Source organism: Armigeres subalbatus, unplaced genomic scaffold, assembly GCF_024139115.2.
Source record: "Armigeres subalbatus isolate Guangzhou_Male unplaced genomic scaffold, GZ_Asu_2 Contig899, whole genome shotgun sequence".
In the NCBI taxonomy this organism is placed as follows: Eukaryota; Metazoa; Arthropoda; class Insecta; order Diptera; family Culicidae; genus Armigeres; species Armigeres subalbatus.
Genome location: NW_026943699.1, coordinates 152,839 through 219,026, shown reverse-complemented (window position 1 = coordinate 219,026; position 66,188 = coordinate 152,839). Strand labels below are relative to the sequence as shown.

General features: G+C 39.2%; 6 long non-coding RNA genes across 7 annotated transcripts; 5 read left to right on the top strand and 1 right to left on the bottom strand.

Moving 5' to 3' along the window:
• The first annotated feature begins 5,545 nt into the window (after nt 1-5,545).
• On the top strand, nt 5,546-7,122 carry LOC134204784 (uncharacterized). The gene is made up of 4 exons (XR_009977976.1): nt 5,546-5,718; nt 5,848-6,199; nt 6,258-6,523; nt 6,588-7,122. It is a non-coding gene; the product is annotated as an uncharacterized LOC134204784 (long non-coding RNA).
• Nucleotides 7,123-17,930: 10,808 nt separating this feature from the next.
• On the top strand, nt 17,931-19,552 carry LOC134204785 (uncharacterized). The gene is made up of 3 exons (XR_009977977.1): nt 17,931-18,906; nt 18,967-19,108; nt 19,196-19,552. It is a non-coding gene; the product is annotated as an uncharacterized LOC134204785 (long non-coding RNA).
• Nucleotides 19,553-19,803: 251 nt separating this feature from the next.
• LOC134204779 (uncharacterized) lies at nt 19,804-21,802 on the top strand. The gene is made up of 5 exons (XR_009977973.1): nt 19,804-20,014; nt 20,079-20,418; nt 20,488-20,575; nt 20,657-21,150; nt 21,215-21,802. It is a non-coding gene; the product is annotated as an uncharacterized LOC134204779 (long non-coding RNA).
• Nucleotides 21,803-28,689: 6,887 nt separating this feature from the next.
• On the top strand, nt 28,690-30,105 carry LOC134204783 (uncharacterized). The gene is made up of 3 exons (XR_009977975.1): nt 28,690-28,789; nt 28,865-29,001; nt 29,955-30,105. It is a non-coding gene; the product is annotated as an uncharacterized LOC134204783 (long non-coding RNA).
• A 5,481-nt stretch (nt 30,106-35,586) lies between these two features.
• LOC134204780 (uncharacterized) lies at nt 35,587-44,317 on the top strand. Its single transcript, XR_009977974.1, has 3 exons — nt 35,587-35,873; nt 35,929-36,277; nt 43,088-44,317. It is a non-coding gene; the product is annotated as an uncharacterized LOC134204780 (long non-coding RNA).
• Nucleotides 44,318-44,375: 58 nt separating this feature from the next.
• LOC134204792 (uncharacterized) lies at nt 44,376-46,370 on the bottom strand. Of its 2 annotated transcripts, XR_009977978.1 has the most exons (4): nt 45,792-46,370; nt 45,649-45,726; nt 45,519-45,589; nt 44,376-45,446 (listed from the first exon to the last, which is right to left on the bottom strand). It is a non-coding gene; the product is annotated as an uncharacterized LOC134204792 (long non-coding RNA). The 2 variants fall into 2 exon arrangements; XR_009977979.1 differs by having other exon boundaries at nt 44,376-45,589.
• Nucleotides 46,371-66,188: the final 19,818 nt, after the last annotated feature.

The following is a 66,188-nucleotide window of genomic DNA, read 5'->3' as shown; positions in this document are numbered from 1 at the left end:
TTCGACTCCGAACCATCCGGCACTCCGCCATCAGCTGGCCAAGATCAGCGATCACCATCTCCGGCACCTTGCCGAAGGAACCGTCTACAGAAAAGGCCTCATCGACCCTCACCGCGAATCAGCAATGCTACACACTTAATTTATTTCACCGAGGCCGGCAAAATAAATTACCGAGAATCCAACAGCTGAGAGCTCGGTAAAAATCTCGGCGAAAGTTTGAATTACCGACTGGTCGTAAAATGAGCGTGAACGTGTAGCTGTCAAAATTTACTGAGTCGTTCGGTAATGCGGTGCCGATCGACTCGGTATAGTGTTCTACCGAGATTCCTTAATATGATGTCTTTTGTCGAATTCGTTTTTAAACCTGGGTCAGTGCCAACCCGAACCCTGAATAAAAAAACATTTTCAGCTCCATCCGTCATTGGATATGTTGGTGTGCGTAGCATCGTGCTTGTTTTGATTTGAAACATATGATCCAGGACATTCAGTGCACTAGCAGTGCGTTGGCCTTGACTAATCAGATCATGATAAATAAAAATGTTCAAGTGTGTGAACTGTTTTTGCGGATAATGGAATTTACTTTTGGGCGGCGGATATATGTATTTAATTATTTATATTCTATAATGCCGTGCACATTTTTATACAAAGAATTCCGTATAGAATTCATGTAAAGGAGATTTTCTATTCTACAAAAATTATTTAATAAATCATATTGATATTCCAATCACTATTTCTGCAAAAGTTTTTATTTTACTCAGAAGCATGTAATAAAAATTCTACAGGATATACGCTAATTTTTTTTCCATGCCTGATAAAGGTAGCCTCACATCTCGGGAATATTTTCCGCCGAATTTTCAATGGGGCAGGGATTTTGATTTTCCGTGCCTAAATCCTGAAAACATATGTAAAAATACAGGGGGAAAATCCGTGGACCAAATTCCCGAGGTGTGAAGCTACCTTAATGCTAGGATTTCCTTCTGAAATCCCTTATCTTTTAATAGTCCAACATAGAAAACATAACAACGTTTTGCTCCGGAAGTTCCTTCAGGAATTCCCCCGCAGGTTTTATCTCTACATGTTCTTTGAGGAAATCTTACGAAAGTTCCTTGTGGATTTTTTCCGGAAGTTCCATGAAGGATTCCTCAGAAAATTTTTGAAGGTTTCATCCGAAGGTTTCTTCAGGATTTCCTCCGAAAGTTCCCTCAGGATTGTCTCCAGAAGTTCCTTCAGGATTTCCTCCGGAAGTTCCTCCAGGAATTCCTCATAAGTTCCTCCGGAAGCTCCACCAGGAACTCCTCCGGTAGTTCCTTCAGGAATTCATCTGAAAGTTCATTGGGAATTCCTCCACTAATTTCTTCGAGAAACTTCCTGCTTCCTGGAGGAGCTTCCGTAAGAAGTTCTGTTTTAGCTTCCGGTGAAACTCGTGAAGGACTTCCGGGGGAATTCCTGTCGGATTTTGCGGAAGATTTCTTGGAAGAACTTCCGGCAGAACTCCTCCAAGAACTTCCAAGAGCTCCTTCCCTTCCAGAGGAATTCCTCAAGGAACTTCCGGAGGAATTCTTCAAGGAACTTCCGGAGAAATTCCTTAAAGACCTTCCGGAGGAATTCCTCAATAAACTTCCAGAGGAGTTCCCAAAGGATCTTCCGGAGGAATCCCTCAAGGAACTTCCGGAGGAATTTCTCAAGGAACTTCAAGAGGAATTCCTCAAAGAACTTTCAGAGGAATTCCTCCAAATTAATTCCTGGAGCAACTTTCAAAGAAAATCCTGGAACAGTATTCAAAGATATTCCTAGAAGATTTTCAAAGGAATTCATCTCGAAGGGATCTCTTGGAAAGAAAATATGGAGGAATGTCTGAAAGATATCGCCAATGAATGCATACAATAATTCAAGAAAGAATTACTGGAATTAAATTCTGAAACGCACGAAAGAGTTTTTGGAATAATTTCAAAAGAAATTCTGCATATTATTTAAGAAAGAATTCTATTCAGTATTCCTCAAATATATTTGTCGGACAATTCTTGGCGGATTTTGTGAACGGGTTTCAAGGGGAATTCCCAAACTAATTCCATCCACCGACCAAATTTAGGACACAATCTGTGAGGAAAACTCTGAATGAACGAAAGAATAACTTCCATAACAATTATTTTTAAAACTGAATCTGGACAACAGTATCGGATTGATTTAATTTAAAACTACAATAGCAAATATAACGAAATTCCTGAAAAAAAAATGACGCTCATATTTTATTTGAATAACAGACAATTTCGTTTTTCCCTTCTGCTTGTTTATTCCACCCAGTCCCGCCCACTCATATGGTTTTGTCAGTTGAAGTACAGTTGTATTGGTGAACCCGGTGCGAAACCGTGAAACAACACAGTGCGAACCCGACAGCTTTGGGGTTGGAACTAGTGCGAACTATAGACACTGTAGATTCCATAGACGAGCTGAGGCGAAGGCGAGTGTAGCCAAACGAACTGTCAGTTAGTGTAGCCAAACGAGCATGACGTCACAATTGCAATCCAAGCAACAGAGCGTGTGACGTCAAATTCGCGTGGTACACTGTGAAAAAACAGAAAAACACACTAAATCGAAATGACTCAACCGTGTCTCCGCTCGTCTATGGAACCTATAGTGTCTATAGTGCGAACCTAGTTCCAACCTGAGCGAATAAAAAAACACTTTGACAGCACTTAGGTTGAAACTATAGATAGTGGAATATATAGATGAGCGAAGATAAATCCTCTGTCTCCAAACGAACTGTCAAACGTGTCTCCAAACGAGCATGACGTCACGATTTCAATGGAAACGTTAAGGGCTGTGACGTCATATGCGCGTGTGCACGGGCAAAAAAATCGACTCAGCCATGCTTTCGCTCATCTATAGATTCTACTATCTATAGTTGAAACTGGTTCCAACCTAGGTTGGAACTTTTTAAAAACGAATTCGACATTTGTTGTTATTGTTCAAACAAAACACAAAATAAAAACAATAATCATTATGAAGTTAAAAATACGCATTTATTCCTTTTGTTTTTGTAAAACCACAGACAAACAGACGTAACACTTCTCTTTTCAACATCGTTCACGTGTTCAACGGTTGATTTGAAATACTTCTTTGCTACGCGATTGTGCCAAGAGAGGCGCTAGTGTTCAATCGCTTTGACATTTGATTAGTGTATATGCCGCTGAATGTTTTCTGTGTTGATGACGATGATGATGATGATTGATATAGATGTATGCGTTAGGAGCAACCGTCAAATGGGAAATAATAATGGTCGACTGTGTTTCTCGCGATTCTGATAACAGATGGCAGTAGTGTTTTCAGAAATGCGACGGACGATATTTTTCCGAACAGTTTATATGAAGAGTTACGTCTGTTTGTCTGTGGTAAAACTATGAATCATAGTTGTTTTACTTTGCTTTGCTAGAAACCATACGTAGTGGCGTGTGAAAAGCGGAGATATTCATGAATTAGTTTTTACATAAATGTCTTAGAGAAGTCATTATTAACAGCTATGCACAAATCGATCGAAGTTTTTAAAGTACTCTGATGGGCAATACAAATACACTTCGCATCCGGATATTTTACCTTGCCACCAGGTACAAACTTGCTGTTCAAGAATCTGCTTTGCAAGAGAAAGGGCGGATTCCTCGACCGGGTCCCTGTTACCGAGCCTGTTTACCTATTACAGCATTCATATAAGCCATTTTATGAGACAGATTCGAACAGCTGATCGAAATTTTGAGTGGACGGCTCGGTCTTTGTTTTGGTAAATTTGCATGTAAACCATCATCATTTCGTCATCATCATCATCATTTCGTTTCATTTTCGCAAATGTTCCTTGTAAAATGTAAATATTAGTATTTGGTCTTCTGTCATTTGAGCTTTCTATAAAATGGCTTATTGGCAGCAAGTTTGTTTCACAGCAATCGAAATTAATTGAAATCAATCCACTAAAACGAAAACCAAAAAATCAATATAAAGATTTCGAATTAAATGTAATGCAATTACAATAAAATTAAATTGAACTACTTACACGAACAGGTAATTATTTTTGCGAAAGAAATCTTGTGTCTGCTTTCTTTTCTATCATACACGCTTCTGTTTCCGATTTTTGACACATGGGCTTTACCGAGATTCGGATCAATTCCAGATTACCGATGACTGTGGCAAATTGGTTTGCCGAAATTCAGTAATCAATTTAAAGGTCTTATTTTCTACCGAAATTTCAGTAAAAATGCACTTTACCGACCACGTTCGTCATATTATTATACCGAGAATAATTCTGGCGACTAAGTGTGTAGCCAACGAGACAGCAAGTCAGCAACAAAAGCGTATGTACACCATTATAAATCGTCTCTCTCAAAGTCCTTGTATGGATTAATTAATAAACTAAGAATGTAAAATGAGTCGCTAGTTGAGATTATTTAAATCGACGCACTCCTTAGGGTTTTTAATGTTGAAGTTTCCCTTCGTTGTGAATAAAACACACGGAATAGGTTTAGAGACTTGATAACTATATTGAATTTCATCGTCCGTATTGGCTAATATCTTACATGTAATGGTTGTGAAACATAAAATATTATTTATTAAACAAGTTGTTTTTCAGTTGAACTGGCTGCACTGCCCGTGCAGCCATTTGAATAATTTGAAATAAGGGACCGACTGTTTATTGCGCTTTTTGCACTTTATAAGAGTTTTGCGAGATTTTTTTTCTCGCAGTCATCTTTTTCTCACACTCAATACACTCAAAAAAGTTTGATTTTCCGTGTATAATATTTGTGTGTGAGTACTCAATCTGAAAACAAATAGACGTCAAATCATGGCGGGAATCGATTTAGTGTACACGCTTACATGTGACTAACGAGTAATGGGTTATAATTGGGTAAATTTCAGTAACAAAAATCGATCAACCCGAAATGAGAGTGCGTGTGAGAAAAAGAAGCGGGCAGATCACAACCTACACATAACTCTTCAAATTGGTGAATTCGGCAATACTTCGATGACATTTATTTCCAGGGTGCAGCAGCCGTAAAAAGTGTAGACAACAACCTTCCGTGCACCATGTTTACGGTACTCGTCACTGAGTGGCGATACCGGCGTTTCTATCTGTGTTGTTAAGCCTGCTACTCTATGTTCTGAGATTTTCAAAATTTTCACCATGAGCTCATGGAAGAATGGTAGTTGGAAATCGATAAAATGTATGGGAAAATCAAGTATTTTGCAAATTTATGGAAAATGGTGGTGTTTTAGAAGAAAGTAGTGATAAGGAATGAAGTATGAGGTGAAAAGATTATCTCCTGCACTTAGTTTGCACTGATTAGTAGTTTAATAGTGATGCAGTTTCGATTTTACTACCATTGAAAAAACGCCATCTCTTGCATTAATCGTTTTGACTGGTACCTTATTGAAACTCTACAAATGTCAAGTGAACACATCCTACCACAGTTGACTATTACATGTATGTTCCTTAAGGGAACGGGTGAAAAGAGAATTGTTTTCAAAACAATCGTGATGGCCTCACGACACTTGTTATTGTTTATCAAGTGTTCTTCTACTCGAGTGAATTGACTGGTATTTCAACATTTAAGTTCACCTATCTTTGTTTCATACTGCAACTTCTACTTTGTCGTGTCCACTGAGAGATTGCATCTTTACCTTGGATAAACAAAATACCTAGACGGTAGAAATTAGTTGACACCTATTCCCCCACCGGTAAGTGTTTGAAAGTTTAGTTCTTAACTCCCACTGGAGTGAGTGCATGTTGGAGTGCAAGAGTATTATTGAATAAGTCGACCCAGTGCTCAGCATAAACTCCTATACCCTTTTATCCCGTCGGAGCAGCTAGAGGCCACAACCGACTATTGGAAAGTTTAGCGCTCACCGGCTGGCGAACGAAAACGGCCTACTACTAATTGATTTCGCCGTCTCCACACTCAAATTAAACAACTGATACATTATAAGTGCCTTTGCACTTATAGCTCAATCGAATAGAGAAAAATATTAGTTATGTGCGAAATATGTAAATTAAGAGATCGCTATTGAGTTGTATAACTGCGACCAATATTTTTTAAGTGCGCACTATTGAGATAAATAATGCTCACTCATGATATCCAAGTTCGACAATTTGAACATGGACACAACCAAAAGAGCACGGCCACAACCTCAACATATTTCCTCGTGTGAAAATGTTAACGTAAGTTTGCTTTTTTTCTATTAGAGATAAATTATATAAATTTCCAATTCTCCTTCAGAATTGTCGAATGTGTTCGTAATAAGGATTTCTCTGGCTCAATTATGCAGAGGTGGAGGAAATGCACAACATCGCAGAGGAAAGCTAAATATTGCCGTTGAATGTTCTCAGTTGAACCATTCTACGCATGACATCCAAGATTCCAAAAACATGAGGCTCGAGAATGCGATAAAAGTTTTCTGATGAACATCTGTGCTATTTACTTTGAACTTCCGGAAAGCAATCAGATGCAAGACGTACATTTTAGCGTTTCCAGTATCCAGAAAGGTTTGATAAATTTTTCCTTATTTGTTTGTATCTGTTTTCAAAATGTTTTATTTCAAAACTACAGATCGACGAGAACTGACAACGGGCTTTCCGGAGGCGAAGCAAATGAACTTGAAGTGATTTGAAAACTTAGGACTTGATTCCGAGTGAAAGTTAATCCAGGATTGGAACTGGTTCTAGGATGGCAGAACTCTCAAACAATAATACCATAGCCGATCTCCGCTGGTGTGTCCCGGATGCAACAAAAGAATTCGGAGAGGATAATGCTTCCACAGCGTCCAGTTACCAACTTCCATACCGAGACCAACAGCTTCAGGATCAGGACAGTCAGGATCAAACCAACAAATATCATCCCATGAAAGCGGTTGGAATCTGTTCGATGGAGCAGCGCTACTTCTAGGAAGAAATCAGCAAGTCAGATGTTAACTTGCAGCAAAGTAAGATAAATTGTTATTGTTCTTCTATAAGCGAATATAATTGCTTAAATAAACAAGTATTGAGTAGAAAAGAATTGATGTATGTTCATTATATGCGGATTATTTCTTATTTATGAAATATGTGCGAAGCTAATAATGACTGCTTGTATAAGAAGCAACATTATACATTTTAAGTGCAAAGCTTTTGGTAAAGGTAATACATCTGCACTTAAAATTTATGATGAGCGAACTGGCGAAAATTTATTAGTGCCACACATATTTTATAAAAGGCAAGTTAACTGGTCAAAATATATGTGCAAACCACTTAGCAATAATATGCACTTTATTCTGAGTGCAAGAAAATGGCCATTCGCAGCACCTACTTCTAACACAGCCTCCCGAATCGGTACACCTGGAGATCACCACTGCAGACAGAATCACAAATCGACCACGTTCTGATTGATGGACGGCACTTCTCCGACTTTATTGACGTCAGGGCATATCGTGGCACTAACATCGACACTATCTGGTGATGGTTAAACTGTGCCCAAAACTATCTGTCATCAACAATGTTCGGCATCGACGGCCGCCGCGGTACGACCTAGAGCGACTGAACCTGCCTGATGTCGCCACTGCATACGCGCAGGGCGACATCAGGGGTAAGCGGTAATGCTACGTTTAGACAAGGCAAGTGAATTGAGCAAGTCGCTTGATTCGAACGCGAATTGAACGTGTAAACACCTTAATTCAATTCACTTGAACGAAAAGAAAGTTGAACATGTTCAACTTTTGGCAAGTCAATTGAATTCAACTGAGTTGTTCAACTCACTGACGAAGAGGGTAAGCTCGATGGGGCTCTTCATGAAGACTGCTGGAATACACTCAAAGCAGCCATTAAAGACACAGCGGAGAACAACGGGGGGTATGGGGGACGAAGTCGACGGAACGATTGGTTCGGCGAGGAGTGCAGACAGATTCTGGAGTAGAAGGGCACAGTTAGGACGGTTGCGCTGCAGCAAGGTACCCGGCAGAACGTGAAACGCTATAGACGAAAGCGGAGACAGCAGACCCGCCTTTTTAAGAGAAGAAACGCCGCCTAGAAGAAGCGGAATGCATGGAGATAGAACAGATGTGCCGTTCTCAAGATACACGCAAGTTCTATCAAAAGCTCAACGCATCTCGCAAAGGCTTCGTGCCGCGAGCACAAAAGGTGCAGGGATGAGGATGGGAGTATCTTGACGGTCGAACGTGTGGTGATTGAAAGGCGGAAGCAGCACTTTGAGGAACATCTAAATGGCGCGTAGAGTACAGGCAGTGAAAGTCAAGGCAACGGAGGAGATGACTACGTCAGTTCAGCGGGCGATGGAAGCCAACCAGCCCCACCTTGAGGGATGTTAAGGATGCCATCCAACAGCTTAAGACCAATAAAGCAGACTGTATCGGAGCTGAACTCATCAAGATGGGCCCGGAAAAGCTGTCCCCTCGCTAATGCCACTTACAACACTCCAGTTCGTTCGAATCGCGCCGGGGACTAAGACAAGGTGATGGACTTTCGTGCCTGTTGTTCAGAAGGTTTCTTTCGGAGAGCCGGGTGTAACAGCCGGGGTACGATTTTCAACAGATCCTGTCAATTTATTTGTTTCGCGGATGACATGGACATTGTCGGTTGAACATTTGCAAAGGTGGCAGAACTGTACATCCGCCTGAAACGTGAAGCAACAAAAGTTGGACTGGTGGTGAATGCATCGAAGACAAAGTACAAGCTTGTGGACCGAACCGATGAATTTGTCTACCTTGGATCCTTGCTAACGGCTGATAACAATCCCAAACAACCAAAAGTTCCTTTAAGAGTACGTTTTTCGCTTATCAGCTTCACTGAGCTGCTTTTGGTTACTTGGGATGTTAGTCGTGAAATACGAAGGCGCATCATCTGTGAAAGTCGGACCTACTACGGGCTCCAGAAGAAACTGGGATCAAAAAAGATTTATCATGGAGCACAGCGTGCGAGGTTGACTGATCAGGTACAGAAGAATTTGGCGAGCGTACCCATGGGTGCAGCGGATAGAGTCGCTTTAGCGCTCTTGTGCTCTCAAGCAAGTAGAGGGATATTTTGAAATCACTCCCATGAGCGAAATTATTTTGCAGTTATTGTGACATTTACTGCTATTTTGACTCACCCTGGGTAAATGATTATCACAGTCGATTCTCACACACGATTTCGCAGTGTGTTAAGGTTACTGCACATCAATTTTCCCAATAATTATTGTTATTTTGAAATACCTTATTTTGATTGACCTTGCATTTTACAGTCAGCAAATTTGATAGTCAACAATAAAAATAGAATTATTTAGTCCAATCAATCAAACCAATCAAACCTATTTGAAAAAAGTTCCTAGAATTGTAAAAAGAGCAATACTTAATAGCTGTCATACATTTTCCACTCTTCGAATTTCTCTTTCCATGCTGCATCAGGGCGGAGACTCTACAAGTTTACTTTACGATGGTTCATATGCATTCCTGCTGCAATCAGCTGTTGAATTTCGTAAAATTTCGGATGCTTTAGGACTATAAATTAGGAAATAAATTTCGTCGTACCTAGATTTCGCTTTCGATTTCATAGTTGCCTACCGTGTGCATTATGCCGGAAAGCAATGTTTACGCCTTTTTCGTTTGTTTGTCGTGATCACCGATCACCCCTCGCTTCAGAACAAGTCAAGACAAAATTTTCAAAACGACTTATCTGCTTTTGTAAACAAAGATTCAAACGACGATTTGACGAATCTGATAGCTCTTCCACGCAAACCAACACCACCAATAGGAAGGTGAAGGTTTTCGCTACCTGTTGATGGTGTTGGTTTGCGTGGGAGAGCTATCAGATTCGTCAAATCGTCGTTTGAATCTTTGTTTACAAAAGCAGATAAGTCGTTTTGAAAATTTTGTCTTGAAGTAAGCCGAACTGGCAACAATGTTTATTTTTCTACACTGAGAAAAATTCCATGGTAACGGTTACTATTTTGTAGACTACACGCTTAGTTTGGTTCACCTATTTATGGGTACTTGTTCTACGCACATATGGGTAAATTTCATTTTACCTATATTATTAGTAAAATTTACCTAAAAAATCAGTAATATTTACTGATATTCTAAACAAACCGTCTTTACCCATATTTGAGTGATCGCATTTACCCACATTTGGTTGAAAAAATAAACATAAACAAATGCTACCGTGTCGTTGTTGAACAAGTTCATAAATTTCTCCCTATAGTTTTCATTCTTTCACCGTGATAGCGGTTGCAAACAAAAATATCGTTTGTAAAATTGGTGAAATAAGGTAACTATATTGTTGTTATTTGTTATATTTCGCTAATATTAGCCTTGTACCTGCCCTTCATGCGTTAAATCTTCTAAATAGTAATCTACTTGTTTTCAGTTCTGACCACCAGTAGCAGCAAGTTTGCAATCGGCCTTGTGGGACAGCAGATAGCCTGAACAAACAAAAAATCCCTAATCATCGGTTGTCGCTCCAGAATCGTTAATTCCTGCAAATTCCTGAGAAAATCGGGAACAACTATGTAGTACGTTGTGGTATTGGATATTGGTCTGATCTGAAGGTCATTTCATAATCGCAAATAGGAAAATCTTTATACGGCATCGCTCCCGCCGCGATAATCATTGCTCTTCGTCTTCATAATGTGAGCCACTACAGCTAATTCCGTATTCCGGATTCCGTGCACAAACGACAGTTTCGGGACACGATCATCGGATTCCAGACTTGTCGTGCAGGCTTCCAGAGCTTATGGAAAGCTAGTCGAATTTCAAAGTTAATCAGAAAAGACTAATACATATTGCTAAAACGGATTGCTTCCGAGTCGTTGAATACAAACGGTAAGTAAGATTATGTTACTGTTTAAGCTTAGTATGGAGATCTCAAGGAAAAGGGTCAAGGAAAAATCGATCTAATTACCAAAGTAATTGTGACATGGTGAACGTAATTAAACAAGTAGGCGTAATTGAACGAGTTGCATTTTCTGAGATCATTCAGTCAGTTTGGCAAAATATCGTCAAACAGGTAAATATAAATAATAAATTTAAGAAAATTATAGTTTTAATGCATTTGTATATCTCTTAGGCAGTTGCTGCATCGACCGTTTTGGATATAAAAAAGCTGCCTCGAAAAATCGGCGAAGGTGGAATGCAAAATCCCATGCAGAAAAACTTCTTGAAGGCAGAGTTGAAAACGAATGCACTGCTTTGTGCGTTGGCAATCATTCTTCATTGGTTGGACTACAACTGGATTTTTGTAGAACGAGTTTAAAATTGTTGAAGATTACCATTGTGAACAACTATTAATTCGTTTTATTTTTGCAGTTTGAAGATTCTGCCAGAAAAGATAAATTGTTCGTCAAATTTTCAATATGTCGAGGAAAAATGTAACCGTCTTTTCAACTTAATTGATATAAAGATGTTCAAGGTTCAAGGTTCCGTTACAATTCAAACACGCTTTCAGTAGAGCTTTTTTAGTCAAGCTGATGCATTTTCTCTGTTATTTGTGCACTTTCCCTGACCCGTCCTTAGTATTAGAAAGCCATTTCCGTAAAGCTGTGCGTTCGGTGATTTCTCGCATGACATGTTGTGAATTTGTCTCAGTTCCTTCACAATCGCCGTCCACTGAAGGCACAATATTTGAGTCTCACCAACCTCTATCACTTCAGCGTGATACCCACCCATACCCATCGTCCAAGAATGCATACACAAATAATATTATTTCAATGCAACGTCACCTGCCACTTCCTTCTTATTGCTAGCTGGTTGCATGTCGTCCCCTAATTGGTAACGTTTCTGTATGTTACGGTTGGTTCCTGCCAATTACCTGACCCTGATCCGCCGAGGCAACCATCGTCGAATTTATCGCTCTTCACCATCGAACTTTGTTCGCTAAACGTTCCAATGACTCTATACTGCCAATGTCGTCTTGATCTTCCTTTTTCATTTTTATAATCTCCCGCAGACAGAATGATTTTTCCAATATTGTTTGCTCTAATTGCAGCTTCAACTGCTCGAATTCCGGGTCATCCCGCGTTTTTTTTCTACTGAGGCACTAGTTTTGTCTTCATGTTCTTCACTTGTCATAAGACGAGTTTGTACAATCCCATTGAATTCCACCACTTAATAAGTCGAGTCAAGTACGAGACACTGAAGACGGCCTTACTGTTGAGGTCGAAATACGTATCTGTCAAGATACAATTAAGTGGTGGAATTTCATTGGGATTGTACAAACTCGTCTTATGACAAGTGAAGACATTCCACTAAAAAGCTCAAAATAATTTTCTTAACTTCATGTTCTTGTTCGGGTCGTTTAAAGGTTTAGGTCTTTATAAGGTTGAAATTTCTTTGCCCTAAATTATTAGAGTCTAAAAATACTATTATTCGAAACCATGTGTTTCAAGTCAAGCAGAAGCGAAAGTCATTTCTGGTTAATTAACACTCCAACAACCATGCATGCCAAACAGTCAGAACGCTATTATCAAATCGCTAAAACTCAGCTGTTATTAAACCGTTTTTAACAATTTTGCGACTCACAAATTTTCCCGTCTTTCAAGATTTATCTGAGACGTTAAGACCTCCGATCGGGCAAAAAATGACATTTCTTGATCTCAAGACGTCGGAGCATGTATTTCATATAAATTGTGTGGTTGTTGCTCGATGTTCATGCTGATATTAGCAGGATATTTTGAAAGTTTCCGTCTCCTAAAAATACATTCAGGAGGTCAAAACCATGTTGTCACAGATCATATTATTACACAACTCTTCCGCTTAGCGGAGCTAGTGTCTATAGGAATACTTGTTGGATTTTTTAGAATACGTAAATTAAGAAAGTTACCATCCGTCGCAAATCAAATTATTTTTGAACTCATCCGGTAGTTTCTTCTTCTTATATGAATGGCTCTACATTCCAACTAGAGCATTTTCTCAGTTAATATTTGAAAGCTTATCTAAGCCAACATTGCATGAGCATATACGAGAAATCTCTCAGCAACTTCTTGGGAGTTTCCCACAACAATTCCTTCTGGAATTCTTCATGAAAAAGAAAATTCTTAAGAGCAGCTTCTGAGAAATAACTCTAGGAATTTCTGGGGGATTATCGAAACGATTTTCCGGAGGCATTTTATGAGAAGTTTCCAAAGGAATGAGAATTTCTGGTGAAATTTCTATAAGAGCTCGTGGATGAAAAAGCGACTGAATTTCTCGAAGAATGTGAGGGGAATTGTTTAACCCCTCGTTACCAACCCCCCTTTTGAATATGAAAATAAAAATCTTTTTGGTTGTAACTTTTTTGTTTATTAACATTTTTTATCACATTTTTTACCAAAATACCATTTACCATGAAAATTAACTGGAGTTTTGTTGGATAATTATTCGGAATTTGCAAGGGAATTCCACTGGTTTTTAAAGAAAAATTCCTCTGAATTTCAGAACAAAATACCAAGAGAATTCCTCTCAAATATCAAGGGAAAACCTTCTGAAACTCCGTAGGAAATTCCTCTGAATGGTTTAATAAAAAACCAAAATTAGAAAAATGAATTATAAAATAATAAATAAAATGGAATTCATTCGGAAGTTCCTCTCGACATTCCTTCGAAAATTCCTCCAGTACATCCTTCGGGAGTTTCTCCAGGGATTCCTTCGCACGTTATTCCAGAAACTCCATCGGAAGATCTTCCATGAATTCCTTTGAAGTTCCTGCAGATTGCTGCGAAAGTTCATCCAGAAATTCGTTCGGAAGATTCTTCAGGGTTTTCTTCGAAAGTTCCTCCAGGAATTCTTCCGGTAGTTCCTTCAAGAATTCTTCCGGCTATTCTTCAAGTATTTCTTTCAGGAATTCATTCGAGAGTTTCTCCATGAATTCCTCCGGAAGTTTCTCCAGGAATTCTTCTAGAAATTCTTTTGGAAGTTCCTCCAGGTATTCCCCCGGATATTCCTCCTAGATTTCTCCCGGAAGTTCCTCCTGTATTTCTTCGTAAGTTCTCCCTGGAATTCCTTCGAAAGTTCCTCTGGCAGTTACCCCAGAAATTCCTCCGACAGCTCCACCAGGAATTCCTCCGGAAGTTCTTCCAAGAATTCCTCCGGAAGCTCCTCCAGGAATTCTTCCGGAAGATCTTCCAGGAATTCCTCCTGACGTTCCTGACGTTCCTCCTAAAGTTCCTTCGAAGGTATTCCTGGAGGAACTTCTGAAGGAATTCCTGGAGGAAATTCCGAAAGAATTCTTGAAGGAACTTCCGGAAGAATTCCTGGAAGAACCACCGAAGGAACTTCCGGGGGAATTCCTGAAAGATTTTTCGGGAGAATTCGTGGAGGAATTGGAGGAATTCTTGTAGGCACTTTGGAAGGAATTCCTTAAAGAATTTCCGAATTCCTGGAGGAACTTCTGAATTCCTGGAGGAACTTCCAGAGGAATTCATGGAGGATATCTTGGAGGAATTCCCCGTTTCTGGGATACGGGAGGAATTTGGACCTGTGCGCCGATTGAAATTTTATCGGTGGCAGCGTGATAGATCAGCGGCGGCGGCGTGGCGGGGTCAGGCCGTTGGTGATCGGCAGCGGCAGCGCGAGTCGGCGTGAACTAGTTTCAAGCGCCAAATTTTCTCCGTAATTTATTCAGAAGTTGCACAACATTTTCCTCAGGAAGTTCCTCCAAAAGTTCGTTAGGAAATACATCAAGAAATTCCTCCAGATATTCCTCCAGAAATTCCTCCGGAAGTTCACCCAGGAGTTTCTCAGAAAGTTCCTCCAGGAATTCATCCGGAAGTTCCTCCAGAAATTCTTTCGGAAGTTCCTCTAGAAATTCCTCCGGAAGTTCCTCCGGGAATTCCTCCGGAAGTTCCTCCGGGAATTCCTCCGGAAGTTCCTCCGGGAATTCCTCCGGAAGTTCCTCCGGGAATTCCTCCGGAAGTTCCTCCGGGAATTCCTCCGGAAGTTCCTCCGGGAATTCCTCCGGAAGTTCCTCCGGGAATTCCTCCGGAAGTTCCTCCGGGAATTCCTCCGGAAGTTCCTCCGGGAATTCCTCCGAAGTTCCTCCGGAATTCCTCCGGAAGTTCCTCCTGAATTCCTCCGGAAGTTCCTCCGGGAATTCCTCCGGAAGTTCCTCCGAATTCCTCCGGAAGTTCCTCCGAGAATTCCTCCGGAAGTTCCTCCGGGAATTCCTCCGGAAGTTCCTCCTGAATTCCTCCGGAAGTTCCTCCGGGAATTCCTCCGGAAGTTCCTCCGGAATTCCTCCGGAAGTTCCTCCAGGAATTCCTCGGAAGTTCCTCCAGGAATTCCTCCGGAAGTTCCTCCGAATTCCTCCGGAAGTTCCTCCGGGAATTCCTCCGAAGCTCCTCCGGGAATTCCTCCGGAAGTTCCTCCGGAATTCCTCCGGAAGTTCCTCCGGGAATTCCTCCGGAAGTTCCTCCGGGAATTCCTCCGGAAGTTCCTCCGGGAATTCCTCCGGAAGTTCCCCCGGGAATTCCTCCGGAAGTTCCTCCGGGAATTCCTCCGGAAGTTCCTCCGGGAATTCCTCCGGAATTTCCTCCGGGAATTCCTCCGGAAGTTCCTCCGGGAATTTTTGTTTAACACCACGTAATTTTAAGAAACGCATAAATAAGGAAAAAAACAATAAACTTATGGGAACTTCAGTCGTTTATTCCTCTCCGGAAGTGCAAATCTGATCGAGCATTCAAAGCATCGCCGTTGGTATGGAAGCGTAAATAGAACATTGCCTGCAGCGACCCAACGATAGAATCGCGGCGACTAGTTGTTGCCGTCGCGGCGATGAAATCGCTTAGGTCTGGGGGAGCCCTAATGCATCATTGCGATATTCTGCAAGGGAAGACAACAGTTTGTGTTTTCCTCTCTGCAATACGTCTACTATTGCCTAACTATTCGGTTTAGTGGTCAGCTCCGTAATATTCCAGAAATCTCTTTTATTTATGAACAGTACTTTAGTGGAACTTGCGAAGTGACATCTTGAGGATCTTGTCGAGGAACTTCCGAAGGAATTCCTTGTAGAACTTCCGAAGGAATGCCTGGAGGAACTTCCAAAGAAATTTCCGGAGGAACTTTCGAAAGAAGTTCCTGGAGGAAATTCCGGAGAAATTCTTGAAAAAACTTCCTGGAGGAACTTGCGGAGGAATTTCTGCATTAACATCCAAAGGAAGTCCTGCTATTACATCGGAAGGAAGTCCTGGAGGAATTTCTGGGGAAAATTCCGAAGGAATTGCTGAAGGAACTGCTGAAAGAACTTCCGAAGGAATTCTTGGATGAGCTTTCGAAGGAATTCCTGAATGAACTCTGGAGGATCTTCCGAAAAAAATCCTGGAGGTACTTTCGAAGGAATTCTTTGATTTCCGAAGAAACTCTTAGAGAATCTTCCGAATGATTTGCTGGAGAAAGTTCCGAAAAATGTCCTGGAGACCTTCCGAAAAACATCCTGGAGGTACTTCAGAAGAATTTCCTGGAGGATTTTTTGAAGGATTTCCTGGAGGAACTTCATTAGAAATTCCTGGAGAAACTTCCGAAGGAACTTCTGAAGGATACTAGGAAGGCATTTTTGAAGGAACTTTTCGGAGGTATTCCTGCATTAACTTTCGAATGAATTCCTGGAGGAGCTTGCGGAGGAAATACAGGAAGAATTTACGAAAGAATCCCTGGATGATTTTCTGGAGGAACTCCTAAAGGAACTTCTGGAGGAACTTCTGAAGGTATTCCTGGAGGAACTTCCAAAGGAATTCCTGGAGGATCTTCTGAAGGAACGCCCGGACGAACTTCCAATAGAATTCCTGGAGGAATTGCTGGAGGAACTTAAGAAGAAATACCTGGAGGAATTCCTGGGTGAGCTTCCGAAAGAATTCCTGAAGGTACTTCCTAAAGAATTCCTGGTGGAATTTCTGAAGGAATTGTTGGAGGAACTTTCGAAGGAATTCCTGGAGGAGCTTTCAAAGGAATTCCTGGAGGAGCTTTCGAAAGAATTCCTGAAGGAACTTTCGAAGTAAATGCTGGAAGAAATCTTTGAAGGAACTTTCGAAGGAATTCCTGGAGGAAATTTCGATGGTAATCTCGGAGGATCTTTCGAAGGATTTTCTGTAGGAACTTCCGAAGGAGAATTTTTAATGCAATTGATTAGTTCACACTGACCCATGCCACCGCCGACCATCAACGCCGTGACGCTACCACGGCGTAACTGGCCTAAAATGATCTTTCAAAATTCCAATTGATGCACATGTCTTCTCCCATCTACCCCTGGGAATCCTCTCAGAAATTTCTCCAGGAATCCTCCCAGAAATTCTTATGGAATTAAGTTGCATTCTTCTGTAAAATCTAACATACCTTCCTCCAGAAAATCCTTTAGAATTCAACCCGTAAATTCCTCCACATATTTCCTTAAATTTTCTCAAAACAATTCACCGGGGAATCGTTTACATTTTTTTAAAGCTTTTTAAGGAATTCTTCTGAACTTTCCTTATCATGTTCTTATGGTAATTCGTCCAGTTATTCTTCCAGAAATTTTTAAATCAAATCTCACTATTTTTTATTCCCAAAAATTTCTCTGCAAATTTATCCAAGATTCCACCTGGTATCTTATCCGGAAACATTTCAAGACATTTTTCCTGCAATTCCCACAGATGGTTTTTCAGGAAAATACTGCCGGAAATCCACTTAGATAATCTCCGGGTAATTCCCTCAAATTTCACCAAGAAATCATTTAGAAAACCCTTAAGGATTATTCCGGAAAATTCCTCCATGAACTTTCCCCGGAATATCCTAAAGAAATTACCCTGAAAATTCTTTCCGCTTTTCTTCCATGAGCTTCTTCAGGAATTCATCCAGAAATTTCCGCGGAAATTATTTCAAGTAATCCTCTAGAAATTCAACCGGAAATTCGATTACGGTATTCTTCAAAAAATTCGATAATGAATTGTTCCCGCCGGTTCTTTTTTTCAAAACAATAGGTGTATTCGTTCAATAGGCATATCGGCGTGGTATAGAATAATTGGTGGCGTGGTCAATTTTCTTACGAATGCGCGTCGATCCATTCTTGACGGCCGTGTAGCCATACCATCTACCAGAACTGCGATATACCATCTACCAGAGCTGGGAATAGCTTTTGTAGTACTAAAAAAAATACAGAGATGCATACTCCGGGTGCACTAATGATAGCAACCCATTATATGTACGCGCATTAATCCTGGCATCGAAAAGTTCAGCACCAGTCTGAAGAACGCGAACAAACTGCTTCTGATTGATTCCGGCGATTCCGCCACTTCCAAGAACATGGCCATTGTCTGGAATTTACTTTCTTCCGTACCGATATATCTGCAGATCATAAAAACCGAGAAACAACTGATCTGTAAATAATCTCGAAAAAAAAAAATTATCTGAACAAAACAAAACGTCACTTTACTTGCGGAATAATGTGTCAGTACATTATTTCGCAAGGAAAGATGACGGTTTGTGTTTTCTTCACAGCAATCCGCCTGCTATTCCCAAATTATTCATTTTCCTTGCCAGCTCCGTACTGTTCAAGGAATGTCAGCAGCAAAATCATTCCTTGACTGCTACTTGTCCTATCTATTTGCACAGTACTTAAGAAGTCCATACCACCCTTTAAAAGAAAGTGCTCAACCCTGTTTGTTTTATTTTCTGCAGCATGCACATCCAGGCCTGAGAAGACAGTCGGAGGATGCCTGACTTGCGATGGATCCAATATTTTCTGCTGATAAACCTCGTACTAGAATGCTGCTTCTGTTATATCTTTCATCGTTTAATCCGGATTATTATCGATATTCCGTTGTGATAAGGGGGTTGGAGAAAATTTTAAGACCTGATTCGCACTTCAACAATTGTAATTCTATGGAAAACGGAACCTGAAACTTGGCCGAAAAAAAGCATTCAATGTTACTATTCCGGAAATGCTTTATATGAACAATTATCGTAAGTAAATATAATTTATTATTCTTTTAATAAGTATTATAAATTTCATCTTTTCAACAGTTGGTTGACAAGGTGGTGCAAACATGTACAGAACCATGGTTAGAGTGCTCCTGAAAATCTCCAAAAGCAGCGGACCAACGGCCCAACGGACCAACAGGAACAGGGGCATAGAAGCTCACCAAATCATCAGCGACCACTACAGGTAAATATTGGTAAATGATGTCCGCATCTAAGGCACCGTGCGTCTTTTTCCTCGAAACAGTTTTTTAATGCATTCGTGTTTTAACAGGCCACCCGCATCACCGCGTTTACCACCATATACTAATTACAGAAATCTGTTCTGGTACATGCTGTTATCAGGAATCAAAACTTTAGGGTGCAATTAGGATATCTTGCTAGCAGAGAAACCTCGGGAGGAACAGCACTTTCATCGCATGGAATCGACCTCATTGGATTGATCGATAGGCGTAATCTAAGTCCCCGGGAGAGGCAGACACCGCGGCGAGACCGTAGATTATTTTGAAAAAGCAATTAATTTTTAGATGGTATTCAAATAAATTTCAACTATTATTTTTTCTATAAAACTTAAATTAACTTATTTATTTATTTTATAAGAAAAACATTTGCAATGTCTCAAAAATAAAGACGAGAAGATCACCCAAATATGGGTAAAATTTACCAATAAATCACTTTCTCAACTACCCATATATGGGTAACATTGGTTTACTCATATTTAGGTAATGGTCAATTCACTCAAATCTAGGTATGTGCACTTTTTGGCGATTTTAGGTACTCTTCACCCATATTTGGGTGGACTGAACTAAGCGTGTACACGCTTAGTTCGGTTTACCCATAAATGGGTACTTCATTCACCCATATTTGGGTAACTTATATACTACCTATAATATAGGTAAAATATACCAATAAAATCGGTAGAATATACCAATATTGTGAGAGAAGTGGCGTTACTCAAATATGGGTAAGTTCATTTACTCATATTTGGATGAAATAAAAAACATAAACAAAATGATTTCCCGAAGCTTAAACATCACCCGAACGAACATCAAGTTTGTCCTCTGAAAAACGCCGGGCTGCACATGAAAACCTGGTGAGTAATTAAATAAATCCGCAGCGATGATTAGTATTTTAATGTTATTCTTCTTGCTATTTAGGTAAACGAACTAGGCTGCATCTCGGGGTGCATCACAGTCATCCTTTCCGGATGTAACTTTGGGAACGATCCCCAACCGCTTTGGGAAGAAGGCTTGGGATGTCTTCTGGGATCCCGTGGAAACGTTGAGGCAGTGAAAAGTGCTCAATACTAAAAACTTTGTGCTGGTTCTGGAGCTACGAAAATTGCCTGAAAGAATACAACACTAGCTCTTACCCAACAATCCATAGTTGGCCGAGTGATTGTCGCAGTTGACCAATCTCTTGAACCCACCCCAAATATAGTGTTATTTTTCAGAGGAGCACCACCACCAGTTATTTTGATTGAACGCATTTCGTATGGTAAGTATTTCCAAACTAATCCCATTATTAAAAATGTTGTTTTATGGTCAACGGCTTTTGTTTTTATAGGCTCCGAGCAAAACTGTTTCGACTAACAAGACTTAGATCCAAGGGCATGTCATAATTAGCACTGGAAGCTATTTCGACGTTCATTTCGGTGAGTATTTTTTTATTGGAAATTGTTGGCCTCTTTATTTCAACGAAGCATAACATTTTTTTTCCTTTTCATCGTTCACAGGTGCAGTAGAATTCTTAAAACTAGACTCCGTCGGATTTCAATCAACGAAATACAATCGCAAGTGGAAATAGTCGATAGCTGATATTTTTTCCACCTGACACACCTGTTTTGTGAGGATTGTGTCGAATACAAAGGATCAACAAAATCACTAATTAAAAAGAACGACTTTTGCAAGGCCGTGCGGAAAAATTACAAGGAGGAAAGAATCTGTTAAGAGCTCGAGAAGCCACAAGATGTATTCTCGATGGACCTAATATGGAAAAGTAAACTGCATGCGACATCAACAGTGATCGGATCCGGATTATACCTGAGACTAAAATGGGTTGGATTCAACGAAGGCGGAAGAGTTACGGATTTGATCAAGAACGAGGGAACTACGGAGACAAGAACATGAGCGCGAAACGGACTGCTGTTGTTCTCGTATCAAAGGTTAATCTTCTTTATTGCTATCCGTTGCTGCTGCTGGAATATAATCAAAGGTTTGGATTTTAAAGGTAGGTTATTCAGTTCAAACTTCATTCTTTAATAATATAATTATATATTTCATATTGATTTTAGATATTAGACCTGTTGATATGGACATGTGATTCACTATTTGGATCTGAAGCCGCTGATAAATGTTCCGCTTCATGTCGCTGCTATCAGGCTACCAAAATTATTCCGGTCTGGTATTACATGCAGCCCTTCTTCCGGTCACTTGTATTTTAATGTTAGGTAACATTATTTAGCTACTAAGCAGGACCGGATTTAGCCGGAAGGGGGCCCCGGGGCCGACGGTATGTGGGGGCCCCAAAATGTACAAAAAAGGTTGGTTTTGGTACATAAGATTTGTGGGGGCCCGGGCCACGGCCCCCCGGCTCCCCCATAAATCCGGCCCTGCTACTAAGTAAACGACAACATAATTTAAAATAACTAATGTCATTTTATACATGATTTCATTAAATCAATAAAATAATTTCCGTGATACGACTTTTTATTGGACGGTATACCAACATTACATTCCATATAAACAATATTTTCAATATCCAAAACAAAAAAGGTTCACCCATATCTGAGTCAATTTCACCTATAATAGAGTACCCATAAATAGGTAAACATTACCAATATTTCTATGAACCATTTGTACTCAAATATGGGTAAACGGCATTTCACCCATAAATACGTATGTGCACTTTTTCGAGATTATAGGTACTGTTCACCCATATTTGGGTGAACTGAACTAAGCGTGTACGCCATGTTTTTAAAACAACCACAAATTTTCAGTTAAATTAACCACGCATTCGGACAAATTCACCACTGATTCAGTTCATGCAACAACATTCCACCAGGACCACAGTTGATTTTTACTGCGTGCATGGTAAAATCAAACGGGTTTGTTGTCTGCTGAAAATCGTCGGTGCGTATTCTTAAATTAACCCTCCGAATGGTAGTTTCGACCGCAACATTTTTTTGCGTGTATGCCAAAATTGTTTTTGTATCCGCGTGCACGGAGAAACACGTTTACTCATTAATGGGTACTTTTTCTTTGCTATCTCTGTCTCTCTGCTGAAAAATTTACCCATTTTGGGAGAATAAGTGGATCTACTCATTTAAATGAGTAAATCCACTTATTCTTCCAAAATGGGTGAATTTTTCAGCAGAGAGAAAGAGATAGCAGAGAAAAAGTACCCATTAATGAGTAAACGATTTTTACCGGGTGGACGCGACTTTTATTCGCTTTGACGCAGCCGTGCTGTTGCCATCTAGCGGCGACGGACGTGTGCGTGAAATCACTGTTTTTCAACATGGTGAAGTATAGGAAGTGTATTTTAAAATGCTTTTAAAATGTTATTAACAGTGATATGTTGAAAACTTTAAAATACGTAGGGTTAGAATTTAAAAAAACTACATGTTAGGCTCCTCATCTACACATGTTTTTTAAATCAAAATAATTCAACTTACGTGTTACCTATATGGAGATAAATTAAATTTCTAACCCAAAAAAGTGAACAATTTTAGGCTAAAATGTGTTTTAACGCTTTAATAAGCATTTTAAAATTGACGTCCCATGTACCATGCTGGGTGAAATAAAAAAGCATCAGCCGGTCCCCATTTTGTTTTCTCGCTTTCGTCAGGGCCAATTCGTTATAAATAAAGTTCCTTTGAAAGTGAGTTTTCCTCGCGATTTACGAACTCAGATATTAATATTCCAATCGGTCAACAAAAAGATTTACGATGTCCCCTCTATTTTTATGAGTTGGAACAGCTCCACGATACCTCGTAACATCATTAAAGACACACCACAGAATTCGTTCGACATCTACGACACTCCAAACTATCCATGACTACAGGTCTTAATATTCAAATCAATCAACATGAAGATCTTCGATGTCCCCACTAGTTTTATGAGGTGGAATAGCTCCATTGAACTTCGGTACACGATTAGAGATACACCACAGAATTCGTTGGACATGTACGACAGTCCAAACTGTTCTTGACCTCAGATCTTTATTTTCAAATCGATCAACAAGAAGATCTGTTCCAGTTACCAAGTTGTGGAGAAGGGACCGACTTCTAAAGAGCAAAGACTAACGCCAGTATGTTCAGTCACGAATGCTTTTAGCTGTAATTTATTTGAATTTTAGTTTTAAATATAAGGAACGCTTTCTCACACTTACATTAATCAGTCTTCGAACAACTATTTTGGTTACGCTAAACGCTGTATCAATTCATGCACACGTCTAATATGGATGATTTAGGTTAGTTTGGATCAGGGTAGAAATATTTCACAGTTAATGCAGTGAAAAACATGGATCTCAGTATAATCTGCAGTCGCCTTCTTCGCCGCCGTGGTGAGTGCGACTGGGTGCAGCCGAAAAATCATTTCCAACACCGACCGTTCAATTTCGCATTCAGCCACTCACAAGTCGCTCTGACAGGCTGCTCAGTTCGCGCCTTACCGTATGACTGTGAAGCCCCAAACACAATGTCTGCGGAAAGGCGACGGCAACGGCAAATTTGACAGTTAGCCCATAAATTTTCTGTCAAATTTGCCGTTTCCGTTGCCGTTCCGCTAACATTGTGTTTAGGGCTTGAGTGGCCCATTTAAATGCGTGGTGAATTTTTTCAATTTGCTGGGTGAATGTGTACATTTTGCTGTGGTAAATTTCATCTTCGCGGCGCAGTGGGTGATGTGAGTTCTGTTGTTTACTTTTCTGCCTCTCCGGGAATGTGAGATTGATTTCAAAGCAGGAAGAAAATAAAAACATGATGTAAAAAAACATCACCTTCATCCAGTGCTGCCGAAAATTTACAACCCTGGTTTGGATACTTCGAAAAAACGTATTGTAAACTTACAGTTTCAGCTAGTTAGCTTTAGAACTAACGAGCTTGAGCTTGAGCTTGATTGACTTCTCGTAGTTGCTACTCCATTATGACCAGATCAGCTGTTCTTGCACAGGGAACCAACAGATGTTTGCTTGGGACTAGCACACATCTTCAATGTACAAGTACTGGTGATCTCATTTGTTAGGTCATACTGGCGCCTGCCACGTCAGAATGCAAGTCAATGTAGGGAAGGGGGAGGAAATGATAATGCAATCACTCGCCCATTGCAAGCCGAATATACCTCTGCACTTGCCACGAGTTCATGCGGAATTTGTTGGAATTTCTGAGTTAGGTTGCAACCAACATTTGGCCGATTAGGTAAATGTCAGTTCACAGCTGATATGATGGTGAGAGTGAGTGATAAAATTAAAGCGAGGGAGAAACATATACATTAAAGGGGAAAAAGGGAAAATATAAACAAATGGCCGAAGTTGAGTAAATAGAATTAGTAGCGAATCGAAGAAAATTGTATTGCAAGAGGAGAGTTGAACGGTGAATAAATCTAGATTGTATTTGTGGTAGAGTGAATTACGTGGAGTCTGGTCAGCAGATAACAATTAAGTACACTGTAAGTAGGTTGAAGTGCGAAAATAGACATATAGTTAATTGCACCATTATGAACAGCTGACGCAGGACAGTACAGTGGTGCTCAAACTATCGAAGACAGCCCACGGACTTATTAGACGACAATTAGACGAACGACACAGAAAGCGAGTAGAACCAGCCCCCTGAAACGGCTGTCATCTGCATACAATATGATTGAAGCCGAAAACTTGGTGCTAAACTTGGTGCTAAGCTGTCAAGCTTCGGCTTTAAGCTCGGAACACAGTGACGCATGCGACAATATCGCTCGAGGAGAGATTTAATTCGAATAAAAAATAAATAAACAGTATTTAGGCTCGATTTTAGGCTGTTGTTAAAAGAAAAAGCGCACCGTCTATATGTTTCATTAATTTATTGCAATTATCTCTATAGCTGAATCGTTCATTTCCGATACACATGTTCGCTGTAGCGCAAAAGTTATCAGCACTGTATTTGTTACAATAACAAATACCAAATTACATAATAATAACAAATTTGTCAAGTGTCGATATCTGAACAGTTGTGATAGATGTCTGAAGGAATTTGGCAAATATTTGGCATTGTGATAAAGAGTGGGCCTTTAATTTCTAATGCATCGTTCTGTAAATGTTCTGTTCTGTAAAAAAAAACAATTTTTTTTCAAGTAGAAAAAATAAGGTAAACCAATTAACTGATTGATCAGAAGTGATTTATTTTTCCTCCAAATTTTAGAACACTATTTTCGTTGGAATCTGAAGCAAATAAAACAAAAACGCTGGTATCTCCAGCAGTTTTCTGTTCATGTTTGAATTTATCTATTTTGCTGCTTAAAAGTACATTGATCCGAATTCCGTAGTTAAAGTAACGCGTTCAATCGCCAAAACATACAAAATTTGAATCTCGTGATTCAATCTGCAGAAAATAGAACAAAGCTGTGCAACAGTTTTGAGCTTTTGAATCTGAACTTAAATTAATCTAGGGAAGCTGCTGGGAGAATGCATGGTTCAGATTCATATTAAAATTGAATGCAGCAGAACAATTTGAATCACTACTAATCTGATTTAACTCTTAGGTTATCGACAAAAATTCAAATGTTACACATTTACGACATGAGCAGTATGGTTAGGTTTCTCGTCAGCTAAAAGATCTTTTTTTCCAGAGCATGATTATTGGCAGCTCGATAGTTATTATTTTTGATCTCCTGACTTTCACGCTAAGTCCATTATGCTTCAAAAAACTGTTATTCTATCAACACACAAATGGTCCAGTTTAAAGCAAAATTTTATCCACAATGTGACATCCAGTTCCAGTTGGATCAAATCAAATGTAAAGAAAAAAGGTTCCAATAGTTTTTCATAAACACCTGTCGATGACACGTACAATGACTTAGTAGTTTAATTTATCTTAAATTCGACGCCCACATTATAATGAGCTCAAGTTTGTAACCAAAGTGTTAATGCGACAAGATCAAATAGATGAATTGAGTTCGTAGGTGTTCTGTCTCATATCTCATAGTGGCCGTTTAATAATTATCGAATAGCCCCGCTTGCAGAGCAAGATTACTTTTGATAGATTTACGTTTTAATGGTTTTGGGGGGTGCACCAGCCTTTTTTAAGACTGGGTATTTTTTATGAATTTTCGAATTGGCACTATCAAGTTTAGGGTAAATGTTCCATTTTGAACCCATAGAGGAAGTGCTACCCAATATCCGCTTATATTTTCCAAATAAGACGTGCGATACAAGCCAAAATCACATAATTTAATTTTTTTTCTCCTTTATTTAAGTGATTTTTTAATTTTAAAATTAAGGTCACATAATTTGATATATGAAAGTCTTATTTATGAAAAGGAAGTTTGAAATGGGCATCGGATGTTTATAAATCGCTGAGATTTTCAACTATCTGAAATGAAAATATTCTTTTTTTTGGACCGTGCAACATCTTTTGGACCCCCTAATGTACACATTTAGGACACCCCCTTTTAGTCTGTTCAAAAATGAGTTTTCAATCATTTTTTCAGGTCATTTGAGCTAAAGTAAAGTCTTATATTTCGATTGACATGCATCAATGAGAAGATTGCAGCGATTTAAATTTGCAATTTCAATATGAACTGTGTTCGTTCTGAGATATTCAATGATGTATGCAATTTGAAGCGTAACGCATTGTAACGCTTGCCTTCTTGATTTCATTAACATTTCATTCAAATTTCAAAACACATTCGCAGCAATCTTATTTGCATAAAGACCATGTGGGATTCAGCGGCGGCATTTTTTTTAGTTCAGATATCAAGAAAAGGAAGGTCCAAAATATGTAGAGGTCCAAATCAAGTTGGTTACCCTAATTTTTCGGTAAATGAGATGGACTTTGATTCGGATTCTGATAAACTTATTTCTCGAAGGACCTTAGCTCTGTTAGTGGAATGTCTAGAAGTAATTTGATTAAAAACGGAAAGCAGTATGGCGTTGGACTTTTCTCATACTGTGTATCAAGTGTGATATCACAAAATAAAATTTGAAATCTAAATATTGCGTTTATTATGCAGTAGAAGGAAAGTCTAGCCCGTACTGCTAACCGTTTTTAATTAAATTGCTCCTAAAATGTTTGAGAAGAGTTTTGAAAAACTTCACGTATGTTTCCCCGTGCAATTTTTTTTTCAAATATTATCCTTCGACTTCTTTTTCTTCCTTGCAACCTTTATTCGCCAATAATGATAAATTCATGAGGATGATGATGATCGCTTCGATGACAAACGTCAAATAGATTGCACCTTACCAGAACATGTTAAATTGTGGCGGCTATCGAAATTATAATTTTTTTTCGGTGATAATTTCGGCCGATTTTTATGATAATTATATTGTGGCAGCTATTACCGCACGTAAAATACTGGATAAATGACGAAAACAGAACAATATAACTTAAGTTATTGAAATTTAAAATTTTCAGGATCGAAATTCATTTTGCGATACATAATTAAATACCCGCGCGAAATGTACGGTACAATATGAACGGAGCTTTAAACTTCAAGAACAGCACTAGCGCCACACCAACGAACGGTGGCTTCAAGAACTAGTGCTTGTTTCACGGGGTTGAGTAGAACAGGCAGGTAAAATATAGTACACGCTAAAAAGAGACTAGACAAAATAAATAAAGAATTAAATAAATTAATAGACAAGTCTACGTGGACGATTGAGACGGAAGTTAAAGGAGGAACAAACTAAAATTGTGAGTAGAAATGTTACAAAAAAGATTATATTTGTAAAAAAAAATTAAAACAACCCACAAACTTAAATTTTAATTAAACTTCCACAGTTTGATCATCCTTTTAAAGGTTGATTCTCAAAAACGGTTTCGTTTAAAATCCGATCGTCCGAACAGTTTCCATTGAAATCGTGACGTCATGCTCGTTTGGAGACACGTTTGACCGCGTTTGACAGTTCGTTTGGAGACAGAGGATTTATCTTCGCTCATCTATATATTCCACTATCTATAGTCAACACCAACTTTGAAGGATATATAATGTAGATTTTCTACGTTGCTCCAGCATGTTACTAGCTTAAGAACATCGGGTTCATGGTTCAGCCGTAGAGAATCACAAACATTATAGACTCATTATAAAATCCGTTGAACATGTACGACAATCCAAAATGTTCATGAGTTCAATTCTTTATATTCAAATCGAGCCACAAGAGATGGTCTAGCATGAATTTACCGAAAAATATATAAAGCTCTTTTAGTGGAATGTATTCAACCGTCTAAGACGAATTGAGTACTCTCCATTTAATTCCACCAATTAATTTTCGATATCTTTGCAGATACATATTTCGACCACAACTGTGTGCCCGCATAGAAATAAAACGTACACTGAATGGTTATTATTATAAGATTTCCATTCCGCATGTGATCAACATTAGCTGTACGATTCACGTACAATCATATGATTAATTTATCAATCGCTTTGATCACACCAAATTGTTGACAGATTATACATCTTATAGTAAAGATTACTGGAATGGGAAATGAAAAATAATATGTAAAGAGAAAAATCATACATGATATAATTTGGGTAGCTATTCACACCCGACTACATAAAAAGAAGTATTTTTATTTTCAGTGTTAAAGTCGACGTCACTTGGCCAGGCCGATTTGAAGGCTTCGTAGTTTTTAATGAAGTCGGTGGTGATCGAAGTGGCGGTTAAAAAAATGCATGTAAGTCAAAACTCTATTATATGAAATATGTTTTGAATATATTTTTCTTTCTCCCACATGTTCGTTTATCCACAGAAGCACCCTTTTTCTTCCATTACACGGGGAAACATAGGATGGTATTACGCCACCTTGTACGCCGGTGCAATACGCTGTTCATTACTGCGCTACCGGATTCATCATATCAGCTGAACCGCAATGACATGCTTATGCAGGTAATATTCTTATGTATAGCCCCTTTTCAATATGGTGCTCGGCTTGTAAAACGGCCATGCGTTGATCCAATGACTGAACGGTATTGTCACAGAATGTCGGACCCAAGCAACCAAAAGTTCCGTTAAAAGTACGCTTTTCGTTTAATCAGCTAGCCTGAGCTGATTAAGCGAAAAACGTACTTTTAAAGGAACTTTTGGTTACTTGAGGAACTCTGACTAGACCATCATTACAAAGTCCACGGAGTGTTTCTGTATTGCGACTTGACTAATCGCAATAACCTTTCAATTATTGGGCCGATATAAGTTAGTGCTTAGTGGTGATTGGTCCCTATAGATATTGCGCCTATCTACGTTCGTATCATGATATTTAGGCTCAAATCCAGCCATTACAGTCGCGTTCCATTTTATTGCGTTCAGAGCCACGAGTGGTTAGCAATGTTTATTATTTGATGTTGTATCAGTCATGAAACAAATCTTAACAGAAATTACTTTTATGAACAGGTATCCACCGGCTAACCCTAAATGGACCTATTTTACAAATATTTATAATATTTATAATATAATTTCGTCTTGAATAATACCTACTTTTACTATTACTTTTATATTTCCACGCATCTATTTGTTAGAAAGAACACCATGCGTAATACAATGCATTTATCCCCGATCATTGTGAACAGATGACCACGTAGCGTATTTTCAACGCCACGTGCACGCAGTGTTAAAATAATCCAGGTAGACATCAGCGTGTGGAAGCTTTTCCCCGATTCACTTTCGCGTTTTTAACTGTTGAAAAGACGCTACGTGGACATCGAGCCTAACATGTGGAGTTAATAACAATTTTTAACTAATACTTCGTCGAATCTCGCTCTCGCTTTGCATCGCATCCTTACGTATATATTATAGAAATGCTCCATCACCACTAAATGTATTCTTTCTTTCAATATAATTTACAGGTGGAGTTGCTGAGTGAACATCTGTACGAAAGGGGTCCTGTTAACGCAGCTAATGCTTGCTGCTTTTCGCGCTCGGCAATGGCGGCGAATGTGGCAAAATACACTACATGTACTTAGAAGATTAGAAAAAGCTATCTTAGCATATAAATAAAATATAACAGAAACCTTTTAGTGTTGGCTTATTTTATTACAAAAATGAAGAAAAAAGCAAAATATTATCCTATTGAAGTTTGTAAAATAAAATTATACATAGTACAATACAGTAATGGTTCAATTGAATAATTATCGCACAGCGTTTAATTTGGATTAACAGCTGAATCGTTGAAGAATCAAACTATTTATCATCTTTGTTGAATATAATCGAAACTCGAATGATCGCATGGAATAAACAATGAAGATAAACTAATTATTCATGGTAAAATTGCTTTGCAAAAATACATGCAAAAGTTGATGTTTTTGAATGGTAACGATACTTAACAACCCATTCAATGTATCATCCAAAATCAAAATATTATAAGGGCTATCGTAAATATCATTCGTGGAATAATAAGCGTACAGTATTTTCTATGATTCCTCTAAAAATTCAACTATAGTTCTTTATACTCTAAAAACGATAACTAGAAAAATAGTTGTATGATTTCATTTTATTCGGGTGGTCGTCTTCAGTGTCTCGTACTTGACTCGACTAAGGTTTAACACCCTAGTAACATTTTGGTTTTATCCTGGTTTTATAGCACTCTTGTAGAGTAAAACATGGTCTTCAAGAGCGTTATAAAACTTAAAATGTTACTTGGGACATTAAGAATATGATCTAATCAGTTTTAATTTTCCAGATTCACCCATATTCTTGCTTTCGCGTTCCGTTTTTATTTCTTCCTGATGGAAGAGACAACACGCCAAAGAACTTCCGGAATACGCCTGCGTCTTCGAATCTACTTCAAGATGGAGCGCCGAAAAGAAGGTGCCCTTTTCATCATGGACAACGATGAGCTTGGATCACAACACGGCGGACACAAAAGTTTTCTATTTTCATCTCTTTTCCATGGTTCATTCCTTGAAGACCTTCCTCCGATATGGAACCGCCCGTTGTGACCTATTTCCAGCCGGTAATACTAATGACACACTGGTGGTACAAGTACCATGGTACAAGAATCTTGAAATGAGTACCATACCAATTATTGTCTTTATCAAAGATAGTCTTGGAATAATTTTCTTGTTCTCTTGTACCATGGTACAAGTACCACAGGTGTGTCTTTAGTATAAGGTGGAGTGGACTCCGAAGAAGTGCCGCTATAGTGCGAAGCTTCAGAAGATGCTAAATTAATGATTTCGTGTGTGTTACTTCTACGTGAAGTTAAACGATTTACAATGATATGGAAATGCTAATATCATCTTCCAAACTTGGTCGTACATGTTCATGATAGCATTAGAGGCGAAAGTAGCATTAGAGGCGAAAGTAGCCAGTGGAGATATATCAGCTTCCACACTGATATTCTTCCCTCCCCCTTCATACGGGAGCTTGGCAGAAGGAAGGTCGTGTGATATGTGCCATCACAAATATTGCCCTCCGCTCGCTTTCAAATCGACTTCTATAAAAACATTCTTCATGCCTGCCGTATCCTAACGGAACTATCAATTCTATACTTTCGCCTCTAATACTATCATGAACATGTACGTCCAAGTTTGGAAGATGATATCCAGTTTTCCGCGAGCGGTAATGGCCGCCAGCTTGCCTGCGGGTTAGTCTCTTATTTAACGTTTGTGGAGGTCAACTGCACCCGCTGGTCGAGCATTTTGTTCAATGTGGTATATAAGAAGGCTTGAATTCACTTAATCCGCACCTTCTTATATGCCTCATTGGTAAGAATGCTCGGAGCGGTGGGTGCAGTTGACCTCCACAGACGTCAAATCAGAGACTAACCCGCAGGCAAGCTGGCGGCCATTACCGCTCGCGGAAAACTGGATACACGCTTAGTTCACTTTACCTATTTATGGGTACTTGATTCACCCATATTTGGGTAAAAGCATGCTTTACATATAATATGGGTGAAATATACCTATAATATCAGTAAAGTTTACTTATAAAATTGTTGAAGCAGCTTTACCCATATATGGGTAAATGAAATTACCCATATTTGGATGAAAAAAATAACATTTTCGTTCAGTCGAAAACATCACGGACACGGATGCCGGTGTGAACCTCTGATTCTCTCAGTTTAAAATTTAAAATTGGAGGATTTTTTAGATTTACTGGTGAGTATTTAACTGAATAGTTTATGTCTATGGCAAGACGCATGTCATTTTCATCTTTTAAACACATTTTCTTTTGAAATTTCAGATTATCTTTTCGTCCGAGCGTTATTAAAAGGCAACATGATAGAAAAGTCACCCCACTGCATTAAAAATCCATGGTCACGGGAAATTGGAGAAGTAGGTGGTTTTATAACAGCTACAATGAAGAGACGTATTTATATATCTGGTGTGGTGGTGGGCGGAATATCCGTGAACTGCCGCTCAACAATCATCAATTGGCATCGTCGGCCACGGAAACACCTTTAGCACAGATTCGCGCAACATGAACCACGTCATTAGTGATTAGTATTAAGTGGCTAGCAATAACCAACACTAGCTGTCCAGAAAACAAAATCCACAACGGCCGCTCCAGCTGCTTTTATATCGGAAGATGCCAAAAATTACGAGAAACACCATCTCCTAGAAGTATTATTAATCCAATCCTTAATCAGTTCATTGTTCTTGCCGAGGTTCTTGTGATGTACCATGAATATAATAAAAATGATTTTCAGCACGTAGTTTTATAAACCTTTTCTTTCACAATTAATGAGAAATCGGAACATACAAAATGCAATTGTGAATCCATAACAAAAACAGCCCCCATCTCAAAGCTCAGAAAAGTACCTAAATTTGGGTAATATTCACTGTTCCTATAAAACACCCAAATATGGGTAAATGATGATTCACCCATATCTAGGTATGTGCACTTTTTGATGATTTTGGGTACTCTTCACCCATATTTGGGTGAACTGAAGTAAGCGTGTAGATAGTGGAATATATACACGGTTAGAAAAAAGTACTTAATATTAGGTACTTTTCACTCAAATCGGGGGTTCAGTGTGGGAACCCAAAATTTAGTAATTTTTTCTTGAAATTAAATAAAATTCACTTAACATTAAGTAAAATATACTAAATTTTTAATAGAAAATAACCAAAAGTTAGGTAAATTTCACTCAACTTTTTTAAACATGAGATTACTCAACGTTGGGTTCCCACACTTTAATGCCCTTGTTGAGTGGTTTTGCTCTTCATTTTATGACAACAAAAGGAAGAGGGAGGGAGATGCAAAAGAAAAAAAGTACCTAAAATTAGGTACTTTTTCTAACCGTGTAGATGAGCGAAGATAAATCTCGCTTAACTTTTCAAAAGGACCTAAGTAACATTTTTTTCATGAATTAATTTGAATAGCGCAATCAACAGAAAACATGAAAGCTTTTGATTGTGCTATTCAAATTAATTCATGAAAAAAATGTTACTTAGGTCCTTTTGAAAAGTTAAGCGAGAAATCCTCTGTCTCCAAACGAACTGTCAAACGTGTCTCCAAACGAGCATGACGTCACGATTTCAATGGAAACGTTAAGGGCTCATTCACAAATTACATAACGCACTAAGGGGTGGGTGGGTACCCAATATTCCGTTACAAAATGTTACGGCTTATCTAGGGGGTGGGTGGGCTTGTTCAGTTCTGTTACGGGTAACGAATAATATAAAAAATGAAATCACCAATTAAATTCAAATTTGACAGCATTATTATTTACTATGTAGAAAGTTAAGGTAGAGTTCATTAAAAATATCAATTAATATTTTTGCCTTTCTCGTATACTGAGTATACGTAAAGGCTATAATTTCACTCCAAAACCAAATTTTTGATAGAAGGCTCGGAGACCCATAGTGTTATATACCAATCGACTCAGCTCGACGAATTGAGGTGATGTCTGTTTGTGTGTATGTATGTATGTATGTGTGTGTGTGTGTGTATGTGTGTATGTGTACAAATTTTGTAGACACACTTTTTAGAACTTAGCATTACCCGATTCACTCGCAACAAGTTGCATTCGACGGGGAATGCGGTCCCATTGTTTGCTATTGAAAATTGGCCTGATCGGACATTGCATTTCGGAATTATTGAAAAATCATTGTTTTTTCCCAAGGGTCCCCCCATTGACGAATACATAGACGGAGTGGTGGCCATTTTTTCGGGCACCACTATATACCCCTGGGGAGTGACGGATTACAATTATTACAATCACTCGACCATTGAGAAGCCCCTCAATTCAAATCACGTCAGTTTGACAACAGTTGTCATTTCCATTTTTGTTTACCTCCTGTTTCTGATTCAAAAATCAATTCGGCATCAACATTTCAAAAGGGCGGAACTGACAATTGTAAACAAATCTCGCTTAACTTTTCAAAAGGACCTAAGTAACATTTTTTTTCATGAATTAATTTGAATAGAGATGTCGTAAATTAATCGATTACTTCGATTAATCGATTAATCGTTGTTATAATCGATTAATTTTGAATCGATCATTACCTAACGATTAATCGATTCAATAATCGAGAGAGATCGAGAGTAATCGATTTGTTACTAATAGATTAATCAGGATTTTACGACATCATAAGGATGTCGCAAATTAATTGATTACTTCGATTAATCGATTCATCGTTGTAATAATCGATTAATTTTGAATCGATTATTATCCAACGATCAATCGATTCAATAATCGACAGGAATCGAGAGTAATCGATTAGTTACTAATCGATTAATCGGGATTTTACGACATCTCTAAATTTGAATAGCACAATCAAAAGCTTTCATGTTTTTCTGTTGATTGCGCTATTCAAATTAATTCATAAAAAAATGTTACTTAGGTCCTTTTGAAAAGTTAAGCGAGAAATCTAGTTTTCATTGTAATTAGATATAAAACATCAAAATTAATAATCTAAATCAATATGTTTCATAAAAATATCTAATACTATATCCGCACTACGATTGAATAACATGTTATTCGCGCTTTGGTGTTATTCGGCCAATAACATGTTTTTCGAATGTAATATTCCCATACATTTCTGACAGCCGAACACCTTTGAATAACATGATATTGCGAATAACATGATCGAATTTGCTGCTCGACTGAAGGCCGAAGACCCTGCGCATTTGCTTGACGTCAGGTAAAATGTCATTTCGCGTGTCCAATTGGATTTTCGTCTTCTAGCTGCTCTTGAATCAGCTGAGTATCAACATTTTTCAAGTTTACAATTTTTTATTGAATAATTCACTAAATTTAATGAATAATTCTCGCTTAACTTTTCAAAAGGATCTAAGTAACATTTTTTTCATGCATTAATTTGAGTACAGTCGCGATTCGCTGGTTGGGCCACGACCTCGGCCCAACTAACGAATTCGGTTTTTTAGTTGGGCCAACTGACAGCCATTTGAACACGTGTATTTCGACTTGAACATCACAAATGATGTCCAGTGACGCCCAATCCCGTTTTACGTGTTTACATTGAATTTTGACGTACGGTTGCTTTTTAGTTGGGCCATGGCCCAACCAGCCCAACTAAAAAGTGACCCAAGTATTAAGATCCCAACCAGCGAATCCCGACTGTAGTGCAATCAAAAGCTTTCATATTGGTCTGTTGATTGCGCTATTCAAATTAATTCTTGAAAAAAATGTTGCTTAGGACCTTTTGAAAAGTTAAGCGAGAATTATGTCAATCAAATCAATTATTGATTGTAGACTCCGTGATCAAAAGACAGTGCGGGGCTCGCGTACACTTCGTTTTCGGAAACTAAGGCCTGGATATTCTACCATTTCTCCTACAAATACGCTATGCAGCAGGGTAAGTTCAGGTTATGATTTTTCAACTTTGGAAATAATGTCTTTGTTTATGGTAGATGTGCTGAGTCCCAATTGGCTATCGCAGAAACAACGAGTAGCAGCAGCGATTTCTCCACTACCGGTTGAGAGGATTATGGAGATTCAGCTGCGCAGGAAGCAGGACAAAGTCCGAAGGATGGAGACCAAATTGAGACTGGCGCAAGAGGTATACGAGCGGTATGAACAACAAACGCAGACTACGGCCTACTACAACGATAGTTCGAGTTCGAGTACGGCTGCCACGATGAAAACAACAAATGGAAGGTTTACGTGGCGCCAAGGAACGATATTTCAGGTGGCATGGTGGTTTGGTCGTTTCGAGTAATATAGATCCGTTGATCAGTCAGTGGAACTGAAGGGCTTCAGGTATGTACAAAATCTTTTATTTATACATATATTTATGTATAGCAATCTGATTTGTTTTATAGAATCGAATTGGTTAATTTCTTTGAACTGAACTTTTCTAATGTTTTATATTAATGAAATTATGGAGGATGTTGAAAATCTTCTCTGTTGTTATTACATCACCCAGAGGGACATTGCCTTCTCACAGCTTAATGTTGATGAAGCACTTTCTTAAGTGTTAACTCAACTGCAAGGTTCCCAAGGCACTTTAGTACATTGATTCTCATGTGACTAAGCGAGTCAAAACAATTTCCGAAAGGAACACTTTTGCGATTCCTAGAGATTCCTGAGTTTCGAAAAAAAAGTCCTACGGAATCCAAAGAGACCTGTTTAGAACTCCAAACTGAATCCTTCCTGTGATTCCAAACGAAATCCTTCTACGATTTATAACGGAATCTTCCTGCTATTTCGAATTGATCCCTCCTGTGATTCCGAATGGACGGACTGCTGAAACGGAATACTTTACTTACTTATGTGTACTGTACACCCCGAGTGGTGCAAGTGAAAGATCTCCATCCAGAGTGATGTCTAGCTGTTGCCTTAATTTATTGCCAAGTTAGGATTCGGTCGACTTCTTTTATTTCTTTGTGGAGGTTTCGCCGCAATGAGCCTCTGGGTCTGCCTCTGCTGCGATGTCCAGCTGGGTTGTACTCTAATATATGTTTACAGATTTCGTTTCCGCTTCTACGTCCGCTGGCCGACCCTGCCCCACTTCCGTTCACGAATTTCAGTTGATATCGACCTCTGATGACAACGACTATGGAGCTCATTGTAAGTAAGTTGTAAACAGTTGTTCAAAAAGTATTTTTTTAGGATTCGAAAAGAAATCTTTTTGAGATTTGAAAAGGATTTTTTTTTCAGGATTCGTAAAGGAATTCTGTTAGGATTAGGATGCTAACCTTTTGGAAATTCGAAAAGGATTAGGATGCTAACCTTTGTTAGGATTAGGATGCTAACCTTTTGGAAATTCGAAAAGAATCCTTCTAGCAAAACGAAAGGAATTCTTTTGTTATTTTTCGGGTTCCTTCTGTGATTCTAAACGGAAGTCTCCTGCAATTCTGAACGGAATCCCTTGCGATCTGAGCCAAATTTTCTTCATTTCCGTACGGATTCCTTCTACGATTCCGAAAAGCAAGGAGCTGGGAATCCATAAGGGATTTGAAAGGGAAACCTTTTAGTATTTTAAACAGAATCCTCTATAGAATACCTATAGGTATTCCGAATCCTTTTGAGATTGAAACTACTCGACAATACGCAGTAGCGAGCACAGCCAAGATGCAAGAGACTCTCCGGCAATCCCAGGGTCGGCTAACTACTGGGTAATCAAGGGTTTTTCGCGGTAAACAAAAACTAACAACACAGAATTTTCACATTACTTGCACATAATTTTATTTTTCCTAATTGTGGCGTGTGCGTGTTGTTCTGTGTAATAAATTTGTGTTAATTTGTTATGTGTGACCTATTCTAATGTTGGTACCGGTACATACCGCTGCTGCTTCGGTTGTTGGGGCCGGAATAGCCGGCACAGCGACTCCTGTCCAGCTGTGCGGCCAGAAATCTCGCCGGAATAGTGGTGCGAGCGGCTATGCGGACGATCGTCGTCCGACGGGACCAGCGGGCGTTGCTGGACGATGGTGGGCAGGCGTCTTCCCTCGTAGGCGCGATCGGCCGGCCGTGGCTTAGCCACCTTGGACGGCCGAGAGGGGAAATCTCCTTTTCGGTTAGGGCCTACGGCCCGAGATAAAGGTCCTCCTTTGAGGATCCACGATCTTTTACGGTTAGGCGCGGAAGCCGATTGGCTTCGCGGGCCGAGCCGTGTGCTGAGCGGAATCTACCACAAAAGGTAGAGGAAGAAACAAAAGAGGTCCTAATGGACCGATTGGTATTAAAACCGGGTTTTCCAGTGCACAGCGTTGAATTACCTGAACAGGTTTCCCCAATAATAAAATCTAGCTCCTGCTAGGAAGGAGGGGGGGGGGGTGGTTCTCACACACTGTATCAACTGCACTTTTTAAAAAACACTTCTTCAGCACACGGACGCCTGATATTAAAGAGGCCGAATTTGGGCAATGGCTCCTCTTTTAAAAGAAATTCCCTCCATATTTTCCCGCTATTTCCATTTCTGTTTCATCCAACATGACATTTGCACATCATGATGCCATGTTGGATTTTGGTAGCTTCCTCATGTAATTACAGCGGTACAATCCCTAACGTTTCTGTGGTAGCATCTACTGTTATTGCACAAGAAACGTGAAGGTTCCGAAACAACAACATAATGACAAAACAAAAATCCACAATTTGTAACCAAACGGTTACAAGATTACGAAATAAATCCTTTGTGATTACAGTCGGGATTCGCTGGTTGGGATCTTAATACTTGGGTCACTTTTTAGTTGGGCCTCCGCTGGTTGGGCCATGGCCCAACTAAAAAGCAACCGTACGTCAAAATTCAATGTAAACACGTAAAACGGGATTGGGCGTCACTGGACATCATTTGTGATGTTCAAGTCGAAATACACGTGTTTAAATGGCTGTCAGTTGGCCCAACTAAAAAACCGAATTCGTTAGTTGGGCCGAGGTCGTGGCCCAACCAGCGAATCGCGACTGTATAAAAGAAATGTTTTTGAAACCTGGGAAATCATTTTAGGATTCTAAATGGAATCCGTTTGGGATTTGAAAAGGCATTCTCGTAGTTTCTGAAAGTAATTCTTTTTGGATTCAAAACGGCATGAGAAATCGAAAGGGATCTTTTTGGGATACTGAAAGAAATTTTAGAATTTCAAAAAAAAAAATTGTCATTTAGAAATAAAATCTTTTACAATTCAGAAAGGAATCCTTTTGCAATTCCGAAAAATAATCTTGTGATTTCGCAAAGGAATCCTTTTACCATTCTAAAAGGAATTCTTCTGTTATTAGCGAAATCCTTTTGCGATCCGAACGTATTTTTTGTGCATTTTTGAACGTTTTGGGATTTAGAATAAAAAACTCTTTTGATATTTCAAACAGAATTATTTACTGCCGTTATACGTATAACTGTCCCATGTACATATAAAATCCCACACTGAGCTTAAATTCCATTTAAATTATATGTGCAACGCATATAGATTTTTGCAATCAAGCTTTGCAAATAACTTTTATTGTTTCTGCACATAAAATTGGAAATTTCGTGGTTCTTCAATTTTATGTGCAATGCACGTATATTATAAATGCACGTCAAGTGTAATTTATTAAGCCGGTCTTTTATCTTTTATTTGCGGCTGTTAATAGAATTTGAAAGGCTTAACTATTACACTCAATTTTGATTATTTATTTTCAAGATTTAAAATGATTGTAACATATATTAATCGAGGGCATACATTTTTCGTTTATTTCTTAATTATACATATCAAAGAGATAAGAAGCGGCATCGGCATTGAAGCAAGAATGGAAAGGATTGTTTCAGATGTCGACAAGTTACCAACGCGTCGTGACGGGGCTCAGGATGAATTGTGCTTGCAATAGCATGCAACATTGGCCTCCGTTGTCGTTGAAAAATTTTTCCGATGCTTCTTTGCTGGTAGTAAGCAAGTAAGCAAATGATATTCTCGACTATTGCTGATATTTTCCAATTTCCAGGAACGGCATCGTCAAAATGTGCATCTGTGCAATATTGTTTTCGTACACATTTCAAAACATGAATACATCCAAAATTTCGTTCATTCATTACGAAATATAAACTAATCCTGGCACCAATATCCTGGAATTCACTCGCACTTGAATGTAATGGGAATAAACTTCCTGAAACTAACATGATCCGGACAACAGCATCTACATCGAGTACTCTGCTACGCTGCTGCTGCTACTCCTTCGTCAGGATGCTGATCGAATCTAATAAACGAAAGGAAATGTTTTAAAGTAAATCATTGGATGATCGCAAAATTACTTACGTTATCTTGTCACCAAATTAAAATTCACTAGAACCACCAGCAGCATTCCGAAAAATCTTCACTGCTCTAACTGAAGGCGGCGCAAGTTTCGCCATGTTGTTGTTTGTCGAATTTCTTCTTCATTATTGCACGCTTTGAATTTTATGTGCGGTCACCAATAGTTATCCACTATTGGACCATGCACATAACATTTATTGGCAGATTTAATAAGTTGTGAATAAATTTCCTTTACTTTGTATTCGCTTCGCATTTAGGTTACATGGTAAGCAGGAAATGTTCATATGCTGCACATAGAATCGAATTGAAATCAGGCGATCCTGTTCTATGTGTTTTCCGCACATAAAATGTAATGGCGATTTGATTTCAGTGCAGTAAACATGGGACAAATATGCGTATGACAGGCCTGGTAACGAATCACTTTTTAGTGACTTCCCAAGTAACCATGGAGCTATATATGCTTGTGAAATATACAGCATTAAAAGATGACTTGAAGTGGGAAAGGGCACTTATAAGACCGAATTAACCCTCCGGGACTCGCTTGATCCTGGACCACTCACGCAGTCCCGCTTCTGTTGTGAACGAGAAGCCTTCTTTTTTCGATGGTGTTGTACTTTTTACAACGGCGCGAGTCCCCGAAGGTTAATGGTTCATTACTTTGACATGTTGAAATAAAGCATCAGTAATACATCGCTGCTTTTGCTGCTGATTTAGAGTATCGTTGTCTGTCAGTTTATAAATAAATGCAACTTCACATCGTTAAAACTGATTTAATGCAATTAGTATTTAGCTTTATGATTTATATATGTGCAATTTTGTAATGCTTGGTGGTACTTGGATTGGTCACTTTTTTCGAGTTAGTAACTAAAAAGTCTCTTTTTTCGACCTTAAGTCACCAAAGTCACTTTACACTCTGCCAGATTCCAATGAAAATTCCTTGAAAATGGCTTGAACACCCACCTGATCGATTCTGTAAACATACTAGAGGTAATGTAAAAGCGTTGGGTAATCGTTCTTAAAGTCGATCAAACGTCCAATGCCATATAGACAATTTGAGTCAATCAATTTTCCTTTTGGCACTATTGTTTTATTTTAATATATTTAGTGAGGTTTTAAAAACTATTATCTATGAATTGATTTTTTGTGTATATGTGATCAATGTTTGTTTCAGAACAAAAATAAAATAACGTGTTTTTGTTGCTAAAAAAACATAAAGAAATTATGTTAAATTAATAATTAAATTAATAAAATAATTAAATTAATAATAAAAACATAATCTACCAAACTACAACAAATCACTGCATCATTTTCCCTTTTTCTTTTAGGCACAGACAAACAGACGTCTCACTCAACACATGTTCCATAGTTCACCTTTTTAACGATTGATTTAAATTTTTGTAGCTGGTCAATCGGCCACCGATGGCGCTTCCATCGGTTTCGCTTGTGTTTGACGTTTGCTCACTACCACCATCTGGTTGCCGCTTGGCCACACACAGTGATTTTAGCATTGGGCGGCAATGTTTCCGCAACAATGATTTTGATTGCATTTTGTTCGAAGTGAGACGTCTGTTTCTCTGTGTTTTAGGACTCATTGGTTGAACGACTACCCTGTGAATTCTGCCCTCGAATTTAGCATGTTGCGTTCATCCCGAGCTCATCTATGCCTGCATATAGGAGCTAAAACTGGCACAGTCGCATTGAGTCGTTGTTTGAGGAATATTCGATTACTCCAACATGAACGATCTAGTGGCTTTTTGTCTGCTGTTGAACGATAATGTCATAGAAGAATCTGGTACTCTAATGGTCCACCAGACCCTGGGCTCCGTTTGGCCACTTTCAACCCCCCCCCGGAATCTTTGAAAATTTTTGTATGGATTGACACACTTCGGTCAACTCCCTCCCCCTCTGAGCGTTACGTAATTTGTGGATGCGCCCTAGAGACATTACACTAAAAGCTCAAAATAATTTTCATAAACTCCAGGAATTCCCAATGGAATCCTCTCTTTTATCGTTATCTATTGAGAGCGATTTCTGCAAACCATGCTCCAGGGATTTACAATGGATTCCTCCTGCTCTCCCCAAATAAAATCCTCTTGGCATTCCCAATGGAATTCTTTAAGGGATTACCAAATGGAATCCTCCTGGGCATCTCAATTGAATTATGCAGGGATTTCTAATAGGGTCCCTGAAATCCTTCAGGTATTCTTTGTGGAATCTTTCAGGTATTCCCGATGAAATCCTTCAGAGATTCCCTTTGGAACCCAATTCAGGAATTCCCTGTGGAAGCGTTCAGGGGCTCCCGTTGGAACCCTCCAGGGATCTCGATGGGATCCTTCTGCAACGAGTTTAGTATTATTCAATATAATTCTGCCTAATCTTTACAGATACGTAGTTCGGCCTCAACTGTAACGCCGTCTTTAGTGTCTCGTATTTGCCTCGACGGCACCATAAAAACGAAAGGTGCCGTGTTCGACAACTTTTGTACGATTTCATTTCCGTTGTCACCCTTCGATCAGTGTTTCAAAAGGATCATTCTAGTTCTCTAACAAAATGTGAGCACATAACAGGGAGTTAGTGGCATCTTATCAAAATTGGCTATTTTATATGTAAATCTTTTGTCTTTTCAATTTTGCACCATAGTGTAAAACAAAGACATCACCTCAGTTCGTTCAGCTGAGATGATTGATATATAACACTATGGGTTTCCGGGCCATCTATCTAAAGTTCTGTTTTGGAGTAATACTTCCTATAGGCTCTCGGTTCAACTTTGTAGTACGAGAAAAGACAAAAACTCTGTTTACACTTTTATGTACTACGAACGATTCTGATGTTTTTTTCTATTCAACAGATATCAGCGACGAGAGCTAAACATTGCTGAACGCCGTCTACAACGTACTCTCTCAAATTTTATGCCTTCGACTAATACCTATTGCAAGAGAGTTCGTGGGGCAGCATCAGGCGGGATTATGGGCGGACCAGACCAGGTGTTCACCGTATGCCAGATATCGCAGAAATGTCTTGAATACAATGTACCCACGCATCATCTATTCATCGACTTCAAAGCCGCTAACACACGAACGCGGATTTCCGGATAAGCTGATACGGTTGATCAAGGACGATGGATTGGCTGATGTGCATAGTTAGAGTTTCGGGAGCATTCTCGAGTCCCTTTGAAATGCGCAAGATGATGGCCTTTCGTGCCTGCTATTCAACAACGCTTTGGAGAGAGTCATACGAAGATCAGGCATTGACACGAGTGGTTTCTATTTTCACGAAGCCCATTCAGTTATTTGGTTTCGCCGACGACATTGATGTTATGGCATGTAACTTTGAGAAGCCTACATCAGACATGATAGGAAGAGGTTCAAGAAAAGACAATAAGCCACCAACCACGAGTTTGTTCCGGTGGCGACGAAAATGAGATGGTATAAGAATGATCGAGTAGAGTTCGCCGGCGTACCGAACTTTTTTTACTATCTACAAAACGCTTATTTGACCTATAGTCCTCACAAGATCTGGACGATGCTTGGAGTTTTCGAAAAGAAAATGTTGCATACTATCTACCGTGGGGTGCAGATGGCGGGCGATACGTGAAGGAGGAGAATGAACCACGAGTTACATCAGCGAGCAAGGTGGATCGATCAGGTGATGTGCGAACCCTCCGTAGACTGCGTGGTTGGGGACGAGCAGCCATGGATCGAGTGGAGAAGATTTTTATGAACTGCTTGTAGTCTAAGAAAATAAATAAATCTGCGACGAGAGATCCGTTTGTGCAGGGATCTTACAAATGACATCTAAATTATATCCTACAGTACCCAGAGTTTGAAAAAGGAAAAAGTCGTGCATTTATTCTTGGATGAAGAACATATTCACCCTTATCCTCGTTTACACCAGTAAAATTAAACGGGGAAACGATTGGAACGAACTGCATTCGTTCGAAAGTTTTATTCGTCCTCAAACAAGATAATTGCCAATGGAATTAGTCCTTTGGTCATCCTGGGCCCGAAAAAAAACCTGTGGTTCTTAACATCGATTTCGTAGGCTCTCGCTCTCATCGATGCATACTATAGCCATTTATGAACCTCCTTTTATTGTGCAAGCATAAAGCCTGTCCACGTTAAATTTCGGATTATAATGCGATTTTTAAAAAGTTTCACAAACTAGTGAGACGATCAATTTACATGACCGCTGAATCTTTTATAACTCCTTTGTAACGTTCCTGGATTCAAATGTGAATCGGAAACTCCCAGGGTCGTTTTATGCGAATTGTTTACATTTCGATACAGGGAAGGGTCAGCATAATCACAACATAATTTTAGATGAACTCTCGAGGTTCATTTACCAGGGTTGAAACCAACTTGCTAGCTCGATCTTACCTTTTCTACCCTCTGAAAGATTTCAGAAAACGAGGGGTGGGAAACTTTTGTTTTAAAAAGTTTGCATCGAATTTAGGGCGAAATTAATTAAATAATGTGATTTCTAAGATCATCAAATTTCTTTTCCTAATAGAAAGCTAGGTGGTTTTAGGTAAATACAATTGTTGTACAAACATCATGCTATTTATTTAGCTTACTTTTGGATACCTAGCTAGATTTGCCTAACCTCGTGATCACGATTTACGTAACTGCCTATTGCACGAAATTTAGGTTTAATTAATAATACCAGCGCGACTTACGGTTTATCTGGATGCTGTGGATCGGTGGCTCACTTACGGTGATGGTGGGGAACCTCTGGATCGATCTGCTACACATAAAAGTCGCCCGAATGAACCAATAGTGATTGGCCAATCAACCGACTTGACGGTGGAGCGATGGTGGAGAACCTCTGGTGGGAAGTGCAACAATTATTTTCTCTGTCGCTGCGTGGGGGTAGACCGGGCCTATTATCGCCGGGGTCCGGTTCACTTCCAAGATATTTCAGCGATCGATTCGGCCTGTCGATTCAAGATGGCGTCTCCAACAATGGCGTCGAACTCCGGATCAGAATGGTCTAACAAAAGTCCCAAAAACGTGGTGGGACTATGGTGATGTCGAGGATCCCTCTTCTGCTATTAACCCCAAAGGAGTATCAGCAGGGAAGATTTCTGGCTCAGGGATTTGATTTGTTCTGGAAAATTCCAAAATAGATGCAAGTTGGGCGTTTGGGACCAGTTTCTCCCGAAAATCCAGACGACTGGCCTAAACAAATGGAAAAAGGCCTCGTTAGGCCTGTTCAGGTTGATATTAGTGACCTGATAAGATTTCATTCGACGACTTTTACAATCATTTTGATCCATTTACCTTTTTCCACTAGGTTCAGTGGCACGCAATTCCCTTGGAATGCGAACCGCTTTTATTAGCCACACAGCACCCTGTATATAGTACATTTATTTTAGGTTAAGTTTCTCTAACACTATTAACATTTCTTTACCTTTAATAATTTACTAACTGCACTACTAACACTTTATTTTAAGCTTTTTAACAATTAGCTTTTAAGGAATAACTATAACTAAAAGAATTAGAAACAAGAATTACTCAAAAATCACACATGCTTTTTATACAATTTTTCACTACCTCGACTTTTAACACGCGCCGCGCACTTCTAACTTTCTTGAAGTCTTGAGCCAGAAAGAAAGAATTAGTTCAATCATGCTAGCAAGAAGTCTATATTTTATAAGTATTGGTAATTCATCTGTATTGTATACTGATTTTGACAGTCCCTCTAGTGTCCATATCGAGAACCATATTGATTTTATGAACTGAAATTCCCATATACGGTTTACCTTAAATTTGTTTCGAAAATGAACTCCCGCGACCTCAGACATAGATGGCAGCACCTATCCCATTAGACCAGTGGCGTATAAAGGAGGTCGCCCAAATTCCCGCATTTGGTGGAGCCAATGCGATAATTTTGAAACCATCGGTTACACTTTCTGCATTATGTAATGCTTTCAGCATGCTTTAAACACGCTCAAATTGATAAAATGACGACAAATCAATTGGACATTACCTAAGTGTCCGAAATTAAACGTGGACAGGCTTTAAATGTATACTTATATGGTCGGTGATAGGCTAAACGACACTAAACACCTATTGTGTTGAGGAACATTTTTTGTGATTAATAAAGGAAGGATAGCTAAATATGGTAGTATTTCATTGTTTTTTTATTCGATTTGGTAGAACTCCGTTCGTACAACAATACACCCAGTTATTTTTTTACACGGTTGAGTTTTAGTCGATTATAAGATTTCGTTTTATGCTACTGATGATCTTCCGTCCTGTAATGTACACATACGATGTAATGATGTTCCGGTACCAAAATCTGCTAATGACTGGGGTCTACAACCGGAAGGCAAAGAGCAGCCAGTTTACCTGCTCTCCACGGAATTGATTCGAATGCTCCTGATCGACGCCATTCATCATTGTCCCCGTGGTGCGGTGGGCCATCACGATGAAAATCGCCACGGAAACCACCACGTCCGCGGAACGATCTTCCACCATAGCCGTACGATGAATTTTCCTCGTATGATGCACCGCCTTCCGGATATTCGTAGTCGGGGCCGCAACGATACTCACGCCTTCCTCAAAACCTCTACTGCGCTTTGAAAACGATGGTGTTGTTCCGTTATCAGCAAAATCGATACGAATACGACGATCCGGTGCCCCTAACGGGAATCCACGCATTTCTTTCACAGCAGCCGTAGCAGCATCAATAGAATCGTACAGAATGTAGGCCTGGGTGTCCCCTTTGTTACACACTTACCTCATTTCACCGTATTCGGTAAATTTTACCGAAATCTCAACAGCAGAACTGTTCGGTAATTTATTTTACAGATTTTTTGTAATTTTTTCCATTGCTCAACTGTCAAAATCACCGAAAATCAGTTAAATTATTTACCGAACAGTTCTGCTGTTGAGATTTCGGTAAAATTTTACCGAATTCGGCGATTTATTTTAAGTGTGATATTCGATCTTTTTTGATGGCACCAAAACCAGGAACTAAAAACCGGGACGTGAGTGTCCCGAAGAACCGATTAAAAATTCATGCAACCCAGAAGAGCTGACGAGACCAGCACCGCCAGAGGCGCTAGTGTATTTTACTCACATTTCGGTAATTTTATTTGAAAGTGTTTTGGTAAGTGTAGACTTATTTGCTGTGAGTTTTGACAGAACTCTAACCACAACCCGAAATGGGTTTTATTTTCGTTTTCCTCTGTTTTCAGTCCATTAAAATATTCCGATAAAGACTTCCATATTAATTTCTTTTGCCTTCAAATTGTGTGGCAGTTTGTTTAGTGGATTTTAAAAGCAAAAATGTGCAGACGGTTGCTGCGTATTTCAGCACAAGAAAGCGTGTTGCGGCGGATGAGTTCAGTGCGATTACTCGGAACAAGAATGCCACCGCTGATGAATCGGGTTCCGCTGGAACTCCGGATAAGGAGATGACCTGAGTTTCCCGGTCTATCAAATGGATCGGCGTCGTCAAAGTTGATGTAAAGACCAACCAAAGTAAGTTTAATTTTTTGAAGATGGGAAACAGCGAGCGAGGCGTGCGAAACCCGATCATGCAAGCCTACACACCAGCAAAGAAGCAAGGCAAGCATCGTCGTCAGCATTCAGCAAACTAATTTTAGACGAAACCGAAAGCAAGCTGAGCAGGAGCGCACTACTAGCCAAGTACAAGACGTCCCTTAAGCTGCAGAATTGGTTCCACAAGTTGGACCACCTTGAGAAGGTTCGCTAAGAGGACAATTTTAGGCCACCGGTAACCCTGAGTCCGATCACCACTGGCCGTAATTTGAGAGTGTTGAAACGATTCAAAGTGGATGTTCCAGTGAGCCCTTGAAAGCTACTCGCCTCACCAACCAAAAACTTACATCGCACTCCGTTGCTGCCTACACTACCGTAATATGTAATAAATTACCGTAATAATTACAAATACATATTTTAAGATCACTTCAAAACGAACTTTTGTTGGGAGGCCCGAAGATCCATATTGTTACACATCAATCGACTCAGCTCGACAAATTAATCATTGGTTTATTGCCTAATTGGTTGCTAAGTTGCTTGATTGATTGATTGGTATGGTAGGTTGCTTGAATGGTTGAATGATTGGTTGACTGGTTGCTTGATTTGTTAGTTGGTTAGATTAGTTGCTTAATTGATTGATTGGTTATTTGATTAGTTGTTTTGTTGGTTGCTTGGTTGATTGATTGTTTATTTGGTTGATTGGTTGTGGTTATTCAGTTGATTGGTTGGTCGGCTGGTTAATTGATAAGTTGTTTTGTTGATTGGTTAATTAGTTGGTTGGTTGCTAGATTGGTTGATTAGTTGCTTGATTGCTTGGTTGATTATTTGGTTGGTTGCTACTTGATTTGCTAGTTGGTAGTATGGTTGATTGGTTGGTTGCTTGACAGGTTGATTGATTGGTTAGTCGGCTGGTTAGTTGATTGGTTGTTTTGTTCGTTGCTTGGATAATAAATTGATTGATTAGTTGCTGGATTGGTTGGTTAGTTGATTGGTTGGTTATTTAGTTCATTGGTTGTTTGATTGGTTATTGGTTGGTTGCTTGATTGGTTGGTTACATTGGTTGATTAGTTGGTTGCTTGTTTGCTTGGTTGATTGGTAGCTTGCTTGAATGATTGGTTGCTTGATCGGTTGTTGATTATTTGGTTGATTGCTGATTTATTAGTTGGTAGTATGGTTGATTGGTTGGTTGCTTGATTGTTGGTTAGTTACTTTTACTTCATTGTTGGTTGGTTGCTTGATTGGTTAGTCGGCTAGTTAGTTGATTAGTTCTTTTATTGGTTGCTTGGTTAATAAGTTTATTGGAAGCTTGCTTGAATGGTTGGTTGCTTTGATTGGTTAGTTGATTAATTGGTTGGTTGGTTGCTTGACTGGTTGAGTGATTGGTTGGTCGGCTGATTATTTGATAAACTGTTTTGTTGATTGCGTGATTAGTTGATTAGTTGAATAATTGCTTGGTTGATTGATAGATTGCTTAATTGGTTAGTTGATTGATTGGTTAATTATTTGGTTGACTGTTTGATTGGTTGCTACTTGATTTGTTAGTTGGTAGAATGGTTGATTGGTTGATTGCATCGCCAATCAGACCAACCATTCAGGTTGTTTGGCTAATTGTTTGCTTGACTGGTTGATTGATTGGTTGCTTGATTGGTTGGTCGGCTAGTTGGTTCATATGTTGTTTTGTTGGTTGCTTGATTGGTTGATTAGTTGGTTGCTTGATTATTTGTTGGCTGCTTGATTGGTTGGCCGCCTGGTTAGTTGATATTGTTTTGATTGGTTGTCAATGGTTGCTTGATTGCTTGGTTGATTGGTAACTTGCTTGAATGGCTGATTGCTGGATTAGTTGGTTGGTAGCTTAATTGGTTGATTATTGGTTGCCTTACTGGTTGATTGAATGGTTGGTCGGCTGATTAGTTGATTAGTTGTTTTGTTGGTTGATTGATTGGTTGGTTGCTGCTTGATTTGTTAGTTGGTAGAACTGTTGATTGATTGGTTGGTTGCTTGATTGGTTGATTAGTTGGTTGGTTGCTTAATTTTTAGTTGGTTGCTTGTTTGGTTGATTAGTTGGTTGGTCGATAGGTAGCTTGCTTGGTTTAGTTGATTGGTTGGTTGGTTGCTTGATTGGTTGGTCGACTGGTTAGTTGAGCAGTTGTTTTGTTGGTTGCTTTATTGGTTGATTAGTTTTTTGTTTGCATGATTATTGGTTGGTTGCTTGATTTGTTAGTTGATAGAATGGTTAGTTGGTTGGTTATTTGGTTGGTTGCTGCTTGATTTGTTAGTTGGCAGAACAGTTGATTGATTGGTTGATTAGTTGGTTGGTTGATAAGTAGCTTGCTTGATTGGTTGGTCAGTTGATTGGTTGGTTATTTAGTTGATTGGTTGGTTGGTTGCTTGATTGGTTGGTTAGTAGATTGGTTGGTTATTTAGTTGATTGGTTGGTTGGTTGCTTGATTGGTTAGTTATTTAGTTGATTGGTTGCTTGACTGGTTTATTTATGGGTTTCTTGATTGGTTGATTGGCTGGATAGTTGTTGTGTTGCTTTGTTGGTTGCTTGATTGACTGATTGGTAGCTTGGTTTGTTAGTTGGCAGAACTGTTGATTGATTAGTTGGTTGGTTGATAGGTAGTTTGCTTGATTGGTTGGTTATTTAGTTGATTGGTTGGTTGGTTGCTTGATTGGTTGGTTATTTAGTTGATTGGTTGCTTGACTGGTTTATTGATGGGTTTCTTGATTGGTTGATCGGCTGGATAGTTGTTATGTTGCTTTGTTGGTTGCTTGATTGACTGATTGGTAGCTTGGTTGATAAGTTACTTGGTTGCTTGATTATTGGTTGGTAGGTTGCTTGACTGATTGATTAATTGGTTGCTTGATTAGTTAGGTCGAATGGTTAGTTGAGCAGTTGTTTTGTTGGTTTCTTTATTGGTTGATTAGTTTTTTGTTTGCATGATTATTGGTTGGTTCCTCGATTTGTTAGTTGATAGAATGGTTAATTGGTTGGTTATTTGGTTGATTTGTTGGTTGGTTGCTGCTTGATTTGTTAGTTGGTAGAACTGTTGAAAACTGTTGCGTACCATCTATGGTGGAGTGCAGATGGCGGACCGTACGTGGAGGAGGCGAATGAACCACGAGTTGCATCAGCTGTTGGGAGAACCATCCATCGAGGAGGCGAATGAACCACGAGTTGCATCAGCTGTTGGGAGAACCATCCATCGTTCACACAGCGAAAATCGGAAGACTGCGGTGGGCCGGGCACGTAGCCAGAATGTCGGACAGTAATCCATGTCGACGATTCGTATACTCTTCCTGTATATTACCCAGTGGAAAAAATAATGGAAATAATTAAATTCATTTTAGCTCAACCCTTATTGCAAGACACCTAAAAAAACGCACTCTTACCCCACCGGTGGGGTAAGAGTACGCACTTTTCAAGTCATATGTTTTATGTATATATTAACACAAATAAGATCTAATAAAAATGTGAAAAAAACATAGAAATGTGAACTTTCATACGAAAAAAACATTGTTTTTTTAAATACCAAAAAACTAAGGAGGCAAAAATATACCAGGTTTCGCGTATCGTAAACAAAGGAATTTTTCTTAAAGAAAGTCCACTAATTACGTAACGCAAAATTTAACCAGCTCATCTCCCCTCCCCCTTCCCTATCTTACAATTTTTGGATCGTCATACATCTCGTGTATGTCTTCAAATGACGTGTGCACAATCAAATTACACCCAAATTTGTTAAAAATTTAGGAGGGTTAATAAAATGGCAAATGCAATCGTTTAACCATCGGGGGGCAAAAAAGTCGAAATTTGAATCACTCTAGTCCAGCCATATAAAATGATTTGTTCAAGCAAAGGCGGGAACGACATCGCAATAAACGACACGGGATAACTATGCTCCATACGACAGTGCGCCGAGTCGGGGACCTCCTAATAAACTGTTCAATACAACGCAGAGTTTTTACCTTCTCTTGCATTATGCTATGCTGAAAATAAGCTCCTAATCATTTGATGGCAAAAAAATAAAAACAAAATAAAAACAATCAAACAACATTAAAATATTCAAGCAAAATTTTACTATTTTGGTCGAGCATTGGTCAGCCGTCTGACACCCGCGTTGAAAAATGTGTTACATGCGTGCCCCCCACATAACGTGTGCTAATCTGGGTACTGCGGATAGAGCCGCTTTTTTGCTCTCAAGCGAGTAGAGGGACGTTTTGAAATCAATTCCATAAGCAAAATTATTTTGCAGTTGCTTGGCTGTCAAAAATTTCCCGCTCTTCGAATTTCTCTTTCCACGCTGCATAAGGGCGCACAAATGCGCGAGACTCTACATGACTTTACGATGGTTTTCATACATTCCTGCTCCAATCAGCTGTTGTATCTCGTGAAAATTAGTAACGAGTGCTTTTTAATTGCATTCCTACTAATTGTCCACTTGAAATATAATGTGTAAATATTTGTTACAAAGAATAAAAACTCAATCTAAGTTTATTTTTATTTTTTTCCCAAATAATAACAATACTTCTCAATATAGGATCTGAAACGAACATAACCACAATCTTCAATGTTTGGCTCCGGCACAATAGAAAAGTTTGGCTTCAGTTTGACAACCAAATCGATTCTATTCGCACCACCCAGCTAATCACTAATGATGATATTATGTGTGCAGCTCAAAACCGAATTTTTGAACTAACGACAATCAATTTTTCTCCTATTAGTCGCAAGTTTCATTACTGCGCATCTGGTGCGCTGTATAGCGCATCTGGTTGCGAACAATGTGCACTAGTTGCGCAATGATGCGCTATAAGTTGAACGCGAGTAAAAACGATTTTCGCGAGCTCGAAATTCGATTTTCATCTGGAACCATAATAAATACTATATAAAGGATTTAAATGGAATTGGGTATTGTTCCCGCATATCATTTTAGCACCGCCATGGGAAACTTGGCCGGTACCCACTGCACTTTTCTTTCTCTTTCCACAAACAATTACCATCATTTGTGATATTTCAACGAAACCTTATTGGGATCTCTGAAACACAATCAGTATACATTTAGATTGCCAGAAAAATTAAAGAAGCATTCCCCCAATAATGAAATAAACACTTTCTAGTCTACACATACATAATGAAATAAACACTTTACTTAAATTCAATCAATAGAAAAAATTAAATTCATAATGGGTTAAAATAAATAATTACCATTTATTCTTAAGGCAAAAGGTTTAACAGACAGCTTTAACTCCAGCCTAGGGCTAAAAGTCTCTCAAATGAAGACAAAAACCCAGATTAATCCACCTAGCGGCGATGGTGCCTTTCTCGACCTTCGTAAAATGTGTGTGCTTGAAAAAAGATGAGCTAGTAGCTAGGAGTAAAAAAGACAAATTTCTTTGTCCGTTCTATGAAAATCAGATTATTTATGGCAAAGATATTGTAGATCCAGTTGAAAACCGAAAATCATATTTTGTCCCATTCCCGGATGTCGCGACTGCATCGCGAGTGGTGCCCGACTATGGCACAGTTGCGCACTACTCGCGATGCAGTTCCAACATCCGGAAATGCGAGAAAATGCGATTGTCGCGAAACCTCAGTTCGGTTTTCAGCTTGATCTACAATATGCTAATAAGAATTTCGACATTTTTGTTTCCTTTTCCAATCTTTTTGACGTACATACCCCTGTTTTATTTTACCCAGTCATATATTTTAAGATTATCACTTTTGGATGTAAATTTAACTGAAGCTCCGACTACACAAAAAGAAAACGAAAATGTCATTCCCATCATGCGAGCGGAGGGCAATATTTGTTATGATATAAATCTCATGACCGTCTTTCTACCAAACTCCCGTATGAAGAGGAAGGGAAGTGTATCAGTGTGGAAGCATCCGATAGTTCGTTTTCGGAAAGAAATTATAGTCTTTCGGTACAACTTTGTTGCACAAGAAAGGCAAAAAGTATTTTGGCCATAATTTCAAAGGTAATAGTCCAATCTGGCCAACTTTCTAAATAGAACAGGATTCCGCATCTAATGCAATTTGTTGTGAGTAAATCGGTTGAGGGTAAGTCCATTAAAAGTCAGCTAGACTTTTGTACTCGCTTTTTTATAACACATAGTATATTTTGGCCATAATTTCTGTGCCCATGGTCCAAATTTTCAATAGAAAACAATACGACAGGATTCCGCGTCGAATGAAACTTGTTGGAATTATAGATAGTGGAATATATAGAGGAGTGAAGATAAATCCTCTGTCTCCAAACGAACTATCAAACGTGTCTCCAAACGAGCATGACGTCACGATTTCAATGGAAACGTTAAGGGCTGTGACGTCATATGTGCGTGTGCACGGGCAGAAAAATCGACTCAGCCATGCTTTCGCTCATCTATCTATTCTACTATCTATAGTTGGAATTAAATCGGTTGAGGATAAGTTCCAAAAAAGTGAGCTAAACTTTTCGCACTTTTGGTGCGCGCACACACACAGAGACATCATCGCAGTTCATCGAGCTTATACGTATATAACACTATGAGTCTCCAGGCCTTCTGTAAAAGTTTGGTTTTGGAGCGAACATACAGCCTTTTCGTAGAAAAAGGCAAAAATGGTGATATGGAAATGCTAATATCATCTTCCAAACTTGGACGTACATGTTCATGATAGCATTAGAGGCGAAAGTATAGAATTGATAGTTCCGTTAGGATACGGCAGGCATGAAGAATATTTTTATAGAAGTCGATTTGAAAGCGAGCGGAGGGCAATATTTGTGATGGCACATATCGCACGACCTTCCTTCTGCCAAGCTCCCGTATGAAGGGGGAGGGAAGAATATCAGTGTGGAAGCTGATATATCTTCACTGGCAGAAAGGAAGGTGGTTTGACTTGCTCATATGCCATCGCGTGCGGAAGGATTTGCTATCGACGAGTACTGTCTCCAAATTTCTAATATGACATCAGCATTTAGTCGAATAGGATTTTTATTGCACAGTTCTGTTTTCTCATTGCGTCCGTCTCGTCGCAACCAACTTGGTGTTTCAGCCATAATTTCCGATCCCATAGTCCGATCTAGCCAATTTTCAATAGAAAACAATGGGACAAGATTCTGCGTCGAATGCAATCTGTTGCGAGCGTCAATAGATGAAGTCTAAGTGCTAAAAAAGTGAGCTAGACTTTTTCGAACTTTTTTTCGCAATAAATAGTAATTTGACCATAACATCTAAGCCCATAGTCCGATCTGGCCAATTTTCAATAAGAAAATATGAGACATTCTGCGTCGAATGCAACTTGTTGTGAGCAAATCGGTTAAGGATATGTGCCCGAAAAATGAGTGACATTTTTTACGCGATTTTTTCGTATGAATTTGTATTTTGGCCATAACTTTCGATCCCATAGTCCGATCTGGCCAAATTCAAATAGGAAACAATGGGACAGGATTCTGCCTGGAATGCAACTTGTTGCGAGCAAATCGGTTGTGGATAAGTGCCCGAAAAATGAGTGACATTTTTTACGCGATTTTTTCGTATGATTTTGTATTTTGGTCATAACTTTCGGTCCCATAGTTCGATCTGGCCAATTTCAAATAGGAAACAATGGGACAGGATTCTGCGTCGAATGCAACTTGTTGCGTGCAAATCGGTTGAGGATAAGTGCCCGAAAAATGAGTGACATTTTTTACGCGATTTTTTCGTATGAATTTGTATTTTGGCCATAACTTCTGATCCCATAGTCCGATCTGGCCAATTTCAAATAGGAAACAATGGAACAGGATTCTGCGTCGAATGCAACTTGTTGCAAGAAAATCGGTTGAGGATAAGTTCCCGAAAAATGAGTGACATTTTTTACGCGATTTTTTCGTATGAATTTGTATTTTGGCCATAACTTTTGATCCCATAGTCCGATCTGGCCAATTTCAAATAGGAAACAATGGGACAGGATTCTGCGTCGAATGCAACTTGTTGCGAGCAAATCGGTTGAGGGTAAGTGCCCGAAAAATGAGTGACATTTTTTACGCGATTTTTTCGTATGAACTTGTTTTTTGGCCATAACTTCTGATCCCATAGTCCGATCTGGCCAATTTCAAATAGGAAACAATGGGATAGGATTCTGCGTCGAATGCAACTTGTTGCAAGCAAATCGGTTGAGGATAAGTGCCCGAAAAATGAGTGACATTTTTTACGCGATTTTTTCGTATGAATTTGTTTTTTGGCCATAACTTTCGATCCCATAGTCCGATCTGGCCAATTTCAAATAGGAAACAATGGGACAGGATTCTGCGTCGAATGCAACTTGTTGCGAGTAAATCGGTTGAGGGTAAGTGCCCGAAAAATGAGTGACATTTTTTGAGTAGTTTTGCGCACACACACACACACATACACACACACACACACACACACACACACACACACACACACACACACACACACACACACACAGACATCACCTCAATTCGTCGAACTGAGTCGATTGGTATATAACACTATGGGTCTCCGGGCCTTCTATAAAAAGTTTGTTTTTGGAGCGATCATATAGCCTTTACCGTATACTTAGTATACGAGAAAGGCAAAAAGGTGTTTTGGTCATAACTTCCGATCCCATAGTCCGACCTGGCCAATTTTCAATAAGAAACAATAGAAAAGGATTCTGCGTCGAATGAAATTTGTTGCGAGCAAATCGGTTGAGGATAAGTGCCTGAAAAATGAGTGACATTTTCTATGCGATTTTTACGTATAAATTTGTATTTTGGCCATAACTTCCGATCCCATAGTCCGACCTGGTCAATTTTCAATAGGAAACAATGGGACAAGATTCTGCGTCGAATGCAATTTGTTGCGAGCAAATCAGTCGAGGATAAGTGCCTGAAAAATGAGTGACATTTTTTACGCGATTTTTACGTATAAATTTGTATTTTGGCCATAACTTCCGATCCCATAGTCCGACCTGGTCAATTTTCAATAGGAAACAATGGGATAGGATTCTGCGTCGAATGCAATTTGTTGCGAGCAAATCAGTCGAGGATAAGTGCCTGAAAAATGAGTGACATTTTTTACGCGATTTTTACGTATAAATTTGTATTTTGGCCATAACTTCCGATCCCATAGTCCGACCTGGCCAATTTTCAATAGGAAACAATGGGACAAGATTCTGCGTCGAATGCAATTTGTTGCGAGCAAATCAGTTGAGGATAAGTGCCTGAAAAACGAGTGACATTTTTTACGCGATTTTTACGTATACATTTGTATTTTGGCCATAACTTCCGATCCCATAGTCCGACCTGGCCAATTTTCAATAGGAAACAATGGGACAAGATTCTGCGTCGAATGCAATTTGTTGCGAGCAAATCAGTTGAGGATAAGTGCCTGAAAAACGAGTGACATTTTTTACGCGATTTTTACGTATACATTTGTATTTTGGCCATAATTTCCGATCCCATAGTCCGACCTGGCCAATTTTCAATAGGAAACAATGGGAAAGGATTCTGCGTCGAATGCAATTTGTTGCGAGCAAATCGGTTGAGGATAAGTGCCTGAAAAATGAGTGACATTTTCTATGCGATTTTTACGTATAAATTTGTATTTTGGCCATAACTTCCGATCCCATAGTCCGACCTGGCCAATTTTCAATAGGAAACAATGGGACAGGATTCTGCGTCGAATGCAATTTGTTGCGAGCAAATCAGTCGAGGATAAGTGCCTGAAAAATGAGTGACATTTTTTACGCGATTTTTACGTATAAATTTGTATTTTGGCCATAACTTCCGATCCCATAGTCCGACCTGGCCAATTTTCAATAGGAAACAATGGGACAAGATTCTGCGTCGAATGCAATTTGTTGCGAGCAAATCAGTTGAGGATAAGTGCCTGAAAAACGAGTGACATTTTTTACGCGATTTTTACGTATACATTTGTATTTTGGCCATAATTTCCGATCCCATAGTCCGACCTGGCCAATTTTCAATAGGAAACAATGGGACAGGATTCTGCGTCGAATGCAATTTGTTGCGAGCAAATCAGTCGAGGATAAGTGCCTGAAAAATGAGTGACATTTTTTACGCGATTTTTACGTATAAATTTGTATTTTGGCCATAACTTCCGATCCCATAGTCCGACCTGGCCAATTTTCAATAGGAAACAATGGGACAAGATTCTGCGTCGAATGCAATTTGTTGCGAGCAAATCAGTTGAGGATAAGTGCCTGAAAAACGAGTGACATTTTTACGCGATTTTACGTATACATTTGTATTTTGGCCATAACTTCCGATCCCATAGTCCGACCTGGCCAATTTTCAATAGGAAACAATGGGAAAGGATTCTGCGTCGAATGCAATTTGTTGCGAGCAAATCGGTTGAGGATAAGTGCCTGAAAAATGAGTGACATTTTTTGCGTCGTTTTGTGCGCACACACACACACACATACACACACACACACACACACACACACAGACATCACCTCAATTCGTCGAACTGAGTCGATTGGTATATAACACTATGGGTCTCCGGGCCTTCTATAAAAAGTTTGTTTTTGGAGCGATCATATAGCCTTTACCGTATACTTAGTATACGAGAAAGGCAAAAGGTGTTTTGGTCATAACTTCCGATCCCATAGTCCGACCTGGCCAATTTTCAATAGGAAACAATGGGAAAGGATTCTGCGTCGAACGAAATTTGTTGCGAGCAAATCGGTTGAGGATAAGTGCCTGAAAAATGAGTAACATTTTCTATGCGATTTTTACGTATAAATTTGTATTTTGGCCATAACTTCCGATCCCATAGTCCGACCTGGCCAATTTTCAATAGGAAACAATGGGACAAGATTCTGCGTCGAATGCAATTTGTTGCGAGCAAATCAGTTGAGGATAAGTGCCTGAAAAATGAGTGACATTTTTTACGCGATTTTTACGTATAAATTTGTATTTTGGCCATAACTTCCGATCCCATAGTCCGACCTGGTCAATTTCAAATAGGAAACAATGAGACAGAATTTTGCGTCGAATGCAACTTGTTGCGAGCAAATCGGTTGAGGATAAGTGCCTGAAAATGAGTGACATTTTTACGCGATTTTTACGTATAAATTTGTATTTTGGCCATAACTTCCGATCCCATAGTCCGACCTGGCCAATTTTCAATAGGAAACAATGGGACAAGATTCTGCGTCGAATGCAATTTGTTGCGAGCAAATCAGTTGAGGATAAGTGCCTGAAAATCGAGTGACTTTTTTTACGCGATTTTTACGTATAAAGTTGTATTTTGGCCATAACGTCCGGTCCCGTAGGCCGACCTGGCCAATTTTCATTGGGAAACAATGGGACAGGATTCTGCGTCGAATGCAATTTGTTGCGAGCAAATCAGTCGAGGGTACGTGCCTGAAAAATGAGTGATATTTTTTACGCGATTTTTTCGTATAAATTTGTATTTTGGCCATAACTTCCGATCCCATAGTCCGACCTGGCCAATTTTCAATAGGAAACAATGGGACAAGATTCTGCGTCGAATGCAATTTGTTGCGAGCAAATCAGTTGAGGATAAGTGCCTGAAAAACGAGTGACATTTTTTACGCGATTTTTACGTATACATTTGTATTTTGGCCATAATTTCCGATCCCATAGTCCGACCTGGCCAATTTTCAATAGGAAACAATGGGAAAGGATTCTGCGTCGAATGCAATTTGTTGCGAGCAAATCGGTTGAGGATAAGTGCCTGAAAAATGAGTGACATTTTTTGCGTCGTTTTGTGCGCACACACACACACACACACACACACACACACACACACAGACATCACCTCAATTCGTCGAACTGAGTCGATTGGTATATAACACTATGGGTCTCCGGGCCTTCTATAAAAAGTTTGTTTTTGGAGCGATCATATAGCCTTTACCGTATACTTAGTATACGAGAAAGGCAAAAAACTATGAACAAACTGTTCCTGCAGCCTTATCCTGGCTAATTCACCCTTCAGAACCGTTGCTACCACGGCACTAAATTCCACTTTTGACTCGGAAGCCGAGTCCATCGAAAGCGAACGCCCAGCTCGAGCAGTGGCCGCCGTCCTGGACTCTTATCGATCAGAACCCGTTCTAATCGGACGTTCATCAACCGGTTGAGCGTTTCTGCTGGCAGCATCATCCGCGGAAGTCCTAGTAACCGACTCGTGCATCCGCTGGTCCAATTTCTGATGGATGAAAAACGGTCGGCCGCAGCTTTCCACGTTGCAGACGTATTTCCGGACTCCTTCGTGACTTGATTTGACATGTGCCCAGGGCTCGATGGGGGCTGTAGTCGTAAAGTATGGGACTCATACGGGCACTGGAAATTGTCTGCTCTCTGTCGGCTTCGCCTTTTGTCACCTGGATGTGTGCTTTTAGGTTTCTTTTCGAGCAAAAGCGCACTGATACATGGTCATCTGCTGCAGCTTCCGGTGAGCGCCAAATCCGTCTAACGCGACGTACACGAATCACAATCGGCGGAACAGACGTTGCTTTAATTGGAGGCAAAATCGCTCGCCGCATTCGTTGCAAGTCCATCTCACTTTATAATTTTAACAGAACTTTTTATGATCAGAGACAGAAAAACAAAAACAAAACATCGATGCTGTCAGTTATGCGTGCACGGAAAAATAATCATGCGGAAAATGATGACTGACAGCATCTGGTTAGTGTCTTTTCAGTTGTATACCTAGGACTCCTACACACCGATTGAAACTTGAACGCAACACGGGAAAATCCCGAGTGTCTGGTCCCGGTTATTAGTTCCTGGTGTTAGTGCGAGATGTGCTGTATGTCCCGGAATTGGACAGTGGACTTATTTCTGTCCGGATGTTAGCACAGAATGGACATAAAGTGAACTTTGTGGAGTCTAAGTGCGAAATTATTAATAACAGAGGAAAAGTAGAAGCCGTAGCAGAACTTCGTGGTGACCTGTATGCTGTGCAAATAGCGAAGAGCTTGAAGACAAGTGCCAAGGGAGAAGAAAAGCGAGAGTTTCCAGTAGGACTGGATCGGGTCCGAGCAAGGGATCCACGCTGGAACTCCGAGCGCTGCTGTGGAAAATGGCAAGAGAGCAGGGAAGTGCATAGCCAAGCTGGTGACAGGTGTTTCGTTGAGGAGGAGATGAAGGACGTAAGCAAATTTTATGACTGTGTGGAAAACTAAGAAGAAAACCGATGCTGAGTGCCGGATGAATCGCTTGACAAAGCCAAAGTGGTGAATAAGACGACCCAGGAGCTGGTAATGTAGATAGTAGATCGATAAGTGCCTCATCTAGAACTATGTGTTGACTTTGTGTTTGTAAAACTTTGTGAGAACTACGTGATGATAAACCTCGAGGAGGAGTGTTGACTTTGGGCCAGTCTATTATATGTTGTCGATGTTTATAATCCGTGACCAGCCCTGTGAATGTATGTTGAATGTATGTAAATAATAGTAATAAATTGACCACCGCGTAGAGAGTAACCGCTTGTGTTTACTTCCACTGATCGCGTCCGAAATACCCCGCCGGGAGTGTAGATCGGTTCCGCTGCGTACCGTGGGAAGCCTCCGTGACAACTTCCCACAGGAATGCATAGTAATTAATGCAAAAACATGCAAAATGATAGAAAATATGCGATCTATCCCCCTAAAGTGCTTTTTTGACCTTTCCTATGTGATTTTTTCAGTACACTTTACGATGCACGAGAAAGGCATCATCGCCGCTAGGTGGATTAATCTGGGTTTTTGCCTTTCTCGTACAACAAAGTTGTACCAGAAAGGCTTTCATTTCACTCCCAAAACGTACTTTTTATAGAGCGCTTGTAGACCCATAGTATTATATACCATTCGATTCAGCTCGACAAACTGAGCAAATGTCTGTCTGTCCGTGTGTGTCCGTGTGTGTGTGTGTGCGTATGTGTGTGCACATTGAAACATTAGCCAATTTTTCTAGTACTAAACCTGAATCGATTTTGCTACAACCAGTTGCATTCGATGGGGAATGTTTTCTTCTTGTTCACTATTGAGTTTCATAATGATGGCACTTCTCAAAAATAGTAAATATTCAAAGAGTTATGAGACATCATTATTTCGTAACAAATAAGCTATCGATTTTCTAGGTTATGTTCTCCCAAGACACAATTTATTCGAAACCGGCACACTGACAGCATAGAATACACAGCTTACACGGTAGAAAAAACTTCACAAAGAAACATAGAAACCCATTAATGAGTTAAAAAGTACCTATTTTAAGATTTCATGTATACCTGGGTGGTGTGGATAGAATCGATTTGGTTGTCAAACTGAAGCCAAAATTTTCTATTGTGCCGGAGCCAAACATTGAAGATTGTGGTTATGTTCGTTTCTGATCTAATATTGAGAAGTATTGTTATTATTTTGGGAAAAAATAAAAATAAACTTTGTTTGAGTTTTGTATTCTTTGTAACAAATATTCTCACATTATATTTCGAGTGGAAAATTAGTGGGAATGCAATTAAAAAGCACTCGTTACGAAATTTCACGAGATTCAGCAGCTGATTGGAGCATCAATGTATGTAAACAATCGTAAAGTCATGTAGAGTCTAGCGCATTTGTGCGCCCTCATGCAGCGTGGAAAGAGAAATTCGAAGAGCGGGAAATGTTTGACAGCCAAGTAACTGCAAAATAATTTTGTTTATGGGAGTGATTTCAAAATATCCCTCTGCTCGCTTGACCGCAGAAAAGCGGCTCTATCCGCAGCACCCAGATGTATACACTGAAAATTCTCGTTTATTTTTTTCAAAATGACCTAAGAAACATATTTTCATGAATGAATTTTAATATTGCGATCAACAGACCAATATGATAGCTTTTGATTGCAGTACACAAATTAATTCATGAAAAAAAGGTGACATATGTTCTTTTTAAAAGTTAAGCGTCATTTCTGCCATTTCTTTCCCCTATGGGCCGATGTGAGCAGTGAGAAGTGAAAAGTGAGACGTGAGAAGTGCGAAGTGAGGAGTGAAAAGTAAGAAGTAAATGAGAAATGAAAAATCACCAGATGATCCGAAATGAAAACAAAAATGTTTTTCCAAATTTAATCTAGACTATCCTTTGAAAAGAGCTGAAATTTTTTTGCTAATATTTTCAAATGGATATAATAGAAAAACGACGCATCCCACAAAAAAGTGTTGTATGGGTGACCATCGCAAATTCAGTCAAACTTTCTAGTGAAAATATCGGAAACAATCCAAATTGAGCCCTACAAAAAAAAAATCAGTTTAAAAATTTTAAAGTCGATTTGCGAAAAAACGCCCTTTTTTATTTAAATAAAATTTTGTCTCAATATAGGTGATTATGTTCCCTACCAACCGTCCATACATCGCAAGCTGGGCACTCTTAAGGAAAAAAAGTTTTTCTAACAAAAACTTTTTCTTGTCGGAATTATTTTCAGTGTATTTTCATCTGAAATTAAACCAATGAAGGCCATCGTTATAGAACCCCAAGCAAATCTATTTTTATGATACATTGTCTAATTTAGTCACTAAATATAGTTTGTTTTTAAATAAAGAGTAATATTAAGAAGGGGTTTATATCTTCAAAAAAAATATTATATTTTATTATTAGCTTCTTTAGTTGCGACTAGCCACCCTATAACCAGAGACCGGCGGAGTGAAAAACTGTCGAAATGGCAACGTATGAAAATGCATGAAATCATGACAATGATACTGGCAGCACTTGAACTTTTTGTTTGCTTCTTATGGAAGCAAAAAGTAAACAAGTCGAAATGGAACCACTTTTGACGGTTCGATTGGAACCAAGATGGCGTCTTCGCCGATCTCTTATTCTAGTATTTCAAGTTGCGACCAGTTACGACCAAAACATTGTACTCTGCCTTACTGTACATGAATACTTAATATGAGTATATTATGTATACATACACCCAAAAAAATCTGCACGTTCTTTCCACCTGAAAAAATACGTAGATTTTTTCCACCTGAAATTCACGTAACTTTTACCTGATTTTCCTATAGAAATTTCATTCTACGTGAAAATCAGGTAAGTTCTACCTGAGTTTTGGATAGAATTCACCGGACACGTAAGTTTCACCTGAATTTTCTGAAGCATTTTCAGCTACGTGTGCACGTAAAATGTACCTGAAAATTCAGGTGGAAACAACGTTTAGATTATTTGGAGTGTATGTTAAATCCACCCCTTAAAGACACTGAAAAAATCAATTCCGTCAAGAAAAAGTTTTTGTAAGAAATTTTTTTTCCCTTCAAAGTGCCCAGCTTGTGATGTATGGACGGTTGGTAGGGAACATAATCACCTATCTTGAGACAAAATTTCGTCCAAATCAAAAAGGGCGTTTTTTACAAATTGACTTTTAATTTTTTAAATCGATTTTTTTAGTGTAGGGTTCAATGTAGAATTTTTCAAAGAGTTTGATTAGGAAGTTTGACTGATTTTGCGATAGTCACCCATACAACACTTTTTTGTACGAAGGGTCGTTTTTCGATTATATCCATTTGAAAAAATCAGTAAAAACAAGTTTGACTCTTTTCAAAAGATAGTCTGAATCAAATTTGAAAAAACTAAGTATGCACTTTTCTTTTAACTGCACTTCTTAAATATTGACCAATAAATTTACAAAAAGTCAACTTAAACAATCAGAACACTTGCAAGTTCCCAAAAAGTTCTATTTTGGCTTTACGCACAATATTGAGTACGCACAATATTGACGCACAATATTGAGTAAAACAAATTAAGGGTGTAGCATTTCTGCATGCAGTGAATGAATTTCGCACCGTGTATATAACTGACAGCATGAATGTTTGTGTTGCTTCTTTCGTGCTTTATTGATGATGCTAACCTCTCAAGCAAAGTTTTCCAAAGCTTCAAATGTGGAACACGAAAACTAATGGACGAACACACACGCGCTAGAGTCCCGAAGCCGATGACTTCATCCGCTCGCATCAACACAGCTGTAAAAGTTTCATCGTTGGAAATAAAAATCGCATACCTACGTACATGCTTTCTCGTGCGCTCGTTACGTTTGCTGCCATTTTGTTTCATGCTTTGGAAGGAAGAAGGCGTGCAGAAGAGGCGTGCAGTTAGCCACTACTTTTTGGTTTGGGTGGTTTGGTTGGTTTGGGTGGAATGATGATGTAGTTTGGGCACAGAGAAACAGACGTCTCACTCAACACATGTTCCATCGTTTACCTTTTTAACGGTGGATTCAATTTTTTGTAGGTGGTCAATCGGCCACCGATGGCGCTTCCATCGGATTTGCTTGTGTTTGACGTTTGCACACTACCGCCATCTGGTTGCCGTTTGTCCACACACACTGCATTTAGCATTGGGCGATAATGCTTCCGTGACGATGATTTTGATTGCATTTTGCTCTAAGTGAGACGTCTGTTTCTCTGTGGTTTGGGCATATGGGTGATTTCATACACCTCCTTATTTCCATATTATGCGGCTTTTTTCATTTATATTTATGTGAATTGTTGGTTTCATTTTCACAAATGTACTTGTACTATTATTACACAAAGGGATGCAAAATCAATGTATGACATACAACTATGTAGTATTATTGAACTTTAATATTACATTGGTGAAAAAACCAAGAGGGTGAAACGCCTGTCATCCGCGGTACAATGGCACCCTACCCAACATCGTTTTTGGTACTTCTGTTTTTGGTACCCAGTTCCTGGGTAGTATACCCGAATTCAGCGCTCATTATGGGTGATTCGTTCATACGCAGTAAGTGCTAATTATCGGCAATTAACTTCTCCTGGCGAAAACTTACAATTAGTTGAAGTACATCGAGCCTTTTGTGTTTCTATGGCTTCCTCATGTCGAAAAATAGTCCGTCGATATTTTCAAGGTTTTGTTATATGTAATGAATTTAACGAAATTAAAACAAAAACATTGTACGCCATATTGAATGAATGATGGGTAGGCGTATTAGCCTTCTCTTCAGTCCCCTGGAAAAAACACTACGTGGGAATCAGGAAAGTTGGAAACATATCGAATTTTAATCCATATGTATTATTCAAAACGCGCCGTTGCGCTAATCATTGTATTTACTATAGCTAATCATTGTACTATCGCACGATCGCATATTTGTAACATATGCATTTTTTCCTTTCTCGTACAACAAAGTTGTACCGAAAGGCTATATGATTGCTAAAAAAACTTGATAGAAGGCCCGGAGACCCATAGTGTTATATACCTACCGATCGACTCAGCTCGACAAACTGAGGTGACGTCTGTTTTTTTTGTGTATGTGTACAAATTTTGTAGGCACACTTTTTAGAACTTAGAATTATCCGATTTACTCGCAACAAGTTGCATTCGACGGGGAATTGTTTGCTATTGGAAATGGGCCCGATCATTGCTTTTCGGAATTATTGAAAAATCATTGTTTTTCCCCAAAGGTCCCCTTGAAAATTTAAAGAACAATTTTTTAATGGTGGCAAGGCAAAAATATTAAAAATGATCGA